Genomic DNA, 72089 nt, shown 5'->3' with positions numbered 1-72089 from the left:
AAAAAGAGCTTAATTAAAAATAAGAATGTTGTAGCATTGAATATAGCCAATGGAAGAAAGAAAAAGGGTAAAAGGAAGAAGCTGATGATAGAAACCAATAATAACTCCTATAAATGGTTAACTTGCTCATTAAGTATTCTTCCCTTCGTACTCTTTGTGATCAGTGCAAAATTATCCTTTATTTAACTTTATCTGTTGTATATAAATCAAAAAAAAAAGAGAATTGGAAGATTCAATCTATGATGCAATTGTTAACCTTGACTGCCCATTTGTCCCCAAAAGAGTGGCTTGTTGGGTTTTAAGTTTAGTTTAGCTTAAAAGAGAGTGAATAGGAAATGGAGGAAAAAATAAATTTTGAATTTTTCTTCTTGACAAAATGTCAAACTAGTTTGTTTTAGGGGAAAAAAAATTTTAAAAAAAAAAAGTTAAGTGGGGCGGGACAGGGCAGGTCCAAGCGGGACGGGACGGGTTTTTGTGGGTTTTGCCAAACCCATCCCGCCCCGCCCCATTGCCGTCCCTATGCTTATCATTTATCAATAATGCCATTGTCCAATTTATGTGAAGAACAAGGGTATTCGTTGCACCATATTCAAAGAACAATAATTAATTAAACCATAGCAAATTATTTGTCGAGTCATGAACAAAAAAGAATCCACTGTACCGGTTTAACCAAACAAATAATGTCTGAATATATTCAGATGATGGGAGTTTTGTTTTTTCTTTCCAGTGGAGCCATGCACATAAAAGATAGATTTGGTCAGTAGCCAAACTAAACAATAAGATAGAAATTTAGCAAATTAAACACTTGCACCTTTGCTACCCACGAGCTATCCTATTTGGAAGAACAAGACAAGATTACGTACTCTTGCTTTTAATTAGGATTGAGATTTTTTTATCTAACTATAAATCTCATTTATATTAGAAGAAGAAATTATTGGGTAGCTAGAAATCGTGCTTACAAGTGGATTAGGCTTTATTGACTCTCCCTCTTACGCTATCTTCAAGAGCTGCTGCAAGATGGAAAGTGTGATTGTGCTGTAATTATCACACCCTCTAATGTAATCTTAACTTTTTCTTTCCCTCGTTAGACGTCTAAATTAGATCAGTGGTTGCTGTAATTATCACTTCTCGTTGTGACTCAATTGTCCTAGCACAGTTGTCAAATGATATATTTTATCCCAAGCCTAACCTATTATAATTTCATTCAAATGAAAACTGATATCACAAATTGTGTTTCTGTGAATTATCTTAAACTTTGCTATGAAACTTATATAACAGTCCGGTTTCCACATTTGTCAGCTCACCTCTATTGTAAACTAAAAACAAGTTTAGGACTGAAGAAGAAGCTCCGACAGCGGAAGACATGCACCAAAAGGTGTCTTTAGAATTACTGTGATCTTAGAAAAGAGTTCAACAGAATTTTTATGCTTTTGCAGAATTCTTAAGTTTCTTGCTTGAACAGCAGAAATTTTCTGCTTCAACAGTCACACCACTGAATTATGCTTGGTAGCCCCAAAAGGCAAATGACAGTTCTTAATACTAATCATATCTCTAGGGTTATTACTTGTGCGCTGCAAAATAAGTTATTTGTTCTTAAACACATTAGCATTTGAGCTGATGCAGTATCAGAATCCACAATATGGATTTTTAGTGACAGACACTGACAATTAAAGAATTACCACAGAAGAGTTATTTCCACACAACATATTTAACTGGCACCAAATAAGTTAAAAGGAACAACCCAATTTCTTTGCTAAAGTTATCAAGTTAATCTTAAAAAGGTATGTTTTCCCATGCTGCTCTCCTACAAAAATAAATAATAAGGGAGATAGATCTGATTGTTAAGGATCTCCACCATAAAGTATGATATCCAAATTTCAGTGCTGGACAACACATTTCAGTTACTAACTACGCATGGACAATTGCAGAGGAATATTTCCAATATGGCTTGGATCATCTTCAAAATTAGTTTTTCATATATACAATACCGTCGATATAGCAAGAGAGGTAGTATTTGCATGTACTCGTACAAAGGGAGACAGCTCACCCGCAGCTCTGGTGGAATTTCTGTAAACATCATATAAAAGAACTAAGATCCTTGAAACCATTTGTCAACAGCTCACCAGACTTGGGCATGTTAGACACCAGAAAAAGCTCTTGTGAGAATTAGTAGTGAGATACTCTTAAGGGCAGAGATACTTCTCAAAGAATGGAAAACTATCTAATTTCAACAGCAAAAGCTAATTATTAGCCCTTTACAACTTGCACGCACCTCAATAGGCGGACAGCCTGCTACAGCCCACAAGCATCTGTGTCGGGTAAACTGGCTCACCAAGACTCAAGCAAATGGGCTCGCGCTTAGTGTTGTAGCTGGGATTTATACCAAAGATGTCCAATTACTGATATCCCTCAACCGCTCAACCATCTCTTTGAGGACTAATTTAACCATAAAGAATGAGAATGCAGCAGAGAATTACAAAACTCGAAATTGCTAATTAGGGACTATTTTGATCTTGTCCCTCTCACAAATATCTTCTCTGCAAACCAATTCACATGACTCCAACCCCCAACTCGAACCACACTAAAGTTGACACCTTGAAAGCAAACCGCATAGCTGTTACGCCAAAAGCCACATACTCATCTAGAACTACAGTAAGGGCCCGTTTGGAAAGCCATATACTAGGGTAGTAATTACCCAACCTGGTAATTACATAGTATTGTAACTACAATGGCATGTTTGTTTGTCATGATGTAATTACAGTGTAATTACTTGTGTCATGTTTGGTTGTACAAGTGTAATTACATAAATAAATAAATAAATATTTTTCCATATTAACATGTAAATAATTTTCACTGTGTGACAAATATTTATATGTATAATAGACATTAGATATTATCACATATTGAAAATGCATATTCTTTTATAAAAAAATATATTAAATAATTATAAATTAACAGATAATATCATAAAAATAATTGGTATCATCTATAATTGCATAAATTATTTGTCATTGATTATCCAAGAGCTGACGAGCAACTCACTTCAAAGTAAATATTCTAATATATTAAGGTTCTCTAGTTCTATTTTAATGGCATAAATTAAGGGAAAACACAGATTTTTTCCCACACACAAATAGTACCACCTTTTTTTTATATAGATCCATTTTTTCTATTTCCAATATAATACATTATTACAATCTGAAAACTGAATATGACAAATGATATTTGTATGCATGAGTTGTAGCTTAATTCACAAGCGTTGAACTTACCTGGAGTCTGTTAACCATGGGAATGTAATCATTCTTTTTCTTAAAAACTACTCCCTCTATCTCAAATAATATGTCGTGTTTCTCTTGTTACACGCCCCTTAAGAAACATTAATTAGGAAAGGGGAATCTCTCTCCATTGAATATTTATTCTATTTATGTGTTATCTCCATTCTCAAGAACAATTATTACTAGGGGTAAAAAAGAAAAAAGATAATCAATTTTGTCCTGAACTTTTAAAATGACAAGTAATTTGAGACAACTATTTTTAGTAACCACGACTGATAACATGAGACGGAGGGAGTATTCTTCTACCAAATTTCACCCTTCTAAAATTGAAAGGTCAACAATTCTAGCGCACAACACGATAGCTCAAGGCATCGTGAAGTTAAGAAAATAAAAAAGTTGAATAAGGAGTCGGCTATCAAGAAAATATGCAATAATAAAGGGGGAAAAAGAGCTTACCTGGAGTGGAATTGCAGAGACGCCGTTGGGAAGAAGTAAAGTAGAAATGCTCTGCCTTTCCTATCTTTTTTGTTTCACAGATGAATAATATAATATTGAAAGGAAAAAAAATTTGGAAAGGTTGCCTTGTAGTTACATCATGTAGTTACACCCAATTCTTTAAACCACCCCCCCCCCCAAAACCCGACTTGGAGAGTGTAATTATTCCCTCCCAATTACACCTAATTCCTCACCAACCAAGTAAAACATGCCAAAGTGTGTAATTACACCCAGTTACACCCAATTCCCATGCGGCTTTCCAAACAGGCTCTAAACTCATCCAGAACTGTACCTCTAAGCAGTAGGCAGCTTCAACTTTAGTAACACCAAATATTACTGCTACATAAATTGAAAAAGATTGTAATCTTCCCACTTAGAGGCAGCAAATACTCCTCAAGCACCAACATAAATTTCACAACTAACTAAGTTAAGGTGGAGGAACAGATAAATTGGTAACCAACCAAAAGAAAGATAACATAGAAGAATAACCACAAAGCTGAAGACACAGAGGACCAATCAGATAGCTGATTTTGAAAGTAAAAAGTAAGTAGTAAACAGAAACCATCAGTCACATCTTCCTTCACAGTACAGTAGCTGCAGATCTAGGGTATATGTTCTTCAATTTTGGACTCAGTTAGGTCATGACTCATGCCTCGGAATATAAAAGAAGCTTATGAAAGCTGGAGTTTGTGAAAAGTGGATAAAGCCATCAAGAAAAGCTGGAAAATGAATCTCGCAAACATTTTTTGGAGTGTATGGACAAAAAAAACCGCAGATGGTTTGATGAAATCTCAACTCCAAACCACTCCTTGAAGGCTAGATTTCTACTGAGTCTATTTGGTAGGAACAACCTGAACCCTATAAATAATGTTGATCCTTTTTTGGACTTTATTAGCTCCCTGACTTTAGTGTAGTCTCATATTTGGCTAACCCCCCTGATTTTTTGTTTTTGCTAGCTCCCCCGTTTAGCATCGCATCATGTACCAGAGCTAGCACATCTTTTTTTTGTACTTATTGCATCTTTTTTATGCCAGTAATGAAACATCTTACTTCATCACACAAAAGTAAAAAATAACTACATTAAAGGATGACTTGTCAACGTATAAGGCAATTGTATAATAGGCAACAATATGGTTAGCACACCAACTATTTGTGTGGTAACAAGAAGACAACTAATAATGGAATTACTAACAAAGCAATAACATGCTATCAGATTGGGTCATTGGGATTACATTTGAAGGATTAAGCAGTACCGTCACATCACACATGTCAGCACAAATGAAAAATTAGAACCACAGCATAAGCTCGTAGGACCAGCAAAATTTACACATGAACGGACTAGAGCAGAAAGATACTACAGACTAGGGTTAAGTAAAAAGTTAGTTAAGGTTCAATCGCCATGTCTCAGTAGATTTTGACTTCAACAAAGAATATTAAGAAATATCTCCTGTATCCTCACAAAGTGATGTCCAATGTCCTATATCCTCACAAAGTGATGTCCAATGCATTATTTTTTTTTTTTTGATAAGGTAAAGTTGTGATGTAAATGCATAGTAATGGTGTAACAACATCTGACCTAATACTTTTTCCCTTATGCGGTTAATCTGGTACAGAAGGGTGGCTGAGACCAGGACACTATTCCAGGAGCAGTCTGAAGATCCGACTGGTTCCCCATCTGCAGCAGAACTCATAACTACAGAAAATGCTTTGCCAATACATTTAGCTAGAGAACTTTAGCTCATTTGAAGCTCACTTAGAATCCGTTCCACCCTATATGTGATATGTCTAATATGCTACTGTTAGAATTTAGAAACAAAGTAGAAAGAAGATTTGTTAAACTACGTAATTCTAGACTCACAACCCAGAGTACAGTTTTAATAGTAGCTACTGAGACCTACATACCCAAAATCACAAAACATAGTCTTTCATAAGAGTACGGAGAATTGTTGGCATGAGTGAGAACAGATCTAAGAAAGCATAATGAATTTCCGCAAACTCAGATCTAGCTCTAATCACGTTAAGCTACAAACCAGTGAAACGGCATTTAAAAACCAGACATTATTAGCTTACATATATAAAAATTTTATGTCTCCATTTTCTATTAAACAATATAATTTCTACATGTAACAGCAGTAACACCAAAATTAAAGTAAAACAACATACAAAAGGATCAAGCATCAGCCCCCTCTTCAGACTTCCCTCCAAACGGATCATGAGATGGACCAGTATCCTGACCAATATGGCGTTGCACAAGGCGCTGCAAATCAGCCATAACCTTCTGCTCACGCTTAGCCTTCTCCTCATAGTTAAACATGGCCAAGGCTCGCTTGTCTTCAGCACTGTAAACTTGGTTTTCCTTCCTAATACGAATAGCATTCATCCTTTGATGCCTACTACCACTCATCACATATCCAAGACCCTCGAATTTCGAAATCTCATCAGCTGAAAGACCCACTTCACCTCTACGCGGAATACGCTTCCCTTGCTGAACGTATTGGGCAATAGCATCACCTTCACCAGGCCTAAGTGCCCCACCATAGCTTATATGCCCTTCAGCCCTTGGCAATGGCATTGGACCAACTTGCGGCTCATTATCCAAATTACTCTTTTTTCTTGCCTCAATCAGTTCTTTGAATTCAAGTAACTCACTATCAACTTCATCTATCGTTGGTTCATCAGCCTTCTCATTAATTCCAGCTTCCCCATCCAATTCCAAGCTTTTTTCTGGTATGTCACTATCCCCATCATCCTTCTTTTTCTTACTCTTCAAAGAGTGCTTTTGCTTCTTACTAGCATCAGAATCATCACTATCACTCTCTTGGCTTTGGCTCTTACTCTCACTACTCTCACTCTCATCCGAATAGCTTTTTCTTTTGGTTTTTTTCTTCTTACCCTTTTTATCTCTCCTTCTACTACTATGTTTTCTCCTCGACTTCTTCCTTCGTCTTCTCCTCTCTTCTTCTTCTGAATCATCGCTCGACTCTTCCTCCGATTCACTCTCACTCTCCCTTCTCGATCTCCTACTTCTACGTCTAGATCTCGATTTCTTTCTCTTTTTAGATTTCCTCGATTCCAAATCCTCGGAGGATTCGGAATCTGAAGCCTCTGAATCAGAATCTGAGGCCTCTGATTCAGATTTGCTAAATTTCAAATCTTTTTTGGATTCATCATCTTTCTTTACCTTCTCATCTACACTTTTTTCTACAATTTCATCAGGTTCATCGTACTCTGGTTCATTTTCATTCCTAGGTGGACTAGGTGTGCAATTCCAAATACAATTCTTCAACTGTTTCCTCAATTTCTGACGCTTTAGCCTTCGGTACTCTTCAAAATTCAAACCTTGAGCTTTAAGCTCTTCATCCGAATCTGAATCTGCGATTTTTCCATTCCTATAATCTCTATCAAGGTAGGGTTGCTTAGCACGTCCGAATCTTCTAGGCGGCTCATTCGTAGGACTCGGTCTACGGTACGGACGATCGGGAGAATACGATCGCCGATTGTTTCGGCCGTTAGGTTGCTGGCCTCTATAGGGACTGTATGCCGGACTACGACTGCGGCTACGGCTCCCGCTGAGACTTCGGTTCCGGCTACGATTTCGGTTTCTGATAGGGCTACGGCTACGGCTTCGATAGCGGCGGCGTTGAGGGGAGTAACGGCCGCCGTCACCGTTCCGGTAGCTGCCATGCCTTTCGTCGGAGATTTCAACGGCGGAGGCGAGTCTACCCATGGGAATTAGGGTTTCGAAAATTGCAAGTCGAAGAAGGTAACGCAGTTTAACAAGTCGTTCTGGAAAAAAATAAAAGTTTAACAAGTCGGGTTTTTCTTATAGCACGATCTTACCTCCCTTTAAGCTCTAAAGTTGTCACACATATTCATGCTTTTAAAATTTAACAAATATTTGTTTAACTTTTTTTGCTTATTTTAATGCTTTAATGTTTTGTTTACCAAAATAATCCTTTAATTTAATCTTCTCTGGACCTATTTAACACATTTTACTTTAATTTTATTCTTTTACACAACAAAAATATAGTATAAATTTAATTTTACCTTTCAAATTAAGCAAATAAAAATAAAGATTAAAAGTATATAGTCAAAGAAAGACAAGCTTAACACAATACGCTTTATTGCTTCTGTAGCCGTTCATTGCTTAGTTTCAGCTTTCTCTTTCTTTTTTATCATTGTTTTATGTAGAAATCGAATAAAAGGAGTTGAATGGCATGAAATAGATCAAATTCATGCATCTAATGGCGAAGAAATAAATTTTAGAAAAGGATGCACTTGTACTAAAATAGAACAAAATAAAATTTAATACATAAGTAATAAACTTATTCATTTAAATATTGCAATATTGTTTAGTTACACAAAAGATGAAAGAAGCAAGATTTCCGTAATATTTTAAACCAGAAAATATCCTGTTTGGCAATACATATTTGTATACGGTCAGAATCGTATGCCCCGATCTATAGGCTCGAGGGGTCATCTTGAGCCCGAGTTCAGGCAAGGTCGAGTTCGAGCTCGAGAGACCAGATCCGAGCTCGAGGATAGAGTGCAATGCCCGAAGATTGAAGCACGATGTACATTGAGCCCGAGTATGCTCGATCCTCAAATTGTACCGTTGAGGATTTGTAACAGAATGAGCTAGATTCCTGCCACGTCCCCAAGATCATGGCGCAAATCCGGGGATAGGATTGTACGATTCCGTACTAGGCAGTTAGACAGATGTATTAAGAATATTCTTTACTGTAACTAGAAATATACCTTATTTAGGGTTCCCCTATTATATAAAGGGGACCCCAATCATTTGTAACATCATCTAATCATCGAGCAAAGAATATACTCTCTACTTTTTGCCTATTGTTCATCAGAATTGTCCTTTAGCTCTACTACTCTTACTTTACTTTTTTCGCTTAATTGTTCTTACTGCTCTAAACCCACCTCGAGGTCACTAAGCTCGAGGTCGCTGCTGCTGAGTTATATTGGTTTGATTCACTTATTTCGTTGTTGCTGCTGAGTTATATTGGTTTGATTCACTTATTTCTTTCACTTCTACTTCATATTTCTAGATTATTAATTAGAATTGAATCTAATCACATATCTTTAAAATCACAAATCAAATTTAATTGTTACTCGTATTTTCGAGGTAAACAATTTGGCGCCCACCTTGGAGCTAAAGATAACAGTGATTGTTTCTTTACTGATTCTCATTACACACGTTGTTTTTACACTTTTTCTTGCCAAGATTTTCTGATTCTCAGGTTGAAACATGTCTGGCTCACAAAACGCACATGTTCATGACAACGAAGGTCTTGGTGAAAACACAATATAAGGGTCGGTGTACCACCGATAAACCCTGATTAAGTGCCAGACATGGAATCGGTTGATGTAAGTTCACATATTGCTCTAAACACGGATTTAGGCACATACCCCGGAGGGAGTGTACGCAGGGAAGCCCGACCTTTGGTGGCCAAGGAACACAAGGAGTGGGTGATGGGGGAATCAACCTCCAAGTGATATTGAGATGCTGCAAGCTCAACAGATTGCCATTGCTCAACTTCAAAGCCAAAATGAAACTCTGAGTGTAGTTGAACCTAAAAATAATCGGCGTGCTGAGCCAGCGCCAGAAAGGTCAAATGGAAATGACTCGGAGACTGAACCCACCATTATGAGAATGCTCGAAGAGCTCACCAAGAGGATAGAGTCTGGGGAAAAGAAGATCGAAGACAATAATAAGAAGGTGGAGACTTATAACTCCCGTGTTGATCAAATACCAAGGGCACCCCCGATCTCGAAGGGATTGGATGCCAAGAAATTCGTACAAAGGCTGTTCCCTCCGAGTGCGGCTCCGAAGCCCATCCCCAAAAAGTTTTGTATGCCCGATATACCTAAATACAACGGAACCTCTGACCCAAATGAACACGTTACTTCTTACACATGCGCCATAAAGGGAAATAGCTTGGAAGACGACGTAATCAAGTCTGTACTGCTGAAGAAGTTCGGGGAGACTCTATCAAAGAGTGCCTTAATATGGTATCATAACTTAACTCCTAATTCTATTGATTCGTTTGCTATGCTTGCAGATTCTTTTGTAAAGGCACACGCCGGAGCCATTAAAATTGCAACAAGAAAGTCGGACCTTTTCAAGATAAGGCAGAAAAATAACGAAATGCTCAGGGAATTCGCATCTCGATTCCAAGCGCAGAGAATGGATTTGCCTCCGGTCACCGGTGACTGGGCTGTTCAAGATTTCACTCAAGGTCACAACACTCGGAGTTCCATAGCGGCACAGCAGTTGAAGCAAAGTTTAATCGAGTACCCGGCTGTTACTTGGGCGGACGTACATAATCGTTATCAATCGAAGATTAGGGTCGAGAACGATCAACTAAGGATTCCTTCGGGGTCCATTTATCCTAGCAGGATCATGGATAGGATCAAAAGGGATACCGATCGAGAGCTGAGGTCGAATAGAGATCAATATCAACCGTACAACGGAGACTATAAAGGCAGCGGTTCCGGGAAAAGCTTCACACGAAATGAGAGGAGAAATGATCGAGGTCAAAATTCACGGGGGCTTGATGCCGAGGAAGATCATGTTAAGTATCCCAAGTTCGAATAAAGGTAAGACCCCAGTCCAATATTTTCTTTTCTTTTCGACCAACACTTGCAGGCTATCAATAAGGATCGGCACGAAGCTCTGGGTCTTGAAGCACGTGTTGCACTCTTTTTCCCTTAGACCGGTTTTTGTCCCAAATGGATTTTTCCGGTGAGGTTTTTAATGAGGCAACCGTCGTTCGTGCTAACTAAAAGCAATTCAACAGTATCCGAGGTTCCCCACAGTAGGCCTCAAATACTGGAGGGCATTACCTTTGAATGTGTGCTCTCGAACAAGGAAATCACTTCGTGACAGCGGGCCTCGATAACAAAGTGTTGTAAGGGCCAAACGGTCAGATGAACCGTGCCCGTATAGGTTACTCGAGCCCTAGACACCAAGCATGCGCGCATGTACAATCATCTATCAAGAGATGTACTTTTCCTTATCAATATCCACTGCCTTTATAAAATTTTCATATTTTATACTCTTGATTTGTTGTGTAAACAGGCTTAAGAGCCGACCACGGCGGAAATTCGAACAACTGACCCATGCTTGAGGGCTGTTGTCCCAAAAGCGAACGGAATCAAACTGCTAACATTTCGAGACCATAAGACCTTAAAGGCAATCCTCGATTTTACGGGCCACGGCCACCCCACTCGGGGACTGACACTTCGGGCAAGCTCAAAGTGAAACGGAAGATCAGCCCAAAGGGCAAGCTCCGAACTAACAGAAGTTGTAGAGCAGTGGCAAAGTGGGCTCAAACTTCAAAGTACGGCCAAACTAACGCGGATCAGAGACATCCGAAATCCATGACAAATACAAAAGCCCAAAGTCTACCTTAGCCCGAGTTCGAGCAATCTCTCACTCGGGGACTATCTATGAAGCCTAAGGGCTAACTTTACTTCGAGTTCGAGCAAATCCTCACTCGATCATAAAAGCCCAAGGGCTATCTTAACCCAAGTGCAAGCATGTCTCGAACACTCGAGGACTATTTACTTGAGCTACCTGAGTTCGAAATAATAAGGCCTCAAAGAGGCACCCCCGATATAACAGGCCAAGGCCATCACTGTCACGACCCCAGTTCGCCCTCCGTGAACTCTCGTGATGGCACCTAGTCTCTACGACTAGATAAGCCTAACAAGTGCGGAAAACAAATCGAAACTTGCGGAAGTATAAATCAAAAACCAAAATAACTAAAAGGAACTGTATATAGAATGTCGCTCGGCAAATACACCACAGTATCTCAAACTTCTACATCACTATCCCAAAACCCGGAAACTCACGGGAACACAAGCTGAGAGAAAAATAGTAAAATGCTCTAACTCCGGAATGTCTACATCAACGGTATGATAGAAGGGCTAGTACTACAAGATAGAATAAAGATGGAGACTCTTCGGTCTGCGGACGCGGCAGATGTACCTCAAAGTCTCCAAAAGCTCTCTCTGCCTCAAGGATGGTAAGCCTGTGCAGAAGTACCTGGATCTGCACATAAAAAACATGCGCAGAAAGGGCATGAGTACACCACAGCGGTACTCAGTAAGTGCCAAGCCTAACCTCGGTCGGGTAGTGACGAGGAAGGTCAGGGCCCTACTGAGATAAGTATATATATAATGAAATGACAGGGTAAATAAGCAGTAAAACTGAGAGTCTATAATAAGGATCTACACAGTAAAATAAGAGTGCAATAACAGAAATAGAGATAAAGGCAAACTACCAGGAAATACCACTCATAGCAAGGATGATAACCGGGGATCTCTTGGTATCCCGGGGATCTCTTGGTATCCCGAGGATCTCTTGGTATCCTCAAAAATATACTAGGGATCTCTTGGTATCCCGTGGATCTTTTAGTATCCTCAATATACGTGCCGGGGATCTCTTGGTATCCCGCACCTTAGTCCAGATCATAAGTACTTACACGGGATCTCCCGGGATGCCGTCCCGTAGTCCCAAATTAAAAACACATGGCAGCAACGCAAGAGGTACTCAACAAATGCTAGATTTCGTACTAAGTAACAGATAAGTCTAGCCTAACATGCTTCACGTAATGCAATTAAGGCAAATTGAGCAAATAGGCAATTAAGTCTACCAAACATACTTTTCTAAACTAACAACATGCTAAATACACAAGTAACATGAAATAGGAGAAGGAACCCAATTGAAATACTTAAAGAAAATCGGATTTTTCAACAATTAGCTCAAGTACGCGCTCGTCACCTCATGTACGAGGCATTTCAATTACCACAATATCAATCCTAAGGGGAGAGGTCCCCCACACAAGGTTAGACAAGCCACTTACCTCGAATATAGCTCAAATCAACTCGAAACCACGCCTTTGCCACGAGTATCCGATTCCAAATGGCCCAAATCTATTAAATTCATTTGCATAATGTAAATAACACTTCAAGTAACTAATTCTATAATTAAAGTCTAAGCTAATGCGCGAGATTAGGTAAAATAACCAAAACGCCCCTCGGTCCCACGTCTCGAAATCGGGTAAAATTTATATTTCCGAAATCCTCACACTCTCACGAGTCTATTCATATAAGAATCTCTCAAATCGGAGGTCAAAAACCCAATCTCTTGGTCTAAGAACTTTTCCCCAAATTTTCATACAAATCCCGAAATTAAAATGATGAACCCTTGTTTAGATTAATGGGTTATAAGCAAAAAGAAGTTTAGAATCGTTACCCAATCGATGCCTCAGAAAATCCCTCAAAATCTCGCTCAAATCCGAGCTCCCAAGCTTAAGTTTTGGTAAAAAATGGCTAAACCCTCGATTTTGAAATCTTATATTCTGCCCAGACGCGTTCTTCTTCGCAAACGCGAGACTACTATCGTGAACGCGATGAACAAAAATCATACTGGCCAATTTCCTCTATCGCGAACGCGACACCTTCCACGCGAAGCTCAGCTTCCCAGAGCATCGCGAACGCGGTCCACCCATGCGAACGCGTAGCCAAACCTTCAGCTCCACTTCCCAACCCTTCGCGAACGCGGGGTGCCTACCACGAATGCGTAGCACAACCTCCCCCCAGCCCCAGCTCCTCTTCGCGAACGCGAAGAAGGAAACCAGAACTGGGCTGCTCAACTTTTTCTGCAATTTCTCTAAGTTCCAAAATGTCCCGTTGGGCATCCGAAACACACCCGAGGCCCTCGGGACCTCAACCAAAGGCACCAACATATCCTAAAACCTTATGCAAACTTGTTCCAACCTTCGGAACGCTCAAAACAACATCAAAACACGTATTTTTCATCGGATTCAAGCTTAAGAATTCCAAAAACTCTAAAAATACGCTTTTGATCAAAAACCTAACCAAACCACATCCGAATGACCTGAAACTTTGCACGCACATTCCAAATGACATAACAAAACTACTGCAACTCTCGGAATTCCATTCCGACCCTCGGATCAAAATCTCACTATCGAACCGGAAACTTCCAAAATTTAACTTTTCGGCATTTCAAGCCTAAATTAGCTACGGACCTCCAAAACACAATCCGACCATGCCCCTAAACCCGAAATCACCTAATGGAGCTAACGGAACCATCGGATTTCCATTCTGAGGCCGTCTTCACACTGTTCCGACTACGGTCAACTTTTCAACACTTAAGCTCTCATTTAGGGACTAAGTATCCCAAAACTCTCCGAAACTCAAAACCGAACATCCCGGCAAATCAAAATAGCAGAAATAAGCTTGGGGGAAGCAGTTAATAGGGGATCGGGGCGTACATTCCAAAAATGACCGGCCGGGTCGTTACAATCACACTCGGGGACTACCATTTCGAACAAGTTCGAAATGTTGTCGGGAAACAAGTCCAGGAGACACACCCGAAGGCTACGGCCAAATTAAAGGCCACGGCCATATAAAAGGCTACGACCATACTAAAGACTACGGTCATATAAAAGGCTACAGCCGAAATAATGCGACTCGGAGACGTCCGACTTCCGCCATAAATTAAAGGCATTCAAACACTTTGAAAAACCCGGTTAAATCAGGCTACCATCGGCAAAAGTAAAATATAAAGGGCTTCGATAAATTCAGCCATCGAATAATTTAAAGGCTTCTATAACATTAGCCTTCGAAAAAATCCTCAAGGGTTATTCGATTATGTTTACACAGACTAATTAGGTTCCGATTCGTTGAACCTTCGAAAAACCCAACGGGTACGAAAAACACATGCTAAGACATGATATTTTCACTAAGTCTTTTAGCCGAAAAGAGGCAAAAATTACATTGCCACTCTAGAGGTCGAATCGGCCCAACTTAAAGAGCCTAAGGGCCAACTTAAAGAGCCTAAGGGCCGATATATAAGAGCCTAAGGGCCAACTTCGAAAGGCTTAAGGGCCAAAACATATAGTTCGAGACTCCGTTCTTACTCAACTCGGACTCGAGAATCCCGACATCCCAAGCCCACATCGAATCGATTTAAACTTAGCTCGAGGATTATTATATTTATCGATAAAGCCTAAGGGCTAACTTTATTTCGAGTTCGAGCAAACACTCACTCGACTACTAAGCCCAAGGGCTACGAGTTCGAGCAATCTCTCACTCGGGGACTATCTATAAAGCCTAAGGGATAACTTTATTTCGAGTTCGAGCAAACGCTCACTCGACTACTAAGCCCAAGGGCTACCCGAGTTCGAGCAAACTCTCACTCGGGGACTATCTATAAAGCTTAAGGGCTAACTTTATTTCGAGTTCGAGCAAACGCTCACTCGACTACTAGGCCCAAGGGCTACCCGAGTTCAACAAAACCCTCACTCGGGGACTATCTATGAAGCCTAAGGCTAACTTTACTTCGAGTTCGAGCAAATCCTCACTCGACTATAAAGCCTGAGGGCTATTTTCATTTCAAGACCGAGCGTATACTCACTCAACCATCAAGCCCAAACCTCATCTACTATTTGGCGTAAGATCTACTCAAACTCAAGTTCAAATGATCATTCAGGGTCCTTTGATCAGAAACGGTCAAGGGCTATACTTATTATCGACCATAACCATCTCAAAATTGTGGACATTCAAGGGGAATTTTATGCTAAGACACTCTGACCCGCACAAAAGGGTAATAGATTCCGGAGCCATGGAAGGATAAAAGTTTTGTATAAACCTATTTACAAGGGGCGGTCAGCCTCAAAAGTGAAGAATCACGAAGAACACGGAACATAAGTAGTGCGATCTTTACTGACAGAAGCATCTTCACCCTCAGAATTTTCCCCACCGCCGGACTCGCTAGAGGTCTCGGAGTCGCCTTCGGAAAGGGCTAGCTTCCAAACTTTGTTTCCTCAGTCGCTTACGCCACGATGATGATGTCGTAACAAATCAGGGTAAGGATCAAGGACTCAATTCGTTTCTTATCATCCTACTCTAAGAAACGCAGGGATTATCTGTATACGGTCGGAATCGTATGCCCGCGATCTATAGGCTCGAGGGGTCATCTTGAGCCCGAGTTCAGGCAAGGTCGAGTTCGAGCTCGAGGGACCAGATCCGAGCTCAAGGACAGAGTACAGTGCTCGAAGATTGAAGCACGATGTACACCGAGGCCTAGTATGCTCGAAATTGAAATTGTACCGTTGAGGATTTGTAACAGAATGAGCTAGATTCCTGCCACGTCCCCAAGATCATGGCGCAAATCTGGGGATAGGATTGTACGGTTCCGTACTAGGCGGTTAGACAGCTGTATTAAGAATATTCTTTACTGTAAATAGAAACATACCTTATTTAGGGTTCCCCTATTATATAAGGGGACCCCAATCATTTGTAACATCATCTAATCGTTGAGCAAAGAATATACTCTCTACTTTTTGCCTACTGTTCATTAGAATTGTCCTTTGCTCTACTACTCTTACTTTACTTTTCTCGCTTAATTATTCTTACTGCTCTAATCCCACCTCGAGGTCGCTGCTGCTGAGTTATATTGGTTTGATTCACTTATTTCTTTCACTTCTACTTCATATTTCTAGATTATTAATTATTATTGAATCTAATCAGATATCTTTAAAATCACAAATCAAATTTAATTGTTACTCGTAGTTTCGAGGTAAACAATATTCTTTCACACTGGAAACAACATTTGGAGATTATTCAAATATGAAGTTTTTTTTGTTGCAATCTAGTCTATTATTTTAACTTAAAAAATCAGATATAGAGAATTAATATATTGCAAACGTGGTTGAATCACAGAAACTTAAACCTTTTTCTAGTGAAATTTGAAAAAAAGAAGAGCATTTGAAGTTGAAATAGAAAAGAAGGTATATGATAAAAAAGAAACGATATTTTGAATAACATCAAAAACCTTTTGTTTCATAGTTTAGAACGAGATAATAGTAGACAAAAGAAGTTTGTAAACTTATTAAGAAGGGTTTTTGGGCCAAACACAGTGGAGTTTAGTGAAATAACAAAAAATAATTTCTAATAATGAAAGTATGACGATTAATACCGAGGAAAGAACTATATTTAACGACTATTAGCTTCCCGATTTTCAAGTGTCAAGTCCTGAGGGCTTGTGTCGGTTGAAAGCTTCCTTTTTTAATTCCTACACTTATTTATCAAAAAGCGTCCTAGCTTAAGGTACTCACCTAGCGAAGTTTATCCTAAAGAAAGTGGTGTTAAGTATTGTTTGGTGTTTTTCTTTGAAAATAAAATTGGATAACTCTTTATTTTTCCACCCATGCTTTTCGTTAGCCAACAACCAATAAAAGTAATTTATACTTCTTTATTACTCTTACATGCAATTAAAAGGAACGAGGCCAAAAAGTCGAAATTGAACCCGACGAGTGAATACTTATTGATATGAGAAAATCTCACTTTATATTCATTAAATTCAAACTATTTACCCTTAAATATCCATACCTAAACTATTTACTTTTCCTACCTATGCAATCAATACTATTTACCCGCCCACATAGTTTCTATATATCGGATCCAAGTCACATTATCAAATCGATCCAGCACTGCAAGAATCGATTGGGGGTTTGAACACGCAAAGGGCATTACTACTCCATTGGTCTCCATTGGTAAGTGGTAACTTTTCAGTAAATTTTGCAGCATTAACACGCAAATGGCATTACTACTTCATTGGTCTCCAATTAAATGTAGCTAATATTATTCTTTGATGTGTAGATTGTACCTTTGATGCTGGTTTTTGGAGATTTATTGTACAAAAATTTAAATCCACCATTGACGGACCTTGAAGCTTGAAACTCATAACTTGGTTTGTTTGAGTTTTTAATTGTTTTGATCCGATCCTGTATGGGTTAGTTTGGAAAGTTGATTGGAGGTTGTAGCTAAAGTTTTAGTCAATTTGGTGGAGATTTTGTAGTAAATTTTAGAAATTTGGGTTGAAATATAGTTGAACCAGAGAAGAAGACGAATTTGTATTGTATACCCAAATAGTATACAAATATACCATTTTAGTATACAATTCATTCCAACTATATATCCTATTAGTATAGCTATATACTATATTGGTATCATATGTTAGTTGAATTATTTTTTGGTTGTTTTAGCTGCATTTAATTGGTACAATATTTGATTTTCTTTTAATAATAGTAATATAGTACAATATCTTGAAATACCTTATATTAATATGTGGTACACTATTTTTTTTTTATTTTTCTCTTTATGCATGTGTGTTATGTAATAGTAGTATAGTCATATAGTTGCCGGGAATTAACTAGTAAAACTGTATACCATGTTGGTATAGTTATATGCCATATTGGTATCATATGGTAGTTTGAACATTTTTTTGGTTGTTTTAGCTGCATTTTAAGTGAATTTTATTATGAAATTATTTATATCAAAATGAGTTGCAATAATGCTGGAATTTTTGTGTGCCGATGGACATAAATTATGTGTATTAATAGTTTTTATAGTTATAGTCAATTGTTGGAACGACCCCATAAAACTATATACCCTCTTAGTATACGAAATGAGCAAGTTGTTTTGCGAATATTTAGTTTGCAATACGAGCATGTAATACTTCTATTGCGTCCTTTGATGTTTTGGTAGAGTAGTATAGTCGCAGATAGTTGTAGCAATATTCTAGAGAAATCATATGCTCTTTTGGTATACATATATACCATATTGGTATCACATGGTACTAAAAGTCTTTTTCGCTACTTATACTTTTCTTGTATTTTTTAATATTTTATTATCATTTTTATCACAAAAATATAGTACTAAATTTCTTTCTTTACTTTAATGAATCCACAATAAAGCCAAAAAAGAAAACATTACACTATTACGGGTGTGTTTGGTATGAAAGAAATATTTTCTAAATATATTTTTCAGTTTTAATTTTTATATTTATTGGTTTAAAGGTTCAAAATTTTACAAGTTACAAAATTATGAGTTGGGAGGTTTATGTGTTTGGAAGTTATTTTCCTTAATTTGCGTACCAAACACCTACATCTTCTTCATTTTTCCTCCCTTTCTACAAGCTCATTTTCCATTGGTTTCTATCAGTCCAAAAATGGTTGTTGGCTTGGATATTACCACAACTCAAGAATTAGGAAAATCCGGATTGGTTCTTGTCTTCTTGATGAAAAAGCGCCGTCTGTGGGGATCGAACCCACGACCACGTGGTTAAAAGCCACGCGCTCTACCACTGAGCTAAGAAGGCTGGTTGCTTGAGTGTTGGATATTATAAATAATAAAAAATAAGTAGCAAGTAGTATTTCCAACGAGCCATCTCCTTCGATCTTTTCATTTTTATTTTTGTGAGAAGGGCAAAAAATGCTTCTCCTAGAGGAAATAGAATAAATTTGCAATCTGTTTGAATTTGGTCTCAAATATGTCTCTACAGTCAGTGAACTGCTTCAAATTTCCCCTCAAACCCTCAAATTCATTGATCTAACTAAAACTTGCTTTTTACAACAAAATTTCGCAAGCCGGAAAACCCACTTCCGCCATTGAAATCATGGAAAAAACTAGGAGTAATATATCAAACACCAAAGAAAATCTGAAAACCTCAAGAAGCAGAGTGCTACCAAAATCTCAAAATCATACACAAAGCATTCATTCTCGGAAATGACGATGCCTGTTATGAGACTATGGAATGTAGCTGAGATGGGAAATTTTGTCGGTAAGAGCATAACTCAATCATATAAGTAATACTCTTTTCTCCCTTTTTTTGGTTGTAAAAACAATCATATTTACATAGAGTACATTCACCTCATTGTCTTTCTGTCTCTCCTCTCTCTCTCACAAATCCTTAGTCGTCTCTTTTTCTTTTAATACAGTTATGGATAGCGAGTTGACTCAGCTCCAAAAGGACCAGATGGAGGCCATTCTTGGGTCTGAGTCTGAGCCATTTGAAACCTTTATTTCGGATCACATAGAGAGCTCCGAGGAAAAAGATTCGGAGGCTAAGTCAATGTTTGAGATGATGAAGCAGAAGGATCCTGACTCCTTTGCTCTTAAGCTTGCTGAGTTTCTTGGCCCTTCCCATGACCTTTATTACCGTGAAGAATGTGCTGTTCTCCTCAACAAGTTGCTTACTGATGACGATGATGACGACTTATGCACTTGGCGCGATCTAAGTCTCTCCACTCAATCCACCATCAAATTTATAATGCTTAATCGTATGAGCCTGGAAGAATCAGAATTCATCATCCTAAAGCTCACTAACATAGTTTCGAAGCTGGCTGCTTCACTTCTCCCAAATAACAAATGGCCTGAATTGTTTCCCTTCTTGTATCAATGCCTCACTGATGATTCAACTTCAAACAACCACTTAAAATTTTGTTCTTTCTTAGTATTTGGGATGCTAGCTGACGACATAGGCGAAACAATAGTCCCTTGCATAAAGAATTTGCACCCACTATTCCTTAATACACTGAATGATGATACCCTCTTTCTCAACGCGAGGATCGCTGCCACAAGAGCTGTGATCAGCTTCATTCAGTGTGTACCGGCCAATTCAAATGAGAATGAGCGGTTTCAAGATCTATTGCCAGGTATGATGAGGACATTGACTGACGGGTTGAGCATAGGTGATCAGGAGGATCTAGCACGGTATGTGCTGGATTTTTTCATTGAGTTGGCGAAGAATGAGCCTAGGTTCTTTAGGCGGCAACTAGTGGTTGTTGTGGGTTCAGTATCAGATATAGCAGAGGACGAGAAATTGCAAGAGGGGACAAGGCACTTGGCAGTTGAATTTTTGATAACATTGGTTGAGGCTAGGGAGAGGACACCTGGGATGATGAAGAAGTTACCGTTGTTTATTAGCAGATGTTTTACAATGTTACTGAATTTATTACTAGATATTAAGGATGACCCCGCTTGGCATAATGCCAAGGACGTGGATGATGATACAGGGACTACAAGTAACCACCATGTTGGTAAGAAGTGTTTAGAGCGGTTTTCTATTGCATTAGGAGGTAAGTCTATTAGTTATATTGCTATAGAGCAGCTGTGTGCTTATGCGGCTGCCCCAGACTGGAAGAAGCGCTATGCAGCTCTGTTTGCACTTGCTCAGATTGCTGAAGGTTGCTCAAAGCTGGTACAACAACTGTCTTAGTTTATTTACTATGGCTATGGTTTAATTATAACGGATATAATATATTATTTCAAGTTGTAGCATTTAGGAGGTGTTCTTTTTTCCTCTGGCATACCGCGTAAATTTATAAGATAGTTTGCCCCTATTACTCTACCTGAATGCTTTACACTATGTTTATTGTTTGAAGTTATCTCTTTGATTTATTTATTTTCATAGGAAATTACCTCAGAATCATGGCTTTCCTTTGCTATTACAGGTGATGATTAAGAATCTGGAGCAACTAGTGAATATTGTTCTTAATTGTCTCCAAGATCCTCATCTTCGAGTCAGATTGGCTGCTTGCGAGGCAATTGCCCGGTTGTCGAAGTTCTTCTGTCCAAATTTTCAAGAACAATACCATAACCAAGTAGTTCCTGCATTAACTGCAGCTGTTGATGATAAACATCAACGAGTGCAGGTTTGTCCTATGTGATATGTACTATTCCGGGATGCTGCAAGTTTTCCAAAGAGCAAAAGCAAACTAAAAGAAGATTAGATTATCATTGAAACATGAAACAACCAACAAGGAGGTCTCAAACCATACAGTTGAAGTTCTTTAATACCCATCTAATTTTTAAAATTGTATTTTATTATATTGGTAAAGTCTATTTAATTTAATTTGTAAAATTGTGTTTTAATCCATAAGAGAATTTTGATTCCACGGCTGCCGGAGTTGGCTCTTAATCAAATCGCTCATCTTATTGCATTCTGCTAGATCTTTTTGAGATACTCTGAGGAGTATCTTTCCTAACAGGTCCTCAAGACCTCAGCAATCACTGTTGCCTTTCCGAAACATGAGGCTAATTAAGGATGTATTGTGCGACATCCCGTCTAGAATTTCGTACAATTAGTTTTGTTTTATTATATCTAATACATTGGCTTCGGCTGTATGTTTATGAAAATTTTATTTGATGACATTATTTTGGTTGCAATAAGAGCTTTCTTGCTGAATTACGATAACGTTTAGTGATTGTAATATATGAAATTATAAAGGAAGTAATTATTACTAAATGTCAGGGGAGGTATCTAGAGAGTACCCTTAAATAAAGTTTTGAAAAAATGCATAAGCTTAAAGATATGGTAAATGTGAATCCAGTCAGTTGCTGATGCCAACTAATTTAGTCCTTTTACTTTTTTGGCTTTTTTAGGCATGTGCTGCGGGAGCTCTCTCAGCTTTCTGTGGGCCCGTCAAGCCAGAAACTTTGTTACCTTACCTAGATGGAATAGTTAACAAACTGCTTGTACTTCTACAGGTGTGCGAATATAGAGGCCACCAAATTACAGAGGTATGTCACTGCCAATAAGTGCAAGAGACTAATAGTGTCTTTTTCGGCTTTTTCTTGCTTGAAATGCAGAATGGTGAACAAATGGTCCAAGAAGAAGCATTATGGACATTGTCTCGTCTAGCTCAATGTGTTGGGGTATTAACTGGTGCATTTATTCTTGACTCAGTTCTTTATGCTTATGTTATCAAGCATGAAGGCTGATATATTGTACGTCAACAGGAGCACTTCCGGACCTATTATGATACTGTTATGCCACACTTGAAAGCTGTATCAATAAAGACAGATCTTAATCTCATTCTTCGTGCCAGAGCAATGGAGTGCATAAGCTTTGTTGGGTTTGCTGGTGGCAAGGAGAAATTTAGAGAAGACGCAGAGCAGGTCCTCTTACCAACTATTCCCAGTACTGAACACATATTTATTAAACACCTACATTGATGCCATACTCATAGGGTACAGAACACATCTTTTTTAGTTCCTCACTCATGGGATGGTAAACACGTATACTGATGCCATTGACTGGGATTGCTTTGTGCTTGTGTCATTTGTTATGCTTTGTAAGATGGATTACTCTTGTTTGGTTTACTACTTCTTTCAACAATTATGTGCAACAAAATTATGACAGTGATATCTGTCCGCCTCTCTTGGCATTGTTTTTCTTCTCTTGGTGTTTGGTGGGGTGCGCTTATTGTCTTTTGGTCATTTCTCAACATAGAACTTACTTTTTATTTGTTTCCTTTTTTGTTGTTGTCATTAAAGGCTATGGAAGTGCTTATATCATTACAAGGATTACAAACAAATAGGGACGATCCTCCTACTAAGTACTTGCTAATAGTATGTGTAAATCACTTAATTTTAAGATCAGATTTCTTTTTAGATTGGCCGCCTTTTATTTTCTTAATTTCATTGCAGGCATGTACTAGAATTTGCAATTGCCTGGAACAGGATTTTCTTCCTTATATGAGTGCAGTCATGCCGTTTATGATTCATTGTGCTCAACTTGAACCCGCTGCGACTAGCTTTGCGGGGTTGGTCCTGCGCGGCTACGCTATGATATTAGAGGAAGACTTCTACCCATGGATTCCCCAGGTTGGTGTTGCTCTCAAATGCACACACACAGTCGACAAGTAATAAAGAAGTGAGTCAAGTATCGTTCCTACGGGGACTTACGATTAACTTTTAACCATATTAAACTAATTCTGAATATCTAAACTAGAAAGGTTGCTTGATTATTGAGAATGATTATAACTACTAAAAGTTTGAAGCAAGGAAAATAATTTGATCAACACACACATAAAGGTTTTGGATTCTAATGGGAGATAGTATTCTAGAGTTATGGTATATCTAACAGTTGAATTCGACAGTTAAATTGACAGGAAAAATTTTACCCACAGAAATATCTCAATTTCTACTCGCCTATTCATACCAGGAGGTCACGGGTTCGAGCCTTGGAAACAACCTCTTGCAGAAATGCATGGTAAGGCTGCATACAATAGACCCTTGTGGTCCGGCCCTTTCCCGGACTCCGCGCATAGCAAGAGCTTAGTGCACCGGACTGCCTTTTTTTTTTCTTTTCTTTTCTATTCATACTAGTGTAACACCTACATGTCTATGTAATTAGAAATAATAAGAACACATTAATTCCTATAAAACAATTAAGAAAGGCAATTAAGTATATTCTATCTTAATTATGAATCAGGTCCAAAAATTTGTCCTAATCAATCCTATTACAATCAAGAAATACTTTTTTCAAGTTCACTTCAAGATTTGTAGGATAGTATTCAATTGAGATAAAAAATCAAATAATTAAGCTCAAGATTGAATAAATAACCCAATAGAAATCAATTTGTCAAATCAAAATTCAAATATCAACAATCGTGTTGAACCATCAACCATAATCATAGAAATAAATAAACTAGCCACTCATGCTCATCAATTTGTCAAATAAAAATCCACTCAGCTTCAGACCCAGAGCGCGGTACTCGCGCTTTAAGCTCGAAAATAGCTCTGCTAGAACTCTCGCTGCGAGGATCGCCTCGGGAGCTCAGGTTCTCTTCCAGGTCTGTAGCACGTGATGAAGCGTGCATTTAAGGGACTTTACTGCAAAGTGTGAAATTCCAATACTCAGAAATTCCTCCCCTCTCGCGTTCTGCGAGGAGATTTTTCTAGCCTGGTTCCATCTGGGTGCGATGGTCATGCGTCGCCTGGCACCTCTGTAGCCCAAAATTTTCCCCTTTTCTTTCCAATTTGTTTTAAAATACCGCTAAGGGATTCCATTAACTACTGGTCCATGTAAAAACAATTATTGAGCATAGTTGGTCATATTTAACACTAAATTCATCAGAGGAGGGGTAAAATTGGGAGAAATTTAACACAAACACATTAAATATGCCCAACATCATTTGGCATGAATAATCACCTTCCCATTTTCTTTTTTCTCATGTGCTGTTGAGTGAGGTCAAATTCAGCAATTGATATCAATCGCTTACTGCATGAATCAGGTTGTTTCAGTCTTTGCATGAATCAGGTTGTTTCAGTCTTTGTTCCACTTTTGAAATTCTATTACCACAACGAAGTCAGGAATCAGGCTGCTAAAGGTGAGAATTCTCGTGATTTCATATGGTTTCTTTGTTTTCATGTAAATCCTCCAACTGCTGATGCCATTTTATTTGTTTGTTTAAGCCATGGCCCCCCTGTTGCGTTCTGCTAAATTGGCTGTTGAGAAAGGCATTGCTCAAGATGGAAGTGAGTCATATTTCACAAAGTTGTCAGGCGATATAATACTGTCTATGGTAGAAGCTTTGCATGAGGTTGTCCTTAACATCAGTACTTATGTTGTTTCTTATTTTCTTTTCTTTTTTCTTTTTGGGTGAGGAAAATGTTTAAGTTCAGACTATTTGGATAAAGAGAAAGTGACACTTGATTTATTATCTCTTGCAGGAGCCTATGACAGAAATATGTGCAGTCATGTTGGATGAATTGAATAGTTGCCTGCAGGTTTGGTTATGTCTAACAGTCTAAGTCAGTTTCCTTGATACTCTTGATCTAAGTGTGCAGTGTTTTCCTATTTTGTGGTATCTTTCTTTTGAGCTGTTCATGTTCCAACTTGATCATACTGTTGGCCTTTACATTCCACACAGTTAATAACTTCAGTTTCTTCTCCTTCAATAGAGATCTAAACAGAAAACTCGTCCAGACTCTATCAGTTATATTCTACTAGAAGCAAAAGAAAGCTTAATACATCTCTTAGACAGAGGAAGACACGGGGATCAAGTAAAGTAGGAGCTCTCTATTTAATTCTTCCTATGTGTGTAAATTTATACCTACAAAGACATGGTTAAACTTTAATAAAGTGCTATTGAATCAAATTTACGGCAGATAGCGCAATCACAAAGTTCTCTTGGCATGACTAGGTAAAACTAGTGAGTCTGACAAACAGGCTATTAACTTTGTCTTAGATTGACTCTATAGAGAAAATTCTTTCCAGTAAACCCCTGTTAATTCAACTTATATATGGCTATTGTTTAAACTTTCCACTAGTACTGTCAAAACAACAAATAGCAACAGTGGCAGAAAAAAGGATACGATTTTCAGGTTCTGTGGTCCTTCTGTTTCTTCTTTCAGATCTGTGGCCCACTTCTCAATGAAAGTCAGCTTCGCCTTATTGTGGATGAGCTAAAGCATGTCATTACAGAAAGTTCAAATAGAAAAGGAAAACTCGCAGAGAGAGCAAAAACAGAAGATTTTGATGCTGAGGAAGCTGAATTGCTGAAGGGTGAAAATATGCAAGAAGATCTAATTTTCTCCCATGTATGTTCCTTTTTTTAAGAATGAAGTTCAGATACAAGTGGCACACTGTTGTCTTTGTGCAGTCTTTCACTTTGATTCTGCAATTATTCTTGAATAAGGTAAACTTTTTTATCAGGTTGGTGCAATATCGGATACGTTGATAAAAAACTTCAAGGTTGCTTTCTTGCATTTCTTTGACGAGCTGTCATCATATCTTTTTCCTATGTGGGTAAGTTCAGGGCATGATAGCCACATTCATTCTAGCACTCTGGTTTGTTTAGTTATCTATCTTATTGTTTATTTTTTAATTTTTCTTGCTTCTATGAAGGGCAAAGATATAACAGCTCAAGAGAGATGTACATCAATTTATATCTTTGGTGGTCTTGTCGAGGAGTGCCCTGAAGCGGCTCTAAAGTGGGTTTGTCTGTATGCGTTTTTCTTAAATGGTTGGAGTCAAAGTTTTGAATTTTTTTTAATTTCCTATGTCAACTAGGTACTGTGATGTATTTCTACCTTTGTTCTTGGATGCAAGCAATGACAAATGCCCGACTATTAGACAGGTTTGCGTATCTTAGTGGTTGTCGAGTGATTTTTTTATTCAAGTTTCTCACCATATGATTTAACCAAATACCATTATGATGTGCTTAGTGTGCTCTTTATGGACTTGGGCTTTATGCGGAATATGGTGGTTCTGTTTTCAAACCTTTTGTTAGAGGTATGTAACATTGAATGTGATATTGAGATCCTTCTCATCATGTGGAACTGGACGACAGTAATACTGTATTTTTGTATTTACTAAATATTGTGACATGATTCAGAGGCTACTTCAAGGATCAATGTAGTGATAATGCATTTTCGGGCTCGTGAACTTGAGAATGAACATGCATATGATAACGCTGTTTCTGCACTTGGTAAGATATGTCAGTTTCACCGGGAAAGTATTGACTCAGCCCAGGTTTGTCCTTATCAAATCCCTAAAGTTTATATGTTTATGCATTCTTATGACTTAATGGTCATTTATACTTGGGTTGGAATTCTGAAATGTAAGGTGTACATTTAAGGTCTTTAGTGCCTACTTCATTGCATGTATCGACTAGTTTGAAACCTGCAATTAGTTTTTTTATCCATCCTAATATCCGTCTTAAAGCAGTTGCATTAGTCCTATAACTTAACAATTGCATTAGAATAGGATATAGTAGTGTGATGAACTTCATAACCATACTTGTACATATCTAGAAGAGTTTCCAGTAACTCCTGTCTTACTTATTTACATATTTCATCCTTTATTTGGTGAGTGTTTTAGTTAACCCGACAAGGCGACAAGAATATTTTTGTTCTATGCAATTTAATTTGATTAATAATTTAATAAGTGATCAATATGCTTGTAGCTGAGATGAGGATGTTGGAATGAATGTGTGGGCATACCAGGTTGGATAAGATTAGGAATGAAGTTATTCGAGATAAGGTGGGAGTGGCCCTTTTGAATGATAAGATGCGGGAGGCGAGGTTGCGATGGTTCGGGCATGTTAAGAGGAGAAGCATAGAAGCCCCAGTTAGGAGGTTTGAGAGGTTAACCTTGGTGGGTATGAGGAGGGGTAGAGGTAGGCCAAAGAAGTCTTGAGGAGAGGTGATTAGGCAAGATATGACGCAACTGGAGCTTACTGAGGACATGACTCTTGATAGGAGGGTGTGGAAGTCAAGGATTAGGGTAGAAGGTTAAAGGATAGTCGAGCGTTTCCCTTTGTCTTCTTCAGTTCGACAACATTAGTGTTAGTTTGTTTTCCCTTTGTTCTTAGATTGTTAGTACTACCATTTAATTGCTACCTTGGCTTCGACCCTCTTTTTATCTTCTTGTTGTTTATACTTGTAATAGAACAAGGTATGGAAAAATAGTTCATATCTTATTCCATGAAGCAATCTGTACATATACATGTACAAGGATTCTAACTATGGAAATAATCAAAAAAGGAAAAAGGAAAATCCTATAAATATGCTATCAAATCCCTAAAATCATGTTATCATGTATATTACAAGGAATATGACTACATTCATTCTATCATGAATGTGGATTCCCTACAATTATGCTATCATGTTTATTACAAGGAATATGACTACATTCATTCTTTAACACTCCCCTCAAGCTGGAGCATAAATATTGATCATGCCCAGCTTGTTATAAAGGTAATCAACTCTGGTTCCATTCAATGCCTTAGTGAACAAATCAGTTAGTTGCTCTCATGTCTTCACGTAGCCAGTGGAAATCAAGTTTTCCTGAATTTTCTCACGAATAAAATGGCAGTCGACCTCAATGTGTTTAGTTCTTTCATGATACACCGGATTTGAGGCAATATGAAGAGCAACTTGATTATCACACCAGAGTTTTGCCGGTGTATGATGTTTCAACCCAATTTCAGTTAGAAGATGATGTATCCACATAATCTCAGACGTAGACTGTGATATAGCTCTATACTTAGATTTTGCATTGGATCGAGATACAACATTTTGCTTCTTACTCCTCCATGATACCAAGTTTCCTCCAACAAAAACACAATAACCTGTAGTAGATCTTCTATCATTTTTGGATTTAGCCTAGTCAGCATATGCAAAACACTCGACACGAGTATGGCCGTGATTGCTATACAATATTCCAAGTCCAGGAGCTCCTTTCAAGTACTCCCTCCGGTCCACAATAAGTGACCAATTTTCTTTTGGCACGCCTATTAAGAAAATACTAAATTCTATACAAAAATACTTAGCATGACTAAACTACCCTTAATTAAATATTTAATGTGAGGAGTAAAAAAATTTTTTAGGGATATGTACATAAGGGTAAATTTGTACAAACAAATTGAATTTTTTCTTGATTATATAAATGGACACTTATTTTGGACCAAAATAAAAAAGCAAATTGGTCACTTATTGTGTATCGGAGGGAGTAACATAGAATATGTTCCAAAGCTTCCCAATGTTTGACCGTAGGTGCGGACATGAATTGGCTAACAACACTCACAGCAAAAGCAATATCTGGACGAGTCAGAGTGAGATAGTTCAACTTTCCAACTAATCTCCTATATCTCTCGGAAGAATTCCCTTCATGCTTCTATTCACTTCTACTACCAAAAAGTATCTCAGTTGGCCCAAATCCTTCGTATGAAACTTAGTATGCAAGAAAAACTTGAGGGAAGAGATTCCCGCATAGTCACTTCATGTGAAAACAATGTCATCAATATATACAACTGGGAGAATAGTGCCAACTGCTGATTGCCGATAAAAGATTGAGTGATCACACTTGCTCATTTTCAGTCTAAACAATGAAAAAAACAACGGTTAGTCATAAAAACCTACTACCAACAGAAAGCGAGACTGCGTGCCAATACTACTGTTATGAACACTCTAGGCTACCTACTCTACTACCGTAATCCTCGACTTCCATGCCTTTCTATCCAGGGTCATGTCCTCGGTCAGCTGAAACTGTGCCATGTCTTGCCCAATCACCTCTCCCTACCTCTTCTTTGGCCTACCTCTACCTCCCCGCAGGCCCTCGAATGTCAACCTCTCACACCTCCTCACCGGCGCGCCTGTGCTCCTCCTCCTCACATGACCAAGCCACCTAAGCCGCGCTTCCCGCATCTTGTCCTCAATAGGGGCCACACCCACCTTATCGCGATTAACCTCATTTCTAATCCTATCTAACCTGGTGTGCCCGCACATCGATCTCAACATCCTCATCTCTGCTACCTTCATCTTCTGGACATGAGCGATCTTGACTGGCCAACACTCAGCCCCATACAACATCGTCGGTCTGACCACTACTCTGTAGAACTTACCCTTAAGTTTCGGTGGCACCTTCTTGTCACATATTACACCGGAAACGAGTCTCCATTTCAGTCATCCCGCCCCAAGATGTGTGACATCTTCATCAATCTCCCCATCCCACTAAATAATAGACTCAAGGTACTTAAAACTTACTCTCCTCGGGATGACTTGTGAGTCCAGCCTTACCTCCCCTTCCCCTTCTTGAGTCTCACCACCGAGCTTACACTCCAAGTATTCTGTCTTGGTACTGCTCAACTTGAAACCTTTAGACTCCAGGGTCTGCCTCCATACCTCTAACTGCGCGTTCACACCGCCTCACGTCTTGTCAATCAATACAATATCATCTGCAAATAGCATGCACCACGACACCTCCCCTTAGATGTGGCGCATTAGTACGTCCATCGCCAGGGCAAACAAAAAAGGGCTGAGTGCCGACCCCTGATGCAACCCCATCATAACGGGAAAATGATCCGAGTCCCTACCTACTGTCCTCACTCGGGTCTGTGCTCCATCATACATGTCCTTAATCACCCTAACGTAGGCAACATGTACACATCTAGCCTCCAAACATCTCCACAAAACCTACATCGGAACTTATCGTTTGCCTTTTCTAAGTCGATGAACAACATATGCAAGTCCTTCTTCTTCTCCTTATACTACTCCATTAATCTCCTAACAAGGTGGATGGCTTCTATAGTCGAACGCCCCGGCATAAACCCGAACTGGTTCTCGGAAATAGACACATTCCTCCTCACCCTTAGCTCTACCACTCTCTCCCAAACTTTTATAGTATGGCTAACCAGCTTGATACCCCGATGGTTATTGAAATTTTGGATATCACCCTTGTTCTTGTATACAGGAACCATCGTGCTCCACCTCCACTCTTCGGGCATCTTGTTCGTTCTAAAAATGACATTAAATAACATAGTGAGCCACTCCAAGCTTGCCTTGCCCGCACTCTTCCAAAACTCCACTGAGATTTCATCCGGCCCGGTCGCTTTGCCCCTGCTCATCTTACGCATAGCCCCCTCCACTTCATCAACTCTAATCCGCCTACAATACCCAAAGTCACACCGACTCCTAGGGAGCTCCAAATCACCCGATACAATGCTCTTGTCCCCCTCCTCGTTCAAGAGACTATGAAAGTAGGTCTGCCATCTCCGGCGGATAAGCCTCTCATCCAACAATACTCTACCTTCTTCGTCCTTGATGCACTTCACTTGGTACAAGTCACGACCTTCCTTTCTCGTGCCTTGGCTAACCTGAACAACCTCTTATCCCCACCTCGGCCCTCGAGTTCCTCATACAAAGGACTAAAAGTTGCAGTGTTGACCGCCGTAACTGCTAGTTTTGCCTCTTTCTTAGCCAACTTATATTACTCCCCATTCGCCCTCTTCTCCTCCTCATCTACACTTTCCACTAGCTTCAGATACGCCGCTTTCTTGGTTTCCACTTTTCCTTGCACCTCTCCATTCCACCACCAGTCGCCCTTGTGACCACCAGATTAACCCTTTGAGACCCCTAATACCTCTCTCGCGGCTTCCCTAATACAATGCAGAGTCGTGGTCCACATAGCGCTTGCGTCCCAACTACTACTCCAAGCCCCCATAGTCAGCAGCTTGACCCCCAAATCCTGCGCTTTAACTTCCGTCAAGGCTCCCAACTTTGATCATATGTTGGCTATACATCGCCCTCTTCCTCCTCTTCCTAGTGATCTCAAGGTCCTTGACCAGGAGCTTATGAAGGGCGGAGAGGTTCTCACTCGAGATGACCTTGCAATCCGTGCAAAGACTTCTATCGAACTTCCTGTAGAGTAAATATTCAATCCGAGTCTCGGCCACCGAACTCGGAAGGTGACCAAGTGCTCACTCTCTTCGGGAAACTCGAGTTTGCTATCACCAAATCAAATGCTCTAGCAAAGTCCAGCAGAGATGTTCCTCCTCCGTGTCTATCTCAAAAATCAAAGCCACCATGCACATCATCATACCCCCCAGACGTCGCTCCAATGTGGCCGTTAAAATCTCCTCATATGAAAAGCTTCTCGGTATGCGGGATACCACGCACCATCACATCCAAATCATCCCAGAAACGCCTCTTGACTTCCTCATCCAAGCCTGCTTGGGGTGCGTACCACTGATTATGTTCAAAGTAAAACCTCCAATAACTAGCTTAATAGTCATCAACCTGTCATTCACCCTCCTAACCTCCGCCATTAGTTCACGAAGGTCCTTATCAGCCAAGATACCTACGCCGTTCCTGCCCCCCACCCTCCCAGAATACCATAGTTTGAACCTGTCCACATCCCGCGCCTTATCTCCTACCCTCCTAGTCTCCTGTACACAAGCTATATTAATCTTCCTTTTCTCGAGAATCTTCGCTAACTCTACAGATTTAGCAGTCAAAGTTCCTATGTTCCAAGACCCCACTCTCAGCCTAGTAGCTCCCTTAGCCCTCTTACCCCCTGCACCCCCTCCTCGCGATGACACCCCCGAGGACAAGACCTTACCCTCCCATCGTTCACCAAAGCCACTATAATCTAGGAGTCACTACGCAAGCACTATCCCGAAAACAAGCGACAAAAATAAAATAAATAACCGAAATATAATCTACCACTAAAGGTCGCAAAACAGGTGAAGAAATTAAATAAAGGAACTAACGGGAACTATAATCTACAACTAAGTGTCAGAAAAACAGGTGAAGAACTAAAATAAAGGCACTAAAGGGAACTATAATCTATAACTAAAGGTCAGAAAAACATGTGAAGAGATACAATAAAAGAGCTAAAGGGGACTATAATCTACGACTAAAGGTCAAAAAGAAAATGTGCAAAACTAGAGCATAACTACTAGGGGATATATTAAATAAAGATTCAAAATAAAGATGTAAACATGTAGATAACAATATAAACAAGTAGGCAAAGCTCTTACTAATACAATTAATTTGACAATGCTAGGGCAAAATACTAATTAAAGATTCAAGAACAAATAGGTAGGCAAGGATATACAATTACGCTAAATATCAAACTATTAAAATATCAAGAGAAGAGAGGAACAATAGAATCTGGATTGCAGCCCTTGAAGTTAACGGAAATCTGGCCGGCGGTGATAGATTGCGATGAGCTGGCTGAAAGGGGCAATCCGAGAAACCTGGGCCGGTCGTTTTTGATCCTCGATCACTGGGAGGAGACGCACGCGCCGGAAAGTCACCTGGACAGGAACTCAAGCGCCGGCTCGTGATGGGAACTACGGCGGAAAATCGGCTGGTCTAGGCGGAATTGGCCGATAAATCCCCACACAAGCGTAGGCGGCGAAGGCAAGAGAAATAGAGAGAAAGAAGCGCCAAGATACACGGAGTTTCGGCGCCGGATTCTGGCCAGTCGGAGTGGAGAAAGAAAGAAAGGAGGGTGGGCAGAGAAAGCAAGAGAGGGCGGAGAGAAGAAGAGTTAATACCTTACCTGGGTCACCAGCGGTGGTTCTGGCCAGTTGTGTTAAAGGGGTCAAACAGATTTGGGAAGCGAGAGCGAAAGTGATGAAAAGCAACGAGCAGATAAGACAAAAGCAACGGTACACACTTTACCTGCTCCTGATTCCCAATCTGAATCATGATTTCTTTATCGGAAAAAGAAGACGAAACCGGCGGAGAAAGGCGAGTGAAAAATGCCGGCGGGAGAAACCTCGGCAGCAACGGCGGCGACGGTACTAGCAGTGGCGGTTTGGTATGAGGGATCGAAAGAGAGATAAAGAAAAGGATATAATGCGGTTTGGTATGAGGGAAAGGAAGCAGTATCCAAAAAAATTACTCTGTAATATTCAGCAAATTAAGGGATCACAAATCTGATGCTGTATCTCAAGACTAGCTGAAGCAAATCTAATTATTACTTTTTTTAAGTATAAAACTTGTTTATTTATGGTAGTGGAAGAAAATACTAACGTAATAGCCAAAAATATAGTTTGATAGATATCGTATCACATCAAAGTTTAAAGTTTGAAGTTTCAATAATTTGTGTTAGTTTGATAGTTAAATAGTAGTAAATAACCCTAATCCCATATGTATTAGGAGTAGGACATGTATTATATATATAGGGCTCATTGTATCATTGTCAATAATTAATCAATAATATTTTCTCCCGTGCATTCTCACATGGTATCAGAGCATTGGTGAGATAATTATCGTTGTGCGTCAGTCCAACGACATCCGGGAGTAAATCAATCTGTCACCGTGCAATTTTCCGGTGACCTAAGTGACTGTTTGCGTCAAAGTCATTATTTATCAGTGTTGTGAACAAACCAACACCACCACAAGGTCCGCCGTAGCCCCACGACCAAATCTCATAAAAACCCATCGGAAAACTCATTGCCACGCGCCCTCACGTGCCGGGCAGAGTCAAGATTTTCCGGCGAGATCTGTGCACGCGCCGGGCGCGTGAGGCCCCTTCCAGCCATTTTCCGACGAACTTCCTTCAGGAAAGGTCACTCGCACAACAATTCCGAGTCGACCAGTACTATCCCTGACAAATTCCGACAACTTTGGAATTTTCCGGCGAGCTACAGTGTTTCCGGCCAGATTTTGGAGAAAGTTTCTTTTGAACAGTGTAATCGTCTTGCTTTTCCGAGCCTACCCATCAAGTTTACATCAGATTCCGACGACTTTTTTATTTTCCGACGAGCTACAGTGTTTTCGGTGAGCAGTAACAGTGAAACAGTGATTTCCAAACAATTTTCTGACCTTTTCCGGCGTGAACACTATAATGTCATTCTTATTAGAAGCCTTAGACTCACAATTCGTTGGATCGAATGCATTAAATCCAATGCAGATGGTTTCTTTACCGGATTATATTGAGTTCCTTCAGTACAAAGCACGTAAACAGACATCTTCAGGATTAGCCTCCGTTGTTCCAACAAATAGTAGCATGACTTGTGTCTCCCAATCTTCACCTTCTGAGTCTTGGGTCATTGATTCAGGTGCATCTGATCATATTTCTGGTAACAAATCTCTTTTCACTAGTATTTCATATTCTCAATCTCTTCCAACAGTTACAATGGCCAATGGGTCTCAAGCCATGGCAACTGCAATAGGTCAAGCAAGTCCACTTCCTTCCTTACCTTTAGACTCAGTTCTTTATGTTCCTGGTAGTCCTTTTAATCTCATAGCCGTTATTCGCTTAGCCAAATCACTTAAATCTGATGTTTTATTTCTTGATGACCTTGTTTTTATACAGGAACGCAGTACAGGGCGGATCATTGGTACCAGACGCGAATCAGATGGACTTTATTACCTTATCCTTGCAAAATTACATGGACTCGCATCTTGTCTTCCTCCAATAACTTGTCCCGTTACTGATTCACCAGATTTATTACATAAACGGTTAGGACATCCCAGTTTGTCAAAACTTCAGAAAATGGTACCTGGCTTATCTCACTTGTCCACTCTAGAGTGTGAGTCGTGTCAGCTCGGTAAGCATACCCGCTCCTATTTTCCGTGGCGTCTTGATAATCGAGCAGAGTCACCTTTTACTTTAGTCCATTCAGCTGTTTGGGGTCCTAGTCGGGTTAGTTCTACCTTAGGATTCCGCTATTTTGTCAGTTTCATTGATGATTATTCCAGGTGCACTTGGATATTTTTGATGAAAAACCGATCTGAGTTGTTTTCTATTTTCCAGACCTTCCACGCTGAAATTTAAAATCAATTTGGGGTTTCTATCCGCACATTTCGTAGTGATAATGCCCTAGAGTATTTGTCTTCCCCATTTCAGCAGTTCATGAACTCCCATGGGATTATTCATCAAACATCTTGTCCGTACACATCCCAACAAAATGGGGTAGCTGAAAGAAAGAATAGACATCTTATTGAAACTGCTCGTACCCTACTCATACAATCTCATGTTCCGCTGCGTTTTTGGGGGGATGCAGTTCTTACATCTTGTTATCTTATTAATCGTATGCCATCTTCAGCTATCTAAAATCAAGTTCCATTCTCTATCCTGTTTCCTCACTTACCTTTGTTCTCCCTTCCACCCCGTGTCTTTGGGAGTACGTGTTTTGTTCATGACATTACTCCAGTAAAAGATAAGTTAGCTCCTCGTGCTCTTAAGTGCATATTTCTGGGTTACTCGAGAACGCAAAAGGGATATCGATGTTATTCTCCTGACCTTCAGCGATTTCTTATGTTTGCTGATGTTACCTTCTTTGAAACCCAATCATACTTCACAGGTCCAATTAATCACTTAGATACTTCTGAGGTGCTACCCGTTCCTTCTTTTGGAGATTCAGTCCCTATCTCCCATTCATCTTACTCCATAGCTCCACCGCCTACAGTTCCAGTTGCAGCTCCACCACCTATAGCTCCAGTGTCACCACCGAGTCCAGTGCCACCACCTAGTTCAGTTCCACCAACTATAGCTACATTGCCACCACCTAGTCTAGTTCCACCAGCTATAGCTCCAGTGCCACCACCTAGTCCAGTTTAACCTTCTACAGCTCCACCACTCCTGACCTATCATCGTCGTCCGCTCCTAGCATCAGGCCCAGCTGATTCACGTCCTGCACCTGACCCTGCTAATACTGCGGACTTGTCTCCTCTTAATCAACTGATTGCACTACGAAAAGGTATACGGTCCACGCTTAATCCTAATCCTCATTATATCGGTTTAAGTTACCATCGTCTCTCATCATCCCATTGTGCATTTGTGTCATCTTTTTCCTCTGTTTCCATCCCTAAGTCTACAGGTGAAGCACTGTCTCATCCCGGATGGCGACATGCTATGATTGACGAGATGTCTGCTTTACATACGAGTGGTACTTGGGAGCTTGTTCCTCTTCCTTCGGGTAAATCGACTGTTGGTTGTTGTTGGGTGTATGCTGTCAAAGTTGGTCCAGATGGCCATGTTGATCGACTTAAGGCTCGTCTTGTTGCCAGAGAATATACTCAGATATTTGGAGTCGATTACAGTGATACTTTCTCTCCCGTGGCTAAAATTGCATCAGTTCGCCTTTTTCTATCCATGGCTGCTGTTCGCCATTGGCCTCTCTATCAGTTGGACATCAAGATGCTTTTCTTCACGGTGACCTTGAGGATGAGGTTTATATGGAGCAACCACCTGGTTTTGTTGCTCCGGGGGAGTCTAGTGGCCTTGTATGTCGGTTGCGCCGGTCCCTCTATGGTCTAAAGTAGTCTCCTCGAGCCTGGTGTGGTAAGTTCAGTACAGTTATTCAGGAGTTTGGCATGACTCGTAGTGAAGCTGATCACTCTGTATTTTATCGACATTCTGCTTCAAATCTCTTTATTTATCTGGTCGTTTATGTTGGCGATATTGTTATTACCGGCAATGATCAGGATGGTATTAGTAAGTTGAAGCAACATTTCTTTCAGCACTTTCAGACTAAGGATCTGGGCAGATTAAAGTATTTTCTGGGTATTGAGGTCGCTCAGTCTAGCTCAGGTATTGTGATCTCACAACGGAAGTATGCCTTAGATATTCTTGATGAGACAGGAATGACAGGTTGTAGACCTGTTGACACTCCGATGGATCCGAATTCTAAACTTCTGCCAGGACAGGGGGAGCCTCTTAGCGATCCTGCAAGATATAGGCGGTTGGTTGGTAAATTACCTCACAGTGACTAGACCTGACATTTCCTTTCCTGTGAGTGTTGTGAGTCAGTTTATGGATTCTCCCTGTGATAGTCATTGGGATGCAGTTGTCCGCATTCTTCGGTATATAAAATCAGCTCCAGGCAAAGGCTTATTGTTTGAGGATCGAGGCCATGAGCAGATCGTTGGATACTCAGATGCTGATTGGGGAGGATCACCTTCTGATAGACGTTCTACGTCTGGATATTGTGTCTTAGTAGGAGAAAATTTGGTGTCTTGGAAGAGCAAGAAACAGAATGTGGTTGCTCGGTCTAGTGCAGAAGCAGAATATCGAGCAATGGCTATGGCCACATGTGAGCTAATTTGGATCAAACAGTTGCTCAAGGAGTTGAAATTTGGTGAGATTAGTCAGATGGGACTTGTGTGTATAATCAAGCTGCTCTTCATATTGCGTCAAATCCAGTGTTCCATGAGAGAACTAAACACATCGAGATTGACTGTCACTTTGTTAGAGAAAAGATACTCTCGGGAGATATTGCTACAAAATTTGTGAAGTCGAATGATCATCTTGCTGATATTTTCACCAAGTCCCTCACTGGTCCTCGTATTAGTTATATATGTAACAAGCTCGGTACATATGATTTATATGCACCAGCTTGAGGGGGAGTGTTAGTTTGATAGTTAAATAGTAGTAAATAACCCTAATCCCATATGTATTAGGAGTAGGACATGTATTATATATATAGGGCTCATTGTATCATTGTCAATAATTAATCAATAATATTTTCTCCCGTGCATTCTCACAATTTGAAACAACGCAGACCTTATCCCTACCTTATGACGGTAGAGAGGTTTTTTTTCGAAAGACCCTAGGCTTATGAATAGTGAAATTTTTAATAATTTGAAATATTCTTGAAATTGGTGGAAGTGTCAAAGTTGTGAAATATCAAAGTTTGATCGTATTGTGAAACTATGATATTCTTGAAATATCAAAGTGTATTTGTATGGAATAATATTTATTTGTAAATTAGTGTCAAACATTTTTAGACTTGCCTAAATTGGAACAAATAGAGCATGTAGTTTATTTTACCATGAGATACTTTAGTGAAAAAGCTGAAAAATCCTGACATATGGTGGTTGGTGCTATCATATTTGCCTTTTGTTAATACATTCTAACAACGGTCTGTTTCATTGTGCATGTGCTCCTCACGCGAACTATACTAAAAACATATAGCTTTTTATCATTGTAGATGAAGTGACGTTCCTCGGATGTACATCATGATCTTGTTATAGTTTCTTCGCAATTCTTATTCCGATTTCTTTTGATAGATTATTCCGATTTGGTTGAACTGCCTGCCTATAAAGCGTGACTTGCATGAAGCCAAATATGTTCATGACGAGCTATGTTTGATGGTTGAAAGGTATTGGATTATTTTGCTCTAGTTTTCATCTTCATCTGCTCTTCACTTTATTATTTCAGATCCTCATTATAATTTGTTTCATATACTATATTCAATAAAACTAGAAAAGAAAGATTACAATATGGGGACATGATTAGATATGTTTTCCATTGATAAATTATGTGTTCTTAATGCCAGCATGCATATATTCCATATAAGTTTCCTAATATCACATCTTGGGAAAACTAAGCAATCATTAGCCAAACAAATTGCTCGAGGTAAAATTTTAGTATCCAGCTAGTTTTACAAGTTTACTACGATAATGCAACTGGAACAGTTTTGTTTTATTTGTTCTAGCAAAATTACGTCAAGATTATGTTTTAACAATTGATTTCCCGTTATAAACTACATTTATTTAGTGCCTATCTCTTCGTGACAGTGCCAATTTATTTTAACTTGAGTTTGCAGACTCTTAAATGCAATCTGACGAATTAATGTGTTTTTAGTCTTCACTGTTTTACCAAAGCTTCTGACTTACAGATCAGACGAAGAACTTTTGGGTCACAACTATCTACACCTTCCAAAAGTTATTTCAGTTTTTGCAGAGGTTAGTTCAAAATCGCAGCTAGCAGGTGTTAGAATGAGTTGTTCATTTGTCTTTGATATATTAAGATTTACTTTTGTATGAAAGGCAATAGAAAACCATAATGTAGTGGTTTTCATGGGAGTCTCGGACAATAGGTGTGGTTTGATTCTCTCTGTCCCCCTCTCCCTTATCACTTCCCTGTCCCCTCGTGTAATTGGGAAAAATTGAGGAAAGAAAGGCAATAGAAATCTTATGTATCTAAAGAAAAGACGTGCCTTTTTTATTTCTTAATTGCATTATATGGTAGGCAGTTGACAATTAGCTCCCATCTGTTTATTTGGGGGGCTCATTTCACATTAGTTGATTATAAATTATAATCTATTGATATGACCGTCTTAGTGTAGTGTGACATTTACATCATTATGAAGTTCATGCTGATGTAGTCATTAAGAAGTGGATCTTTGGTGCAACGACAAAGTTGTCTCCGTGTGACCTATAGGTCAAAGGTTCGAGCCGTGGAAGCATCCACTAATTCTTGCGTTAGCATAGGCCGTCTACATCACACCCCTTGGAATGCGGCCCTTCCCCCACCTAGCGTGAATGCGGAAAGCTTGTGCACGCATCGGGCTAATGTAGCCATTTAAGTAATTGAAAATTGGTTATTTTGTAGATTATATGTGCTGGAGAAGATCTTGCTACAGAAGAAACTGCAAATCGCATGATTAATCTTTTGAGGCATTATCATAAAACGCTACCACCAGCCACCTGGGCATCGGCATGGTCATTGCTATTGCCTCAACATGAGATGGAATTTGAATCCTTTTTGTTACCTGAGGAAGATGTTAACTTGTAACTAATACAATGAACCTACTAGTCTTGTGAACTTGTGGGAATAAAAAACATTTTGATGCTCAATTTTCTCTCACAAATATCATTCTTTTCAAGGTTGGTCAAATGTATAAGGTTCAGGGTCAGTTAGGGATACCAACTCTAGTTATTTTGTTCATTGTACTTTTTTGTTGTCAAATGTACTTTTTATTGTGTCAACTCATTTAGACTGAGTAATTGATTTCTAGTCTACAGCGCACTCTCTTTGTGATATGTAAAATCTTGTTCAAACAGCGCAACCTGGATTCCTAGAAAACATTACACAACAACCCTCAGTGGTCTGAAACCATCAGCGCAAGTAAGCCTTCAATTTGCTAACATCTCTAGTAAGATAATATCATCCACATATACACTAAGAGGATACATTTTTCATAACAATGTTTATTCAACCAAAATTAAGAGCAACTGAACTAAAACAACTAAATCAAGCTCAGTGCTTAAGGCCATATTAGGAGTTTATCAAAGTACTCTTTAAGGAACTCTGCCTTGCACGAACGGGTAGAAGCACCACACAATTTCACTTGCACAGATTGTTGAAGGTTGCTCAAAGAAGTACTTATTCTGTTATTTATATTCTGTTAATAGGAGTTGATAACTCATTCACATATCTAAGATCATACAGAATTCAATAGCTTCTTACAGTTGTATGCTATTCTAATGCAAGCATTTACATTTGAGTTGTAAATTCTCAGCCATATTGGTTGACTATCTTGAACTTTTTGTCTGTTAAAGACAACTTTTTATTTTATTTTTGTGTATTGGTTTATGCTTAACCCCATGGATTCAATTATAGAATGATCCAGAATTTAGAGAAAGGGATAAGTAAACAAGGTACTGATGTTATTGATGCAACAACTAGGTATATTTAGTAGATTGGGGGTAAAGCGCTCCCTAACAAAGGTGACTCCATATCTAGGGGTTCGAACCCAAGACCTTTGGTTAAAGATGAATGAGTACTTACAACTCCGCCACAACCCTTGTTGGTCATCTATACAGGAATTAGACACGGGGAAGGTGTAGGCATCTCCGTAAATAAAGATCTTAAAAGCACATCACATTAGTAGGCCCAAACAAGATGCATACTTGTAACTAACAAATACTACTCCCTTCGTCCTAATTTATGTGAAGGTTTTAACTGGATACAAAATTTACGAAATAAAGGAAGACTTTTAAAACTTGTGGTGTAAAACAAATCATAGAAATTTGTGTGGCTAGAAATCATCTAATTAACGGTAAAAGGGAAAATTTAAAATTTAATTATTAATAAATAAAGAGATGTGTCATTCTATTTGCGACTGACTAAAAAAAGAAAGAGTTTCAAATAAACTGGGACAGAGGTCAAAGGAAGTACAATTTAAGATAAAGTAGAGGATAAATCCCGCTTTTACATTGATTATTCTTTTTTTTTTTTTTTTTTTTTTTTTTACGAAACCGAGTTCTTGTTGATCAATTGCTCTAGTAATTTTCATTTGGTCGGCATGTTATAAAGATGATGGGTCTTATTTAAAACTATTGACCTTCCTTCCCTAACTAAAAATCTTTTTTTTTCCCTTGTATTTTCCATATAAGACCTTTGAGAGTTAAAATATTAAATTTATATTATCGTCATTAGCTATTGAATATAAAAGATTATATCATACAAAAAATATATAATAGTGAACATAATTGACATGCACCAAAAAATATCAATTCTATTTCCGCCACTTATAATTAACGGTCAAATGCATCTTTTTCAGTCACGAAAACTACTTGTTGTGTCAGGATTAAGGAGATTCGATTTGCTTGGTTGGTTCTTTGCTTGCTTATTCCACTTCTTAATCGTTCTTCATTTCACTAATTCATACTAACATGGACCTAAGATAAATTAGATAGATTTTAATTCCTATGCTAATGTATGTGTACATCCGAAAATATGTTAGAATTGAACATTAAAGAAATCTCACGAGAAATAAAAAATTGATGGCCTAATCAAATAATAGTATTATGGTTCTAGAGAAAGTAACGGTATCTAATCTGAAACTATAGTAAAATTGTGTGAAATCACAGACATCAAACGCCTTTATTATGGACACAAACACTCATTCCGTTAAATAAATGTGCCAAACCGAAAAATAAAAAAGTTCGAGGAGCAGCTTTAATATATGTACAAGTGAATTTAGGTATTCAGTCTTTCTTTATTTCCACCATTTCCCTCTCAATTATTTGCTGTTCGTTTCCCTTGTTCTCACAGTTATTCCAAACTCTATTAGCTCAAAAATCAGCAGACTTTAAACGCTCCACAACTTCAGCAATGGCTCGAATTTTCTCCTACAAGCATCTCTCTATTGCCCCTCAAACGAACAACCATTTTCTTCCTTCTTCCCTCTACCTCCTCCATTCTCAATCCCCCCTTTCCACTGACAAAGAAGTTGAAACACTTTACCGCATCATAACAATAACACAAACACCAGAGGGACTAAAACAATCACTCAAATCATCACAAATCAGCTTATCGAACGACTTAATTGATAGAGTTCTCAAAAGGGTACGTTTTTCTCACTCGAACCCATTACAAGCTTATGAGTTCTTTAAATTTGCAGCTAAACGTAAAGGGTTTTACCATACTGGTTTTTCTTTAGATACCATGTTGTATGTACTTGGTAGGAGTCGTAAATTTGACAAGATTTGGGAGGTTTTAGTTGAAATGAAGAGAAAAGATCAATCTTTAATAACGCCAAGAACAGTTCAAGTTGTTTTGGGTAGAGTTGCTAAGGTTTGTTCAGTTAGGCAAACTGTTGAGTCTTTTTGGGGCTTTAAAAAACTCTTAAAAGAGTTTGGTGTTGATTGTTTTAATGCATTGTTGAGGGCTTTGTGCCAGGAGAAGAGTATGAGTGATGCAAGGAATGTGTACCATAGCTTGAAATGTAAGTTTAGGCCAAATTTGCAAACTTTTAATATAATTTTGTCTGGTTGGAAGTCGTCCGAGGATGCAGAGGGATTTTTTGATGAGATGAGGGATTTGGGTGTTGAACCGGATGTTGTTTCGTATAATTGTTTGGTGGATGTGTATTGCAAAGGGAGAGAGATGGAAAAGGCGTTTAAGGTGGTGAAGGAGATGAGAGAGAAGGATATTACTCCCGATGTGATAACTTATACGAGTTTAATTGGAGGGTTGGGGTTGGTTGGACAACCTGATAAGGCGAGGGGCGTTTTGAAGGATATGAGGGAGTATGGTTGTTATCCGGATGCGGCAGCTTATAATGCTGCAATTAGGAACTTCTGCATTGCGAAGAGGATTGGGGACGCGTACAGTTTGATGGATGAGATGATAATGAATGGCTTGAGCCCCAATGCCACTACTTATAATGTGTTCTTAAGGTCATTTTTTTGGGCAAATGATTTGAGAAGTTCGTGGTCTTTGTATCAGAGGATGAAGGAGACTTGGTGCTTACCGAGTACACAATCATGTATGTTTTTGATCAGGTTGATTAGGAGACACGATAAGGTGGAGATGGCACTTGAGTTGTGGGATGACATGATGGAGAGAGGATTCGGCTCATATATTTTGGTTTCTGATGTTTTGTTTGATTTGCTTTGTGATCTGGGAAAATTGGCGGAGGCAGAACGGTGTTTCTTGCAAATGGTGGATAAAGGGCAAAAGCCAAGTAATGTTTCTTTTAGGAGGATCAAGGTGCTTATGGAATTGGCTAATAAACAGGAGGCCCTTAAGCTTTTGTCAGAAAAGATGGCTTCTTTTGGTTCCTCCACCCAACTAATCCTAGAGGCTAAAGCGGAATATGATTTATGAACAATCAAGTTCTGACTTTGCAACCAGCTGAATGCGGACTGTTATTCCTGTGCCTCACTATGGTCCGATGAGTTCTTTGGTCCTCGATTGGATGCATTGGTTTAATCATGTAAAGGTGGACTCTTCAATCAATGGACCTTTGACCGTAGGCAGCTACTGCAGAACTCGACAAATGAGGTTTGTTTATTTATGTATTTAGAGTTTAGAAAGTCAAAAGCATTAATTTCCTTGTTTGCTGTTCTTTTTTTTTTTTGGTTATTTCTTTTCCAATTATTATTTCTGCCTGCTCTTTCTGAATTTCTCTGGTGAAAGTGATTCTGTGAACCTTGATATCATCTTGCATTGGGTCCTAGGTTCTTCGTCAGGGCTTGGGGAAGCTGCCCCACAAATCTTGTATGACCTGATCTCAGTTAATATTAAATTCCATATTGTGGGTTCAATATTGCTGTGATTATGTGTTTCTTGAGCCGAGGGTCTATCGGAAATAGCCCCTCTACCTCCCGAAGGTAGGGCTAAGGTCTGCGCACACACTACCCTCCCTAGACCCCACTTGTGGGACTATATTGGGTATGTTGTTGTTGAGCTAAGTAACTAGTTTGGTTGTTTTAGTCTTCTTGCTATGAAGGCTGATATAGGCTAATAGACATATTCTCTGCCATTTCATTCTTCCTTTTTGAGGTAGTCGTGAGTAGTTTTTTTTGGGGGTTGGGGGGGGTGGGGAGTCGGGGAGTGAGAGAACAGTTTTTTTACTTACCTGCTAATCAGTACTAGTAGTGTCGTCCAGATGAGATGCGTGCTTGCTTATTATTCTTGTGCAGATGATATTTATCAGTGAAGTATTTTTTTTCATGCTCAAGTCTAGATGTTCGGTATACTGCCACAATGGTTGCTGTTTTCAGCTATAACTTGAATATTCGAGAGTGAAATCTCTTTCTTTTCTTCTTTGTGCTGGCTGTTTATGGTTATATATATTACTGAATAAACCTTCTCTGTACTAGATAGAAATAACTATAACACTAAACAGAATCTCTCTGGTTAAACCTTCGAACTACTCTCTCTGGTTAAAAGTTCTCACTCTTTCTTTCCTGTAACATCTTTAAAAATAGCTCCTTTCATTCCAAAACTACTCCTGAAAGGTTAATTTATAAATTTCTTGAAGAGCCTCTTTTCTACTTAAGGGCAATGGTGGAGTAAGTATATATCAGTATTGTTTTTTTTCCATTATACTAGCTTTCATCCTTGTTTTTCTTCGTCACCTTCATCCTTGTTTTAGTCTCTTGAAACATGGCATTCAAATGTTTAGACAATGTTGATGGAAGTTATTTAATGGGAAAATGTTTTCCATGAGGAAGTCATTTTCCCGTGAAAAATCAAATTTCCTGAGGAAAAGTTGATACAACTTTGTCTATAAAAAGGTATATGTATGACACTTTAATTGTTCAAATTTATACGGATGATATTATTTTGGAAGCACTAACCAATTGATGTGGGGGAAATTTGTTGAATAAAAAAAAAGTGAGTTTGGAATGAGTTTGATGGAGGATTCACATTCTTTCTTGAGTTACAAATAAAACAAACCAAGAACTTTTTGTTAAGTCAATCCAAGCATACCAAGGAACTCATCTCAAAGTTTGAAATGGAAACGGCCAAGTCTTCTGGAACTCTAATGAGCATAGTTTCAATGAGCATGTCGACATTTCTGGATAAAGATGAGAACAGTAAGAGTGTGAAGAAAAGCAATACATTGGAATGATTGGCTCATTATTTACTTCACTTCCAGTTGGCCATATATCATGTTTAGTATATTAAGTGCGCTATAATCTGGTCGAGTCTTAAAGAATCACGTGTGACCACCATTAAAAGGATCATTCAATACTTGATTGCCTGATTGGAACCAGACAGATGGTCTATGGTATCCAAATACAATTGATTTTGATCTATTTGGTTATTCAAATGCAGACTTTGCAAGTGATGAAGTAGTCTATGTCAATTAGTTGGAAAGTCACTTGTTTCTTGGCATATCAAGAAGCAAGAATCAGTTGCACTTTCCACTATGTAAGCATAATATATCCTTTGGAAGTTATTATATACAGCTCCTATGGACTAAAACTTAATTTTTAAGAATATTCTTGTTTATTGTAATAATAAGTAGTGCTATTTTTCTAGTTGAAAATTATGTTCAGCATGCAAGAAGAAGCACATTGAGATCAGATATCATTTTATTCGTGATCATATTGCTGATATCTTGATGAAGGCTTAATCTGAAGGGAGATATTGCACATAAAGAGACTGAATTGGTATTGTAAGTTCTCATGCACTGTTTACCAATTAATGTATTATGTGAGTTTTTTTTCTTCAAAAATTTGGAAGAAAGTAGTAATGCCCAAATTTTAAAACCGACATTGTTGCATTCATTGGAAAGTGGTGTTTTTTCATTGACATCTCTTCCGGAAGGTTTTATCCGGATTCAAGGGAAAGTTTGACTGTTACGAGAAGATATTATCCATCTCTTTTAAGGCAAGAGACAGTTCATTCCTCTCTCGCATTTCGAATTCTGTAAAAATTTCATGAGAAAACAGAAGAGCACTCAATCTAAACCCATCAGAAAAAGTTCTAAGAGTTAAGAAAGTTTTGAATCCCATGGCCAAGAAAACTGCAGAAACTGTTGAGGTTGAAACAGATTCATCAAACTACTCAAATCGAGCAGGAGTCATTGCATGAATCTATTTTCAGCAAAAATGAGACCTATGAGAAGAAGAAAGGAAAGCGACCAGTTGCAACAAAGCCAAGGTCTGCCAAGCAAATCAAGGCAGGTGGAATATTTGATTTTAGTTGTGCAGATAACTTATATTCCGGGACAAGTCCGCCAAACCGAGGTACTTCATAAAAAAAAGGGTCCGGTAAACAGAGGTATGTGATTGAAATCAAAGCCCATTACCTCTGAAAGAATAGTTGAGAAGTAGGGGTGTTCATGGTTCGGTTTGGATCGGTTTTTCCCTAAAAAGAAACCAAACCAAGTAAGTCGGTTTTTCAAATATTAGAACCAAACCAAATCAATTAAGTCAGTTTTTCTCCATTCGGTTTATGTCGGGTTTTGTCGGTTTTTTGTTTTTTTCGGTTATTTGTCGGCTTTTTCTTAAATATAAGACATATACTACCAAACACATATTCCGGCGACCACAATTTCAACGTAACACTATCAAATCAATTGCCCTTTGAGAAATCTATTATTTACCAAGATATATTGATGATAATTGAATTAAATAGTGATGAATAATTTAAGGACTCAATTAAAAATATATTATTTTTAACACGAAATGAATTCTTTTACTTAACAAAAGAAAAATACCAATCAAATTAGAATGTAAAGGTAAAGAACTATACTAAACGTGCAAACTATTAGCATTTACTATAAATTTTTTGAAACTTTGCATAAAAATATACATATATATAGGTGTAATAATAAATTTGAAATAGCTACTCCTATAGTCAGTTTGGTTCGGTTTTTTTGGTTTTTTTCGGATTAAAACCATAACCAAACCAAATTTGATCGGTTTTTAAAATTCAAAACCAAACCAAACCAAAAGGTATCGGTTTTTTTGATCGGTTTGGTTTGGTTTTCGGTTTGGTTCGGTTTTTCGGATTTTTATGAACACCCCTATTGAGAAGTATATTTTTGAGAATATAGGGTGTAATATTTGTGAGATATTTGAGTATTAAGGTCGGGGAAAAATGTTTGAGAAGTATCCAAACGGAGTATATGAGGATATTGTTAGAATGTTTATGCAAATTTAAATGTAATAGAGCATGGTGGTTTTGACACCCTAGTTGCAGATGATTGGTCATTGACGAGGTAAATTTTGATGAAGTCTTTTAAGATTAAGTTTGTCGGGATTTCATGTATTTCAAAAATATTATGCTAGAAATTACAAATTCTCATTTGAATATGTCAGAGCTCAACTCAGTGAGATTTCTCAAGAAAAATTTGGAACCGAATGAGTGCACTTGCATTAAGGTTTGAAAATGTAATGATAGTGGGTAACCACCCCCCCCCCCCCCCCCAGAATTGGCTCATATAGTCTACTTGCTAAGAGGGATGCAATCCATTCTGTTCAGTTTGGTCTGTTGTGGAAACATAAAGTTGTCCACTTGGATAACTAACTACTACATGATTGAGATTTCTAATGATTTATATGTTGGGAGTAGTTTGCTGTTTAGAATGTTAATCACTTGATGGCTTGAACATGAAGGTGTCTATCTTGAAGGTCCGAAAGAGAATGTCATCAAAAGCACTTACAATGAGAAGACTTTTGAGGGTATGGATTTTTCCATGGAGAACGAAAAGTGTGTGAGAGAAATCGAATTAGAACCAATGCCTCCAGCCCAAATTGCTAGATCAACAGCAAGATATTACTTCTAGGTGGTCGCTTGTGCCTAAGAAGCAAGGCACGGCATTGATGAGGTCTTGAAAAAGGTCAAAAGCCTCGAAAAGATGAGATATGTGTGCGAAAGGAAGGATTTTAATGACATGATTACAACGTTGAACTATGACGGGCTAGAGTAGTCAGGAAAATAGACTGTATTGAGAATCAAGTGCACAATCAGTTTGACCAACTTGGAGCACTGCTTTTGAAAGTTTCAGGGAGCATTTGCTAATAGTGACTGACTGAATTTTTTGATAAGGACTGTCTGAATTTTCTGTGAAGTTTTGTACTGATTATGGATGGATAACTTTGTTTTTGCTTTGGGTAACCGTAAAATATATTTAATTCTTTTGCTTGCTTATTTCATTCTGTAAGCAGGCAAGGCCGACTACACAAGCAAGAAGGCATCACCTGCGCCTTCTAATCCAATGACAAGCTCTAGTGGGAATTCTGATCCCGAATAGGGTGTTTAAGTCACTGTGGATGGTTAATTATCTTTTGATTTTGAATTGATTAATTATCATCAGTAGTATAATGTTTATTATTGTAATTATCTCTTGTCTACTTTGGGTGTTTTGGTTGATGTCAAAACTAATAGAGGGGGAGTTCAATTCTGCATGAAACGGAGGAAGCATATAAGTAGAGGGAGTATTATTTTATATTATTAAATACGATGACTTATTTTAACCTTCAGGTTTGCTATTATAAAAAAGGGTGAGATTGTTAGTTTTGAGAAATATTTATATGGTGACAAAATTGAAGTGAAAAAAATTGATTAATTGAGATTACATGATGTGTTTGACAGGATAATGTCGCTTGAAGGAGTCAAGTCATGAAGAGCATACACGAGTTGAATGATACACCCCCAAAGAAGTAGTTCAAGTAGAAGAGAGAACTGAACAGGAAGATTCAGTCAGACAAGACACTAATTACTTTGTCAGGTTTTGAAGAAGAAAGTGGCCAGACAAGCATGCTGAGGAATTTGCAATAGCAAGTGAAGGACAACATTCACAGGCTTTGTCACACTCTGATTTTCACTCATGTACTGGAAAGTATTCTTAGGTTTGCATTATCTATGCTCTTGAAAAAGCTATTTGGTGCATTGAAGAGTAGAGACTGAAAAAGGAAAAGCTTGTAGTGTGATATTTGTGGTGAGCAAGCTGAAAAACCACTTTTATTCTTTTGTTTTGTTGGTGAGCGAGAAAAAACAGACCTTGTAAGCCTTTTGTGGGGATCGAGATAACTATAGTTTTGTGGTAATCATACTCGTTACTTGTAACTGAGCTAAATAAGAAAAGAAACTGTGATAGAATCCCTTGGAAGTCAAGGAAGCTGAATATAGGCTAAATGTTTGGGGTCTTTGGACATAAGTCCAAACCAATACAAAAACTATGGGAAAATGATATTGTATAACCGCTCTCAAAATAATAGCTGAATATCATTTGACCCTGCCTAGAATATCCTGAGTTTTACTAAGTTGTTTTTCAACTTACAAAGTTTTTTTTATATGTAAAAACTGTAATCTATCTTGGAAGATATTCATTAGCAAGAACATGATAATCCTCCGATGATCATTTAAGGTGTGGTGCAACTTCCCATTACTACATTATACCGTGTAAGAATTTATCCATATTTGGTGTTTACACCAAATTATAGTAATTTATTATGGTTAAGTTATAATCTAAGGTGAGAATGTGTATTATTTAATTATGATTTAGTGATAAGACTTGAGAATATATATGAAGACACATATCATGTATTTATAGAGTTAGTGTAAATATTAGATGCGAATAAGATTTTAGCTCCGCTGGATGACGTCTAGTTAAGGGCTTAGCGGCCTATTGCAGGACTTTGGCTGTGATATAGAAAGGACAAAAATAAGTTTACCTCTATACTTGAGGAACTATTTAAGTTTTTTTCCTCGGAATTGTAAAGGCCCCGTTTATTTTTGTTATTATTAAATCTCGATTTGAACATTGAGTAATTAAATAAATTTCATCAAAATAAATTCCATCTGATAAATTCCTTTAAGCTTAACTTGTTTGAATTTAATACCATACTTTGATGACTCCATGCATCATATGAGTCCATGACGAATACTGAAGAAGTCCAAAATCTTTTTTTTTGAGTAGCAAAAAGATTTATATATTACGTACCAGATAGAGTTTTGCATATTACATGCCAAAGTGATATTGGGGCTGTGTATCCCCTCTGACAAACAACTATTGTCACTCACAATATTTTGATTTCCTAGAGACGTAAGCATATTACATAGAGAGATAGGTAGTTGCATTTCCCGCTCATGTCGTTGGCTAGAAGTTGTTGCACAAAAATCGGCGGTTGAGTAAACACTTTTGTTCTTCCAGGATTATATTGATTGTTTTTTTGTTTTTGTTTTTGGCTTCGTTGGCTAGTGCATCAGCTACGATTTCCCTTGCCTGAAATTTTATCGTAGTAGAAGGCCCCTCTCCTGATGCATTAATGACCTGCAAGAGTAGATCAAATTAGCTAGTACTGTATGGCCATTATTAATTGCGTTGATCACTTTCGTTGAGTCTGTTTCCACTTCCAATGGGTATAGATCAAACCTTGAAGCCAACTGTAGCCCCTCTTGGAGAGCCTACAATTCAATGTGTAACGAAAATAGAGCATTACAGTATTTATTGGAAACCTAAAATCCATTTCCCCGTACTGTCCCTAAACACTCCTCCTATACCTCCTTTTGCATTATCGGATGCACCATCTATATTATGTTTTGTCCATCCTCTTTGTGGGGCATGCCATTTAATCTGAATGATTTTGATGGTCTGTAAGGGAGTGTTTCTGGATGTCATAAAGTGAAATTCTAGTGCATGGTTAAAAATTATTTTTAAGGACGGGTGTAGATTGGTATTGTTGGTGTTATTATAATTTCTGCTAATCCAGATTCCCCAAATTAAAAAGGGGATGAGATCAGACCATTCCATGTAGGTGACTTAATTTTGGGACTCAGACTTTTGATGTGGATGAGCCAGTGATGTGTCACAGTTGAGGGTAGGTTTATGATACCTAGCTTTTCCCATAGAGAACGGCTAGGAGACATTGAGTAAAGATATGAACTATGGATTCTTCTTCTTTGTGGCACCTAAGTCATTTGCTGTCAATATTGATACCAATATGGTGAAGGTATTTTCGGCAAGGTAGTCTGTTGTGGAGACATTGCCAAAGAAAATATTTAATTTTGTTGGGGCATTTCAGTTTCCATATCCACATGAAGTCGTATTGAGCTTTTGTGGTAGTATTGATAATTGTGAGACAGAATTTGCTGGTGAAACAACCATTAGTGTTCAGGTTCCAAATTGGTGTATCATTATTACCATTTTTTAAAGGCTTAGGAATTTGATATATTTTGTCCTTAATATCCGTGGGAATATCAAAGGAGATTTTTGATAGGTCCCATTGGCCATTTGAAAGTATTTCTTTTACCTTTTTGCTTGATTCTTCTTTATTAAGAGGACCCTCCATGCATTGTCTTAATGGTTGAAGGTTTGGTATTCAATTTGAAAACCAAAAATTTTGATTCGAATTTTCAGTGGGCTGCCAAGTGATAGCTTTAGAGCAGATTGACTATCCTTTTAGAATACTTTTCCAAATAAAAGAGGTGAAGATTGTAGATTTTTTGCTGGCATATTTGAAGATGAGGAGTTTGGACCATAAGGCTGTGGGATTAGTGAGGATTCTCCAAGCAAGGTTGCTTAGGGAAATCATATTCTTGGTGTTAGCATTTTTAAGGCCAAGGCCTCCTTCTTCTTTAGTCTTGGTAGTAGTAATCCAACTCACATAGGGGACTTTCTTAGCTTCATTAGTGGAACCCTAGATGAAATTGCGTTGGATACGATCTATTTGTTTGAGGGTTTTTGTAGGCAGATGAGTGTATTGCATGGCATGACTTGGGATTGAGTTAAGAGTGGATGTTGGTAGGGTTGTTCGACCAGCTATGTTAAGAAAATTGGCTTTTCAGGCAGACAACTTTCTTTGCATGTTATCAATAATAAATTGATAATCCCTAGGGTTAGGATGATTTTGAAGAATTGAAAAACCTAGGTATTTCCCAAAAGTATTGCTGATGTTGATGTTGAATTTATTAGCAACTTCTTTAGCTACTTTTGAAGGGCAGTTTTTTGAAAAAATAATTTTTGATTTTTGAAGATTGATATTTTGCCCTGATAATGCACAGAAGACGGAGAGGCTATTTTTTCGTGGAGTTGCATGATTTCTCATTCACCATAGCCATCAGAGTAAGGTCATCCGCAAAAAAATAGATGAAAAATACAAGGATCGCGTGGGCTAAGGTGAATGGGATCCCAACGGTGGATATCTACTTGATGGGAGATTAGACGTGAGAACATTTCCATGTAAAGTATGAAGATATATGGCGATAAGGGGCAGCCCTGTCTGATACCTCTACTTGGGCTAAAATATTCAGTAGTTGATCCATTGACTAGGATTGCAATATTACTAGTACAAATACAATGCATGATTAATTTGGAGATTGATGGGGGAAAGTTGAAGAATTTGAGCATACGATAGATAAATGACCATTCTAATCGGTTAAAAGCTTTTTCTAAATCGAGCTTTAGGATCATGCTAGCCTTTTTTCCTTTAGCCTTTTTGAATTGGTTCATAGTTTCCTGAACAATGATTGCATTGTTACTAGTTCTACTGGCCTTAATGAAACTAGATTGAAATGGACTGATAAGGTCACTGAGGAAAGATTTTATTCTGTTAGCAATAATCTTGGTGATGACTTTATAGATCGTATTACAGAGACCAACTGGTCCAAAATTTTTCAGATTGTTAGCATTGTGAATTTTTTGAATAAGGTAAATATAGGTATTATTAATACCTACTGGGAGAGTGTTAGTGCGAAAAACTTGGATACAACAGTTTATAACTGATGGGCCAACTATTTTCCAGAATTTTTGGTAGAAGAAGGGATGAATTCCATCTGGCCTTGGAGCCTTAAAGGGTTTGAAGGAGAATACATCATTAATAATTTCGTAAGGCAATAGAGGTTTATCTAGGGGTGTGAGATTTACTTTGCTGAAGCTAGTGGGGTTTTGACAAATATTTAGCCAGTTAGTGTTTTGATGGGAAGTTGTGAATGCATTGAGCAAGTGTTGATATGTGTGGTTTAAAATTTCCATTGGTTCATTGATCCAATCTCCCACATCAGTTTTCAAGTCAGTGATCTTATTTTTTCTTTTATTGTTAGAGGCCATGATGTGGAAAAACTTAGTGTTTGCATCCCCGTCTTGGATCCAGGAGATTCTGGCTCTAAGTTTTCAATAGTCGTCTTCTATTTTTAGAAAATTATTGTATTCAATTTGCAAGAAATTTCTAAATTTTGTAAGAATACACTATGGGGGTAATGCTTGTATTCTTGAATTCCTTTAAGTCTAGCCATGATTCTTTTTTTCTTTCTAAAAATATCCCCAAAAATCTTGTTTTTCCAGACTCTTACATTTTCTAGAAAGGAATTTGAAGCTTGTTGGTAGTTAGGACCTTTCCAAGATTCTTTACTAGATTGTTAAAGTCAGGATGCCTGCACCAAAAGGTTTCTAGCCTAAATGGTTTTTGTAGTGCTATGTTAGATTTACGGATTATTTCAAGTAATAGGGGATTGTGGTTAGAGTGAGTTTTTGGTAGATGAGACACAGTTGCATTAGGGAAATAACTAATCCAATCACTATTTGCAAAAAATTTATCTAATTTTTTCATGATTAGAGTTTTTTTCTTTCTACGTTTTGTCCACGTGAATTTGAACCCCTTAAAGCCTAGGTCAATAAGACCGCATTTGTTAATGCAACCCCAGAGATATTTTGCATGTTTTCTGTTAATGTTGTTGCCTCCTAATTTTTCATTTGCGTCTAAAATATCATTAAAATCCCCCTACTAGCCATGGCCCATTAAAAGTAGCATGCATATTAGTAAGATTGTTCCACATTTGATTCCTACAGTTAATGTTAGTACTAGCATATATAGAGGTAAATAACCAAGACTTGTGAGTGGAGATTACCTCAATGGTGGCACTGATTTCATGGTTTCTACGCACGAAGCTGTGAACACTGACAAGGGTATGATCCCACAGGATGACCATTCTACCCGATTGACCTTGAGCCGGAATTTCGATCATATCAGAAAAACCAAATGGGTTTAGAAGAGGCATATGATTGTCCATTCCTGTTTCCAAGAGAGTGACCATGCATGGTCGATGAGTGTTAATCATTTACCTAAAATTTAATCTAAAGTTATCTTTGTTCCCACCCTGAATGTTCCATATAATGAATGAGATAGCTCTATTCATATTGATGTTCCAGTTGTGTAGATCCCCATTCTCTAACACTCTTGGTGCATGTATTGGAATCCTTCTTTGAAAGGGAACCAAGATCATTGCATGCTGCCCTACTGTTGGGTTTGCCTGTGGTCTTATGTTCATTGTGCACTTGTAGAGTGCCATCAGACAGTTGAATATTTGCCTCTGTTCTTGCGTCTTCATGAAGATAAACACTTTTACCTCATCGAGATTTGAATCCTCGATTATTGATTTTGGGATTAAGTTGATAGGTTCCACTGCTTCCTCCATCATGTCCTGTTGTGGTGTGTTTGATGGTGTGTTTGGGATGTGATGGGCCTTGGTGATGAAACTGGGGTGCATGCTAGGCATTTGGAGCTTGGCCTTGATTTGCATGTGCATCCCAAGGTGTAAATATTGAGTTGATGTTGGTCATCACTTCCGAAATGAAGAATGGGAGCTCCATCATTGGGTTTGCATTTTGAATCGAGACAAGTGGGGTGACAGACTCCACTCTCCCATCATCATCTGGGTTATGTTGGGTGTTGTGTTTGGTGCTATGAGGTGGAGTATGTTGTTCATCCAAACATGATTCATAAAGTTCTTCATCTCCATCCAGATTCCTTCCGAGATTAGCTGGGCTAGGTAGTGAGAGTTTTCTAACACGATTACTGTCTCTCTTCCATTCAACATTATGTTGAAGGAGATGGCATAGCCTATCAGGCCCAACAACACCCACGATAACGGTTGGTGGTTCTCCGGCAGTGGAGGTGGGATGAAGATTATGAGGGTGTTCATTGTTTGGGAGTGAGGAGGAGGTTGGTTTGCCATGTTCAGAGGTTGCTGTTGGCGTAGGATTTGGATGAGACGATAACGCCTTCTGGGAATGGGTAATCTTGGCATTGTTTGTTAAAGGGTTAGTACTTATAGAAGGATTTGGGACAGTATTGGATCCTTGTATTTTTGCAGGATCTTTGTCAATGATTGTTGGCTCAGTTTGCATGTCATTTGGGAAGGATAGCGTAGAGAATTTATTGAAGGTGGGAACAGATTGGGCTTGGGTTACGTGTTGCATGGCATTGGCCATTTGGAAAGAGGGAGACTGTTGGCGTGACAAGTATAATTTGTCATTTGTGGCATGCAGATTATAATTATTAGAATTAGTAGAGTGATTTGTGGTATTGGCATGATTAGAAGGATTTTGATAGCTTTTGTTAGCAGTATTACTAAGTATTTGGGTAGAGTAGTTTGTTTTGCTTGACACGTGCCCAACTGAGTTCTCAATATTGTGTGTTTTATTAGTTTGAGAATTATTTTTAGTAGTTTTTTTTGATGGCTGGTTTGTGGTTTTTCCAAAACCGTGTCCTGCTCCATTAGAGTTGTAAAGTGACTTTTTGTTTGGATATTATCTTTGTTTGTGAAGAGGTCACCTTTAGTAGTAGCTTTCCCAGAGCCATTTTCACTTGGAGTGTTCTGTATAGAACGAAATTTATAGTTAAAGATTTATGAGCTAAGAAACTTACATGTGGTGACATAAAAAATATTGACATTAATACATGCAGCCTTTGATGTTTCTGAGCTCCCATTCATTGAAGGATTCTTATTCTTTTTGTTGAATGTGACCGTCTTCCATTCTTCTTTTGCTTTGCATGGCTCTTGGCCACGCTGCTCAATTTCACCATGCTCTTTTGTTACTAAGATTGTTGGGTATTGTTTTTTGATGGTACACTGCCCTGTTGTGTGACCTAAATGGCCACAACTTTTACAAAGGAGTTTTTCTCCTTCATAGAGGTTACGTTGTTTGTGATTACCTATCCACAACTGGATTTAACTGGTCTTTCCAGAGGTAGCTCCACACAGAGCCTGGCATAACGATCACGTAGAGCTATTGATGTGCAAGCATCAACTTTGAGTAGTCTTCCAATTGTGTTACCCACTTTTTTCAGAATTTCTTCATCATAGAATTCTGTGGGAAGATGAGGTAGACAAACCCAAATTGCAGTAAAGATTTGTTTGGCAGATGAAGGGACGAAATTTGGTTCCCATCGTTGCACTGAAAGGAAGTAACCAAAGATGAACCATGGTCCATTTTGTAATGCATTCTCCAAATTTTCCTCCTTGTTGAATCTTACAATATAGTATTGTTCGCCAAGATCAATTAGGGGAAAAGCCTCAGTTGGCTTCCAAAGATCTGTTAACTTGCGTTTGAGGACTTGGTGGAGAATTTTTTTCCCTTGTAGTTTTATTATTATCGAAAATCTCCATGGGTAATAAATACGCTGTTTGTCTTCCCTACTTATAGGAACTTTAAATTCTTTTTCTTGGTCATCAGGGACCTTTTCATCTTCTTCCTCGTTAGTATCAAGAGCCATTGGGGATAGGTATGGGGTAGTGATGTTATTGAGAGTTTCTTTCTTGTTCATTGGTTAGAAGCTTGTCTTTGAATGGGGAAGGTATAGGATTGGTTAATTGAGGTAATTTAATGTCCGGTGGTTTTGGAGGTATTCCTCCTATGTCATTGTGTTGTTCCATTGAAATTTCCGGTATGGTTACTTTTGAGAATGTACAGGTTTGGATTTTCTTTTAGTGAGAAGGGAGAGTTTCTCTCTCTACTCCACCCGATCCCAAAATCTTTACTATGGGTGAGTTATATAACTGCCAGTTGCCTTTCACAATAATAATTTTCTTTGACTTCAAGTTTTGTACATTAACAGGTATAAGAATTATTTATAGAATTGGTATCTTGCTTGACAAAAAAATTACACTAAAATGTAATTAACTATAGGAGGTTAAACAACACTAATGGTATAAACAAAATTTACCTCGTTAGGGTATGTAACTTAGTTTCTATGTATTGACGTTGTAAATAGTTAAGAATTTAAGCTATATATACTATCGCGGTATTTACCTAGTGTAAGCATGTAAGCTATCCTATTTTCAAGATTTAAATACTTCTTTTTATGGAGGCATACTGCAGATATCCTTTGAATAACTTAATAGTTTAGGACCAACGCCCACCAACATTCCTTCGTTTTGGACCAACACCCATACTCTTGAAACATTACTTCTGTCATTTCATAAATACTTGGATTGCACGAAAACTAGTTGAATTTAGTACATTCTTAGAGATGAAAATATTTAGTATTCCGCGTTAGGGGAAGGAGAGTAAAAACTGAAAATGATGATCAGGTTTTCAATAATGTTGATGAATTTAGCGAAAGTGATGAAGAGTTTATGGAGGTGAATGAATATTTTGAGGAGCAATTACTGTTCGATGAGGAGAACGTCGGCGATAGTTAGGGGCAGCTCCAGAGGGAGGGTGGTAAAAACTTTTGCTTATTTCAGGCTCACTTATTTTCAATTAGACAATATTAAAAGGGCAATCCGGTGCACTAAGCTCCCGCTATGCGTAGATTCGGGGGAAGGGTCAGATCACAAGGATTTGTTGTACGCAGCCTTATCCTGCATTTCTGCAAGATGCTGTTTCCACGGTTCGAACCCGTGACCTCCTGATCATATGTCAGCAATTTCTCCGATTACACCAAAACATCCCTTCATACTTAGACAATATTGAATAGGAAAAAAAAGTACAAGTTTTTTTTACTGAGGGAGACTACCTACTTTTTAATTATAAAAATATTTTAGAACTTAAACTTAGGCTATTCAAGTCTTTATATTAGTAAATAATTTTTTTTACAACAAGATCCAAGATACTATATTGCAAACACATGACTAGCATTTTAGTAACTTGAATTAATCCTCACTAATATAAATATTAGTATTACTATCACATATTTTATTATAAACTTAAAGCCTTTATATCTTGTAAGAATATATACTACACTTTAATAAAAAAGAACAAAGAAAAGAAATTTCTCTTATTAGAAACAACAACAACAACAACATACCTAGTAAAATTCCACTAGTGGAGTCTGGGGAGAATAAAGTGTACGCAGACCTTACCCCTACCCCGAAAAGGGCAAACATCAAGGTTACGGTTCTGCAATACTCACTTCACATAGAACGACTGCTAACAAACCAAACAATGCAATACAGAAAGTTAAGGAATCCCAATATCCTTTAATAAACCAATCCCAACCACTTAACATCCGCAATGATACACTGAACTATTATGTAATTCAGAGTGAGATTAACAAAAGAGAAAAAGGAGAAAAGCTATGAATAGGTAAAGAAAACAAAACAAGCTGATTCTCTAATTTAGAAACACATTTGTAGAATTTAGTACAATTAGATAAAAAAAACTTTATTATCTAATATACTAGATAGTACAACTTACGCGGTAAGACGTCTAGTGACTTTGATTGGACCAAAAACTCAATCATCTTCAAAGTAATTCGCAACGTCTACCCTGATGTTTAGCCACTCCATCCATTGTGATTCGGGAAGCTTCCTCAAACAATTTTAAACCATTATTCCCGTATAAATTCTGATATAGATGGAAAAGTTTAGCGTGTGATTCAGCAGTTGATAAAATATTCCTCCTCCGGCAATCAACAAGATCGCACCGCAGGTCAACACTTAGGCACGCTAGGCATTTCTGCGGCTTCATCGGCAAAACCCTAGTTATAGAGAAGATAGTTCCTTAGCTTGCAAAATGATCGAAACTAACAAAAATTTGAAATAGAATTATAAAATGAGCAATTTATACTGGTTGAATTATAGGGAGTTATTTACCTGGTTTGCCCCTACCAAATGTGCCGCCTTTAATATTAAAGGCAAAAGACCCTTTAGCACTCGGAAGGAATATACCTTGGTTTTTTTCTTTTTTCTTTTGCTTGAGGCGCAAGTTTAGGTTTAGAGCCTGTTTAACCAAGCTTTTGGATGGTCAAAAGTACTTTTCTTTTGTCAAAAATAGTATTTTTATAAAAATATGAGGTGTTTGGCCAAAATAGAGAAGTGATTTTAAGCAGTACTAGAAGCATGTTTTTTTTTCTTTTGGGAAGGACCTTTACTTTTTTTTTTATCTCTTTTTTTTGAACATAAAAGTACGAAACTTATATTACTTAAACACATTACAAAATGGGGACATAGTCATTAGGGCATTACTATTGCCCATACTTGCTAAATAAGTACATACACTGGTACAGATGTTCTTAGCACTAATACATATTTCATGCTTGTTCCTCAACACTTCTTGTTCAACAAAATAAGGTGGACGAGCATGGTAGAAACACTTGGTAGAGGAGGGGAGCTTGATTGCTTCCTTTGCCATCAGGTGGCCACTTCATTACCTTCCCTAAAGTTATGCTTCAGGGTTGGGAGCTTCAGTTGGTGCATTAACTATCTGCATTTAGAGACAATATTATAGAAGTTATTATAATCATCATGCATAAGCTTAATGATATCCGTGCTATCAGTTTCGATTTCCATATATATGAAGTTAAATTTTTTTGCAATCTCGAGTCCCTCTAGTAGAGCCATCAATTCTGCATGTGTGGGTGAAAATGCCTTGATTGCCTTGTGGAAACCCATGATCCAATCTCCGTTGTTGTTTCAGAATATACCACCAATTCCTGCTGCATTGTTATTAGTAGAAAAAGCACCATCACAGTTTAATTTAATCACGTTTTTAGGCAATTTGTGCCACTTGATCTCTGTTATAATTTTTTTGTTAGTGAAGGGTTTTTTTTTCTGTGATGAAGATATATTCCCATGCAAGTTGAATAGTTTTATTAGCATCCAAATGGCAATTGAGGTTGTTCATGTGTTGCGATTTCTATTTTTCCATATTTCCCATATTCCCAACAAATCTTGTTTGAATTATGGAGGATAAAAATATCCCTTAGATTAACTAGCCAGTTTTCATCACTAATTATGTTTAGGAAAGTGAGGCCCATGTTTCTCCAAAACTGGCGCGAGATTGGGCATTCCAGAAAAATGTGATTGATCTTTTCTATTCCTATTATGCAAGCGGTACAAGTGGCATCAATGTTCATACCTATTTTGGCTAGGTAGGCTCAACAGGGAATACGGTTCTGCATGCATTTCCATAGAAAAAATTAATTTTGTTTGGACAACGAAGGTTCCAGATCCATTTGAAGGAGTTGGATGTATGATTTGGTTTGCTGAGAAGGTTATAGCAAGACTGAGTAGAGAAGATACCATTAGAATTAAGGCTCCAGCTAATTTCATCAATTTTTGATTTTTTACAAGGTATTGGAGTTACGTAAAGGTTTTTGATTACCTCAGGAGGTAATTCAAAAGAAAGGGCCTTTAAATCCTAATTATTGTTCTTGATTAGACTCCCTATTGATAGGTTAAGGTCACTCCTGTTAACAAGGCCTTCGATTGAGCATCTTAGAGACTTGGAGTTGTATATCCATTTGTTATATCAGATATTCAAATTGGAATTATGTGACGGATGCCAAAGAATATCATTGTTACAAACTTTCCAACCCTTTGAGAATGGATTTCCAGATGAAGGAAGTGTTAGTGATAGATTTTGATTTAGCATATTTGGCCATAATGAGATGGCACCAAGGGATGCAAGGGTTTTTTAAGAGTCTCCAGGCTAGGCTTCAAAGAAGGACCAAATTTTTCTCTTTTGCCTGACGAATACCCAACCCTCCTTCAATCTTTTCCCTAGTAACAGTTTCCCAATTAATTAGATGGAGTTTTTTAGCAATACTAGAGGAGCCCCAGATAAAATTTCTTTGAATTTTGTCAATTGTGTTTAGGGTTTTGGGGGGAAGAAGTGTGATTTACAATGAATGAGAAGGAATTGCTCCTAAAGTGCTAGATGCTAAAGTGGCTCGTCCATCCATATTAAGAAAAGGGCATTTTCAATGGGATAATTTAGAATGTAATTTGTCTAAAATGAATTGAAAATCTGTGGCTTTTGGAGAATGGTTAAGAATTGGAAACCCAAGGTATTTTCCAAATTCATTAGTAGACTTTATTCCAAAAAGAGATGTTAGGAAGTTTGAGTGGTCTTTTGGGCATTTTTTTGGGATGACAATTCTTGATTTAGACTTGTTAATGGCAAGACCAGATTCTATACAGAAGAAGTCCATGCAATATTTGTGCAACGACTTGTCTTTTTGTTTGCTTTTCCCATTAGGGTTATGTCATCCGAAAACAGAATGTGGGACAGGGAAGGTTCCTTATGGCTAATGTGAATAGGATCCCAATTTCTAAGATCAACTTGGTGATTGATTAATCTAGATAGGAGTTCAAAACATAAAATGAATATATAAGGGAGAGAGGGTCTCCTTGACGAATACCTCTACTAGGCTGGAAGAAGTTTGTTCTTACCCCATTCACTAAAGTCCCCATTGAGCTAGTTGTTATGCAATGCATAATGAGCCTAGATAACTTTGGAGGAAAATTAAAGTATAGTAGGGTCTTGTGAACAAAAGACCATTTTAGCCTATCAAATGCTTTCTCCAAATCCAATTTAATAATCATATCAAAGTCGAATTTTTTTGATCGACTAAGGTTATTCATAATCTCTTGAATTAAGATGGCATTATCACTAGTTCTTCTATTTTTAATGAAGTCGGATTGCATAGGGCTAATAAGGAGGGGCAGGAAAGACTTTATTCTATTAGCAATTATCTTAGTGATGATTTTATAAGCAGTGTTGCACAACCCAATAGGTCTAAAGTTTTTGAGGTTGTTTGCATTAGGAAATTTTGGAATGAGACAGAGGAATGTATCATTGATGCCACTAGGTAAAGATTGAGTGTTGAAAATGTTGTGACAATAGGAAGTGAAAGAGTTTCCTATTATATGCCAATATTTTTGGTAAAAAAAGGGTGAATGCCATCCAGGCCTGGTGCTTTGAATGGCTTAAAAGAAAAAATTGCCTTAGTAATTTCCATGTTGGTAAGGGGGTTATCTAGGCAGCTTAGATCTGCCTTGTTGGCACTCGAGGGATCAATGATTGAATTGTTTTTGGAGAAGCAATTTTAGCAGTCTTAAAAGATTCCATAAAGAAAGAAAGGGTGTGATCAACTATTTTCTTGGGTTCAGAGATCCATTCCCCATTATCTTTGGTGATGTACATAATGGCATTACGACGTTTATGATTGGATGCCATAATGTGATAATATTAGGTGTTGGATTCACCTTCATCGAGCCAATTAATTCTAGATCTTAACTTCTAGAAATCATGCTCCATATGAAGAATATCGTTATACTCCAGTTGGAGGTTGGATTCAAAATTTTGTAAGAAGTCACTGTTTTGGTAATGGGGAGAAGATTGGGTTCCATTTAATCTAGCTAAATTTTTTTTTCTTCTTTTTAAAAATATCCCCAAACGTTGTATTTTTCCATCTTGTAACCTCATCTCTAAAATAATTTTGGGCATCAACAAAGTCTTTTTCAGACCAACAGTGCTTGACTACATTGATAAAATCCGGATGCCTACACCAAATTGTTTCCAACTGGAATGGTTTATTACTATGGTTTACATTCCTAGGGATTAGATTAATAAGTAAAGGATTGTGATCTGAATGAGTTTTTGGAAGATGGATTACTACAACTTTAGGGTATAAGGAAATCCATTCTTTGTTAACAAAGATTCTATCTAGACATTCCATGATTAAACCCTTTGATTTTTTCCTATGGTTAGACCATTTATACTTACATCCCTTGTAGCCTAGATCTAAAAGGTTACATCGATTAATACTATTCCAAATCGAGTTGCTACGTCTGCGGTTTTTGGGGTTACCACCAAATTTGTCATATGAATTGAGGATGTCATTAAAATCACCCACAAGTAACCAAGGCCCTTTAAAACTATTATTAATATTTTCTATGTTGTTCCACATTTCAAGTCGTTTATCTAGCTTAGTACTAGCATAAATGGAGGAAAAAAGCCAAGTAGTTTTAGAAGGAAGTACCTCAATAGTGGCATGTATCTCTTGATTATTTCTAACAAAGTTATGAACCTTGACAACACTAGCATCTCATAGGAGCACTATGCCACCAGATTGGCCTTCACTTGGAACTTCGATCATTTGGAAAAAATCAAAATCAATTAGAAGGGACATGTGGCTTTCCATTCTTATTTCTAAGAGTGTAACCATGCAAGGTCTATGAGTATCCAACATTTCACGAAAGTTCATCCTGAAATTGTCATTGTTACCTCCATGGATGTTCCAAATAATAATTTTGGTAGGCCTAAGCATTGTTGTATGGTTGTTTGTTGGCCCATTCTCCCTCTGGGCTTGAAGCACTGGATTTCTCCTCAACGATGGGACTAAGATCATTTCATGGTTTTCCACCGTTGGGTCCTGAGGAGGCCTTACATCAATTGAGAATTTGTAGAGTGCTGGTGGACAACTGAGTACATACCTCTTCTCTCGTTGGTCCCTGAATAGATACACTTTTACTTCGTTGATTCTTGAAAACTCTAGGACTGGTCCTAACCCTAGCAGGTTTATTTATTCTTCCTCCCCCATTTGGATATTTTTTGGTTCTGGTGCATTGGGAGGGGCCTGTGCTTGAGGAATTATTTGTGGAATCTAAGGTGGAGCAGGGTGATTTTGTGGGTTTGGTGGGTGTGCATGAGGTGGTTCTTTCATGTTGGAGTTGGTTTGTGGTGCTACATTGTCGGTTGGGGCTGACCAAGGAATGAAGATTGGTTTCATATTGGTGATCTCCCCTGGTGGGAAGAAGGGAAGATCGATTGGAACTTGTTGAGACTGGATTGAATTGAAATGAGGGGGAAGACTCCATTGGTTTCTCATTGCTTGGGCTTGACTCAGGTTCATTGATGGGTCTAGAGGGTGGAGGATGTTGTTCATCCACACATGGTTGAGATAATTGTTCATCGCCATGTGCATACCTTCTGATACTAGTTGAGCTAGGAAGTGGGAGTTTTGGAGAACAATGATCGTTTTCTGGCCGTTCAGTACCATGCTGAATGTTATAGCATGGCCCATGAGGGCTTGTTCCACCCATGAAAGAGGTTGATGATCTTGTGGTAGTGGTGGTTGGATGAAAAAGGTTTGATTGCCTGTTGATGAGCTTTGTGGGAGTGGTGGGTTTGACATGTTTATGGCTCGTTGGTGTCTCAAGATTTGCACTAGACGATACCTTCTTCTCTGAGAAATGGGGATTCTTGGCATTGTCAAGTGAAGATATGGAGTTTATATTAAGGCTGTTAGTAGTATAGTCTAGGGTTGTGTTTTGATTAGCCGGAGTAGGATGGCTATCAATGATTGTGTCTATAGGCAGATCTTTGAAGTTGCTTGGTGGAGTGGTATTAAAAAGATTTGGGCTGGATTTTGTGTGAGTAACGTGGTTGGCTTCATTGGCCATTTGGGAGTTGATATGGTTTTGTTTGTCCACACGGTGAATAGTTAGAAGGGGAAGATCACTATCCATGCAGAGAGTTAACTCCTCGTTAGTCAGGGATTGGTTACTATTAGCTTTTTGATTATTGTTTGAGTGAGAGATACGTTTTGTATTAGGGTTACTTAGGTTATCATTTGTCATAGTAGTGAAATCATTAGTTTGCATGTCATTTAATTGGCTTGGTTTAGGAGTTGCCAAATGGATGTCCATTGGTTGAGTGACTGCCACATCAATAGCCATGCAAGAAGTGTCGTTATTTTTTAGGATAATTTTGTCTGATTTGGTGAGGTTAGGCGGAGAGTCCAAAGTCACAAATTTGTTTTTTGTGACAATGTGAGTTCTGGTATGGTTAAGTTTCCCTAAATTTTTAGAAGGAGTAGTATTAGCGTTACTAATATTAACAGTACTTTTTCCATCTAGATTAATATTGTATAATGGGGATTTAGAATTACTTGGGGTGGATGTGATTGGATCATTTGTCTTACCAGATGTGTGGTGTGGCGCCTTTGGCTTGTTGTTGGATTTTTTCTTTTTGGGGAATGCTACTGTTTGCCAGGCATCCTCCTTGGGCAGGTGAGATCCAGTTTGCATGCTGGCTTGAGAAGTATCCATAACCTTGGATTGGCTGCTGGGGTGATCTCCTTCTGGATTGACGGTCTTGCTCCTTTGCTTTGTGTAGTTACGTGAGGCCATTGAATGCCCTAGTCTGCCGCAATTTTCACAGAGAAAGTTAACCCCTTCATAATGAATTTCTTGCTTGTGTTGGCCAATGAAAATTAAGGGTGTAATTGGGACGTCTAATGGCACTTCAATGCAAAGTCTAGCATAACGACCCCTAAGGATGGAAGATGTGCATGCATCAATCTTTAGTAGTTTACCTATTTTGTTGCCAACTTTTTTGAGTATTAGTCCGTCATAAATTCTGTTGGCAGTTGTGGTAAGCGTATCCAAATAGAGGCTTGTATTATTTTCGCCTTTGAAGCAATAAAATTAGGGACCCATTTTTGTACGGATAGGAAATGACCAAAAATAAACCAAGGCCGTTGCGGAGAACTTTGAGCATGCATCCTCATTGCTAAATTTTGTAATATAATAATTGGACCCTAGATCAATCAGTGGGAAATTTTCTTTTAATTCCACAGGTCTTGAATCTTCCTTTTGAGTAATTGGTGTTGGATCCTCATTCCTTGAAGTTTGTTAATTGTTGAGTATCTCCAGGGAGAGTAAATTCTTTGAAGGTCTTCTGGAGATAACTGAATTAGGTGATCACCATTTGAGTGAGAGATGGAATTTTCCATGTCATCGGAGTGGTTTGCATGAGGTTGGACATTTGAGTCGATAATCATGTTAATCTGACCATCTAGTATGCCATCTACTAGTTTGTCTTTGAAACTAGGGGTGGATGGAGTAGGATTAACTATGGAATGCATGGAATCAATATCGGGTGGTTTTGGAGGGATTAGATTAGAGGTATTTGACTGTTGCATAGCTAGACACTTGATAGTAGGATGCGTATATTTTTAGTGAGAAGGAAGATACTTTTTTTTATCTCTACCAAACTCTTTTTTCTCTTTTTTATTTTTTTTCGTATTTTTATTCTTTTTCTCTTATTCCTATTTGAAATAATCTCTCTACTATCAAAGATTTCTTCTTTTTCTTTCACCATTTCTTCTTTTTTCGTCTCCTGTTACTCTTCAAAATAATAAGGCTAATCACCAGATTCAAACACATTTTTCATAAGATATGTTTTTTTTGTAGTATACTAAATATTATATGATCTCCAGTTTGTAATTTACTTATATATATATTTTTTTGGCGTGCATGCATATAATATAGTTGACATAATGCACTACTTCCTAGTTTATTTTTTCTCAAGAATTAATAGTATTTTTCATACATGCAACTTGTTAGTACATGTGTTCGTACTAGTATTATTGCTTTTATATACTTATACTAATTAAAAATCTTTAATATATATTATTTTATGTTTTATACTTCAATTGCATAAAATAAAAAATAATTAAATTCTTCTATAATAGATATTTAAAATTTAAAATTTCCCTTTTTTAATAATGCTAATTGTAGATTAAACATTTACTTTTCTTTATTGTAATTTGACACTTAAAAGTACATTTTGAAAAGATTGGTCAAACACAATTTGCTTATCAAATATTGCAAAAAGTACTTCTCATACAAATTGGCCAAACACAAACTACTAATCTCCAAAAATACTCTTTTTGAAGACCTTGCAATTGCGAGGTCAGAGACCAGCACCAGAACAGGTTTTCACCAGCTATATTCTAACAGCTTGTTTGGATGGTTGTTACCTATTGTATTGTATCCTATTGTTACTTTACGATGTTTGTTTTGATTGTTACTTAAATTTTATTGTATCGTATCGTTAAATTCGTCGTTATGTAACAACGAAATATGCCACTTTATGTAACGATCGATCTGGTGTGGTCGCGTCGTTACCTTGTCTTTTTCTCTCAGTCTCACCCTTCATTATAATTAAATAATTTTATTTTATCATTTATCCTATATTTTCATATAATAATTTTACCCCGTATCATAATTTTTATTTATAATATTGCAAGTTTATTCTTCATATTGCTGGTGCATGATATCATGAAATGACGTCAAACGATATAATCTATCCAAACATTGTATTCATCAAACAATACACTATGAAACGATATGTAAAACCATCCAAACAAGCTGTAAGTCCAAAAACCTTCCGTAACCTATCCAAAGCTCACCCGACCCCTCGGGGCTCCAAACCAAACATGCACACAAGTCCAAAAACATCATACGTTCTCGCTTGCATGATCAAAACACCAATAACACCTATAACTACGAATCAGACACCAAATCAAATGAAACTTTCAATGAAACTTAAGAACTTCTATTTAGCAATCGGACGTCCGAATCATGTCAAACCAACTTCGTTTCTCACCAAATTCTGCAGACAAGTCATATATATAACATGGACATATACCGAGTTTCAAAACTAAAATTACGGACCCGGTATCAAAAAACTCAAACCTTGGTCAAATCTTTAAACCTTTAAACTTTAAATTTTTGACAAAAAGCGATAACTCGAGCTAGGGAGCTCCGAATTCGATTTTGGGCATACGCCCAGGTCCCAAATCACGATACGGACCCACCAGGACCGTTAAAATATGAATCCGGGTGCATTTGCTCAAAATGTTGACTGAAGTCAACTCAAATGGAATTTTTAAGGCAAAATTTCCTATTTTCTCAATTTTTAACATAAAAACCTTTCGAAAAAATACTCGGACTGTGCATGCAAATTGAGGAAGGTTTAAAGAAGCTATTGGAGGCTTCGAAATACAGAATTAAGGTTTAAAACTCTGGATGACCTATGGGGTCATCACATTCTCCACCTCTAAAACAACCGTTCGTCTTCGAACGAACATAGAAAAGTACCTGGATGGGTGAAAAGGTGTGGATATCTACTCTGGATGTCCGACTCGGACTCCCAAGTAGTTGCCTTGACCGGCTGACCTCTCCACTGCACTCGAACTGAAGGATAACTCTTTGACCTCAACTGTCGAACCCGTCGGGCTAGAATAGCCACCGGCTCCTCCTCATAAGTCAAATCCTTGTCCAACTGGACTGAGCTGAAATCTAACACATAAGACGGATCTCCGTGATATTTTCGAAGCATAGACACATGGAACACTGGATCGGCTGCTGATAAACTAGGTGGCAATGTGAGTCTGTAAGCTACCTCACCCACTCTCTCCAGATTTTCAAAGGGTCCGATATACCTAGGCCTCAACTTGCCCTTCTTCCCAAACCTCATTACACCCTTCATGGGTGAAACCCAAAGAAATACCCTCTCTCCGACCATGTATGCAACATCACGAACTCTACGGCCGACATAACTCTTCTGCCTGGACTGAGCTGTGTGAAGTCAGTCCTGAATAATCTTGACCTTATCCAAGGCATCCTGTACCAACTCGCTGCCCAACAACCGAGCCTCCCCCGGCTCAAACCATCCAACTGGCGAATGACACCGCCGCCCGTATAATGCCTCGTAGGGAGCCATCTGAATGCTCGAGTGGTAGCTGTTGTGGGTCTAGGCCAGTTCTGAATTGCCTCGATCTTCTTAGGATCCAACTAGATGCCCTCTGCCGATACTATGTGCCCCAAGAAAGCGACCGAGTCCAACCAAAACTCGCACTTTGAAAACTTGGCATACAACTGTCTATCTCTCAGAGTCTGAAGTACAATCCGAAGATGATGCTCATGCTCCTCTCGACTGCGGGAGTATATCAAGATATCATCAATAAACACAATAAAAAAGGAATCCAAATAGGGCTTGAACATCCAGTTCATCAAATCCATAAATGCTGCTGGAATTCGTCAACCCAAATGACATTACTAGAAACTCATAATGCCCATATCGAGTCTGAAAAGCTGTCTTAGGGACATCAGATGCCCTAATCCTCAACTATGGTAGCCAGACCTCAAATAAATCTTCGAGAACACCTTGGCACCCTGAAGCTGATCAAATAAGTCGTCAATCCTCGGCAATAGATACTTGTTCTTGATGGTGACTTTGTTCAACTGCCGATAATCTATGTATAGCCTCATCGATCCGTCTTTCTTCTTCACGAACAACACAGGTGCACCCCAGGGCAAGATACTAGGTCTAACGAATCCCCTATCAAGCAAATCTTGCAACTGCTCCTTCAATTCTTTCAACTCTGGCAGGGCTATATGGTATCGCGGAATATAAATGGGCTGAGTGCCCAAAGCCAAATTAATATAGATGTCAATATCTCTATCGGGTGGCATCCCCAACAGATCTGCAGGAAACACCTCTGGAAACTCACGAACAACTGGTACTGAATCCATGGAAGGAACCTCCACACTAGAATCGCGGACATAAGCTAAATAAGCTAGACACCCCTTCTCGACCATGCGCTGAGCCTTCACATAAGAGATAACCCTACTAGTAGAATGGCCAAGAGTCCTTCTCCTCTCCAATCGAGGCAAACCCGCCAAGTCTACGGTTTCCGTCTTGGCGTGACAATCAATATAGCATGATAAGGTGATCTACACTAGTCTCAAGACTCCCAATAGTAACCACACACAAACGGTAGACACGATCTACAACAATAGAATCTCCCATAAGTGTGGACACATACACAGGAGCACTCAAAGAACACAACCAGATATGAAGCAAAATAGGATAACACATAGGAATAAGTAGAGCTCGAATCAAATAGAACTGAAGTATCCCTATGGCAAACTGAAACAATACCTGTGATAACAGCGTCAGATGACCCAGCCTCAGGCCTGGCTGGGAAAGCATAACATCGGGGCTGGGCCCCACCACTCTGAACTACATCTCTAGGATGGCCTCTAGCTGGCTGACCTCCACCTCTAGCGGCCTGACCTCCACTTCTAACGGCCTGACCTCCACCTCTGGCTGCTTGACCCCTGCCTCTAGCTGGCTGAGCGGGCGGTGGTGCAATCGGTGCTGGAACCATGGCACGAGAACTCTGCTGTGGCGTGCCGCCCAATTATCTCAGACAGGTCCTCAAAATTTTCCCAAAACCACCACACTCAAACATCCATCCTGTTGTTGTGGCTGCTGAAATTGAGGCTGATCCGAATGGGTCAGATTACGATGATAACTCAAAATTGAAGGCGCATTGATAGGAGCTAATGGTGCACTGTAGGCTGGTTGTCCAGAATATGGCACATAAGGACCACGACTCCCTAAAACACTTTGGGATGCTTGAAGCGCCGAATGAAATGGCCTGGGAGGATGACACCTACCAAAAGTACCCCATCCTCCAGATGAGGCACCACTGAAGCCACCTGAATGGTGATGCCTCTCTCTCCTATGCAAGAACCACCTCGATCCGCCTGGCGACATTAGCAGCCGTCTGAAAAAAAATCTCACCCCCGATCTCCTTGGCCATTTGTAGCCTGATAGGGTGAGTGAGTCCATCAGTAAACCTCCTCATCCTTTCTTTCTTTCTTTCTCTCTCTCTCTCTCTCTCTCTCTCTCTCTCTCTCTCTTAGTAGGAAGCAGAAGAAGAGAATGACAGGATAGATCCACAAAATGGGTCTCATACTAAGTGACTAACATACTGCCCTGCTAGAGACGCTCAAACTGCCTGCGATAATCCTCTCTCAGTGTAATAGGAAGAAACTTCTCAAGAAATAGCTGAGAGAACTGGACCCAAGTAAGAGCAGGCGACCCGGCTGGTCTGGTAGATACATAATCTTTCCACCATCTCTTGGCGGAACCCGTCATCTGAAATACAACAAAATCGACCTTATTAGTCTCAACTATCCCTATGTTCCGCAACACCTCATGGTAGTGGTCATGATAATTCTATGGGTCCTCAGAAGGTGAACCACTGAAGTGAACTGGAAAGAGCTTGGTAAACTTGTCCAATCTCAACAAGCCCTCAGAAGACATGGCTGGCCCATCACCGGCCTGTGCCACAATAACCGGCTGAACTACCCTAACTGGCTGGGCTGCTGGAGTCTGATACTGGGAAGCCATCTACTCCGGAATGTGAGTAGCGGGAGTCTGTACTCCTCCCCCAGCCTGAGAGATGGCTGGTGCCATAGGAAATGTGCTGTCCTGGGCCACACTCTCCATAAGGCCCACTAAACGGACTAGAGCATCCTGAAGCACTGGGTGGCGATGAACCCCTCCGGGACTTGAGCTGGTCCAATGGGCACAGTCCGGGTTGGAACCTCTTCATTGAACTCCACCTGAGGCTCCACTGCTGGTGCTGCTGCTCTGGGCTGAGCTCTGCTCTGCCTCGGCCTCTGGCGTGACCTCTGCCTCTCGTAGGAGTTTCCACTGGGGGCTCCGGCTGCTGTCCGGCTGAAGATGCAGTACATGTTCTTGTCATTTGCGAGAGAAAAATAATAGAAGAGTTCAATCATCAATGATAGAATAAAATCGCACG

General features: G+C 38.6%; 3 protein-coding genes and 1 non-coding gene across 6 annotated transcripts; 2 read left to right on the top strand and 2 right to left on the bottom strand.

Annotated features, from left to right (window-relative positions):
- Window positions 1-5738: 5738 nt before the first annotated feature.
- Window positions 5739-7606, bottom strand: LOC109237769 (NKAP family protein). The gene has a single exon (XM_019404137.1). It carries the CDS (start codon window positions 7495-7497, stop codon window positions 5941-5943), a length of 1557 nt encoding a protein of 518 aa, XP_019259682.1. The 5' UTR covers window positions 7498-7606; the 3' UTR covers window positions 5739-5940.
- Window positions 7607-18909: 11303 nt separating this feature from the next.
- Window positions 18910-18981, bottom strand: TRNAK-UUU. Its single transcript has one exon. It is a non-coding gene; the product is annotated as a tRNA-Lys (tRNA).
- A 94-nt stretch (window positions 18982-19075) lies between these two features.
- LOC109237764 (importin-5-like) lies at window positions 19076-40446 on the top strand. The gene is made up of 21 exons (XM_019404129.1): window positions 19076-19443; window positions 19601-20862; window positions 21116-21316; window positions 22047-22151; window positions 22254-22319; window positions 22404-22562; window positions 22941-23015; window positions 23094-23308; window positions 24142-24245; window positions 24683-24778; window positions 24864-24991; window positions 25122-25178; window positions 25806-25991; window positions 26107-26199; window positions 26299-26384; window positions 26464-26530; window positions 26619-26685; window positions 26789-26925; window positions 38703-38794; window positions 39314-39380; window positions 40030-40446. Exons 1-21 carry the CDS (start codon window positions 19389-19391, stop codon window positions 40210-40212), a joined length of 3501 nt encoding a protein of 1166 aa, XP_019259674.1. The 5' UTR covers window positions 19076-19388; the 3' UTR covers window positions 40213-40446.
- A 1972-nt stretch (window positions 40447-42418) lies between these two features.
- LOC109237768 (putative pentatricopeptide repeat-containing protein At1g02420) lies at window positions 42419-49770 on the top strand. Of its 3 annotated transcripts, XM_019404135.1 has the most exons (4): window positions 42419-44211; window positions 45994-46089; window positions 46201-46336; window positions 49264-49770. In XM_019404135.1, the coding sequence occupies exon 1, from the start codon at window positions 42538-42540 to the stop codon at window positions 44032-44034; it is 1497 nt and encodes a 498-aa protein (XP_019259680.1). In that variant the 5' UTR covers window positions 42419-42537; the 3' UTR covers window positions 44035-44211; window positions 45994-46089; window positions 46201-46336; window positions 49264-49770. The 3 variants fall into 3 exon arrangements, with proteins under 3 accessions (XP_019259680.1, XP_019259681.1, XP_019259679.1); XM_019404136.1 differs by lacking the exon at window positions 45994-46089; XM_019404134.1 differs by lacking the exons at window positions 45994-46089; window positions 46201-46336.
- Window positions 49771-72089: the final 22319 nt, after the last annotated feature.

The sequence above is a fragment of the Nicotiana attenuata genome, unplaced genomic scaffold (genome assembly GCF_001879085.1).
Source record: "Nicotiana attenuata strain UT unplaced genomic scaffold, NIATTr2, whole genome shotgun sequence".
NCBI classification, from domain to species: Eukaryota; Viridiplantae; Streptophyta; class Magnoliopsida; order Solanales; family Solanaceae; genus Nicotiana; species Nicotiana attenuata.
This window is presented reverse-complemented; position numbering and strand designations above follow the sequence as displayed.

Excerpts from the sequence above, each read along its gene's own strand:
- LOC109237769 (XM_019404137.1), bottom strand. The coding sequence starts at position 7,497 with ATGGGTAGACTCGCCTCCGCCGTTGAAATCTCCGACGAAAGGCATGGC.
- LOC109237764 (XM_019404129.1), top strand. The coding sequence starts at position 19,389 with ATGACGATGCCTGTTATGAGACTATGGAATGTAGCTGAGATGGGAAAT. Across the intron at positions 25,992-26,106 it reads AAGATCTAATTTTCTCCCAT|GTTGGTGCAATATCGGATAC; the intron begins GTATGTTCCTTT and ends CTTTTTTATCAG. Across the intron at positions 39,381-40,029 it reads TTATTTCAGTTTTTGCAGAG|ATTATATGTGCTGGAGAAGA; the intron begins GTTAGTTCAAAA and ends GTTATTTTGTAG.
- LOC109237768 (XM_019404134.1), top strand. The coding sequence starts at position 42,538 with ATGGCTCGAATTTTCTCCTACAAGCATCTCTCTATTGCCCCTCAAACG.